General features: G+C 34.9%; 5 protein-coding genes and 1 pseudogene across 6 annotated transcripts; all 6 read right to left on the bottom strand.

Moving 5' to 3' along the window:
• Window positions 1–7311: 7311 nt before the first annotated feature.
• LOC143391073 (olfactory receptor 8D2-like) lies at window positions 7312–8246 on the bottom strand. Its single transcript, XM_076843634.2, is given in 2 exon segments — window positions 7312–7679; window positions 7682–8246. Coding segments are annotated over 2 exon segments (933 nt in total).
• Window positions 8247–14693: 6447 nt separating this feature from the next.
• On the bottom strand, window positions 14694–15573 carry LOC143386896 (olfactory receptor 8G1-like; annotated as a pseudogene).
• Window positions 15574–25849: 10276 nt separating this feature from the next.
• LOC143386907 (olfactory receptor 8G2-like) lies at window positions 25850–28392 on the bottom strand. Its single transcript, XM_076841691.2, has 2 exons — window positions 27471–28392; window positions 25850–25938 (listed from the first exon to the last, which is right to left on the bottom strand). The coding sequence occupies exons 1-2, from the start codon at window positions 28387–28389 to the stop codon at window positions 25850–25852; spliced, it is 1008 nt and encodes a 335-aa protein (XP_076697806.2). The 5' UTR covers window positions 28390–28392.
• A 12708-nt stretch (window positions 28393–41100) lies between these two features.
• On the bottom strand, window positions 41101–42069 carry LOC143386919 (olfactory receptor 8G50-like). The gene has a single exon (XM_076841695.2). It carries the CDS (start codon window positions 42058–42060, stop codon window positions 41101–41103), a length of 960 nt encoding a protein of 319 aa, XP_076697810.2. The 5' UTR covers window positions 42061–42069.
• Window positions 42070–52307: 10238 nt separating this feature from the next.
• LOC143391074 (olfactory receptor 8G50-like) lies at window positions 52308–55554 on the bottom strand. Of its 2 annotated transcripts, XM_076843636.1 has the most exons (2): window positions 55540–55554; window positions 52308–53246 (listed from the first exon to the last, which is right to left on the bottom strand). In XM_076843636.1, exons 1-2 carry the CDS (start codon window positions 55552–55554, stop codon window positions 52308–52310), a joined length of 954 nt encoding a protein of 317 aa, XP_076699751.1. The 2 variants fall into 2 exon arrangements, with proteins under 2 accessions (XP_076699751.1, XP_076699752.1); XM_076843637.1 differs by lacking the exon at window positions 55540–55554 and having other exon boundaries at window positions 52308–53252.
• Window positions 55555–70643: 15089 nt separating this feature from the next.
• LOC143391075 (olfactory receptor 8G50-like) lies at window positions 70644–71582 on the bottom strand. The gene has a single exon (XM_076843638.2). The coding sequence runs from the start codon at window positions 71574–71576 to the stop codon at window positions 70644–70646; it is 933 nt and encodes a 310-aa protein (XP_076699753.1). The 5' UTR covers window positions 71577–71582.
• Window positions 71583–72089: the final 507 nt, after the last annotated feature.

Raw genomic sequence — 72089 nt, forward strand, 5'->3', positions numbered from 1 at the left:
AGAACTTAAATTATCACTGTTTGCGGATGATATGATCCTATACCTAGAAGACACAAAAGGGTCTACAAAGAAACTACTAGAGCTAATAAATGAATTCAGCAAAGTGGCTGGATATAAAATCAACACGCATAAATCAAAGGCATTCCTGTATATCAGCGACAAATCTTCTGAACTGGAAATGAGGACATCTACCCCATTCACAATATCCTCAAAAAAAATAAAATACTTGGGAATCAACCTAACAAAAGAGGTGAAAGATTTATACAATGAAAACTACAGAACCCTAAAGAGAGAAATAGAAGAAGATCTCAGAAAATGGAAAAATATACCCTGTTCATGGATAGGCAGAACTAACATCATCAAAATGGCAATATTACCAAAAGTTCTCTATAGGTTCAATGCAATGCCAATCAAAATCCCAACGGCATTTCTTGTAGAAATAGATAAAGAAATCATGAAATTCATATGGAAAAATAAAAGACCCAGAATAGCAAAAGCAATTCTAAGCAGGAAGTGTGAATCAGGAGGTGTAGCGATACCAGATTTCAAACTGTACTACAAAGCAATAGTAACAAAAACAGCATGGTACTGGTACCAAAACAGGCGGGTGGACCAATGGTATAGAATAGAGGACACAGAAACCAATCCACAAAATTACAACTATCTTATATTCGATAAAGGGGCTAAAAGCATGCAATGGAGGAAGGATAGCATCTTCAACAAATGGTGCTGGGAAAACTGGAAATCCATATGCAATAAAATGAAACTGAATTCCCTCCTCTCGCCATGCACAAAAGTTAACTCAAAATGGATCAAGGACCTTGATATCAAATCAGAGACTATGCGTCTGATAGATGAAAAGGTTGGCTCTGATCTACATATTGTGGGGTCGGGCTCCAAATTCCTTAATAGGACACCCATAGCACAAGAGTTAAAAACAAGAATCAACAAATGGGACTTACTTAAACTAAAAAGTTTTTTCTCAGCAAGAGAAACAATAAGAGAGGTAAATAGGGAGCCTACATCATGGGAACAAAGTTTTACTCCTCACACTTCAGATAGAGCCCTAATATCCAGAGTATACAAAGAACTCAAAAAATTAAACAATAAGAAAACAAATAACCCAATCAACAAATGGGCCAAAGACCTGAACAGACACTTCTCAGAGGAGGACATACAATCAATCAACAAGTACATGAAAAAATGCTCACCATCTCTAGCAGTCAGAGAAATGCAAATCAAAACCACCCTAAGATACCATCTCACTCCAGTAAGATTGGCAGCCATTATGAAGTCGAACAATAACAAGTGCTGGCGAGGATGTGGGGAAAAGGGTACTCTTATACATTGCTGGTGGGACTGCAAAATGGTGAGGTCAATATGGAAAGCAGTATGGAGATTCCTGGGAAAGCTGGGAATGGAACCACCATTTGACCCAGCTATTGCCCTTCTCGGACTCTTCCCTGAAGACCTCAAAAGAGCGTACTACAGGGATACTGCCACATCGATGTTCATAGCAGCACAATTCACAATAGCTAGACTGTGGAACCAACCCCGATGCCCCTCAATAGATGAATGGATAAAAAAAATGTGGCATTTATACACAATGGAGTACTACGCAGCACTAAGAAATGACAAAATCATGGAATTTGCAGGGAAATGGATGGCACTAGAGCAGATTATGCTAAGTGAAGCTAGCCAATTCCTAAAAAACAAATGCCAAATGTCTTCTTTGATATAATGAGAGCAACCAAGAACAGAGCAGGGAGGAAGAGCAGGAGGAAAAGATTAACATTAAGCAGAGTCATGAAGTGGGAGGGAAAGGGAGAGAAAAGGGAAATTGCTTGGAAATGAAAGGAGACCCTCATTGTTATGCAAAATTACATATAAGAGTTTGTGAGGGAAATGGGAAAAAAATAAGAAGATAAATGAATTACAGTAGATGGGGTAGAGAGAGAAGATGGGAGGGGAGGGGAGGGGGGATAGTAGAGGATAGGAAAGGTAGCAGAATACAACAGTTACTATTATGGTATTATGTAAAAATGTGGATGTGTAACCGATGTGATTCTGAAATCTTTGTAATGTTTTGAATAAAAAAAAATAAAATAAAATAAAAAAAAAAGAAAAAGAAAGAAATGCCATCTTGGTAAGAAGACGGACTCGGGTCTCCTGTTCATGCCAGGTCCTTCATCTTGCTTTGAATGATGAAAATATGCTAAACATTTGTCGTTGGCCAGGCTTTTAAACATTTGTGTCTCTATATCGAAAATTTTGAGGCAGATTAAAAATGTTGGGCTCTTTTGGAGAAGATGGGACATCAAGGATATTCTTTTCAAAGATTGATTTTATAGCAATACAATACAATACAAAGGCATGGAAGACTAGTAGCAATGAACAAAGGCTTCTTGGGATGAGTGGATCATTTTTGTTTCCTATTGTCTAAACAATATTCATTCAAGATAAACAAGAAGTTAGAAATATGTTTAATATTCTGTGAAAAAATGAAAACTCTACTTGGGATCATATCTTCCTTTGTTATCTATATCTCTTGGAGTCTTCTATGTGAAGACGGGTGCTCAACAAGACAAGAAATACCAATGAATGCAAAAACCAGAGGATTTCAGGGAAGCAAACAGTTCAGAGTCATGGAAACCCGGGGAGATGCCTGCATCAATGTTGCTTACATTTATACCTGGAATCATTCCCACAGATTCTGTGACCCAAGTCATAAAGATGTGACAAGGCAGGACTGCTAGAAAAGTTATTAGAAGAACATGACCAACTGGAGAGGACGATAGAAAGAATGTTCCCAAGTAAAGCTAAATGTTGTATGGGGGTGGTACTGTCACTGTCTCCAAATGTCCTCCTATTAGACATGACACAGTTGCCATAAAAAAGCTAGACACTTACCTGGATCCTGCACAGAGACTGATGTTCTTAGAAATTGCTCACTTTGTGCAATATTTTTATTTTTTAGTTATAGGTAGACACAGTGTCTTTATTTTACTTTATGTGGTGCTGAGGATCCAACCCAGTCCCTCACGCATGCTAGGTGCGTGCTCTGCCTCTGAGCCATGACCCCAGCCCACAGATCCCTCTTATGGCTGACAAAAAGCAATCCTTTCCTACTGCCTGATGCACACGTTTATATGTTAAAGACAGAATTATTGGTTGGCTAAAAATAAAACATCAAATTATTTATCCAATAGTAGAAACCCTCAAGCAAATAACACTTAGCTTTTCCAGTCTGAAAAGCATAAGGGTGGTATGAAAAGCACTTCTAATGGGATTTTTAGTGAGCTTAGGGAGCTCATTAGAAAAATCAAACACACTCATACACATATAAGTCCCCCAAGACTTACAGAGCACAAGATTAAAAGAGTGATCAGTATTTAATAACCCTCTGCAAAAGTCATCTTATTATGCTCTGTAGCTTCTGTTGATACCTGTCTCAAGAGTGGTGAAAAAATTTCCAGATTTCATATTCTCAAGTTGTTGATGAGGATTCTGTAATGCGGAGAATTCAGGACAATGATTCCCAAAGTGAATCAGAAGTCAGTTCCTAGGTTTGACAAAAGAGTTCATCAATTGGTTTAAAAAAAATGGGAGAAAGGATAAGAGTAATATGAAATTTTCCTAAAGCAGGATTTATTCAATTTAAAGACTTTTCTTCTTTGAGGTTGTCTTGCTTACCTTTTAAAATGTTTTTAAGATCCCAAATATTCTCTCATTTTATATGTTGCCAATGTAGATAATCATATATTTTGTTGTTTGCTTATATTTGTGTATTGTGGCTGGATGATTTAGTTAGCAAACCATATATTAGGAAAACTTAGTTCCTTATTGAAATTTTGTTCTCTTGGAAAATCGAAATTCTGAAAATTAGAGTGGTTAATATAGGACAGAATGAAGAACATAGGAAAAAAATATTCTATTTCTCTTCCCATCCAAGGGCTTGGGTCAGAAAATTTCTAGGACCCTTAGAAAAATTGTCCATGGACTCCTTCGCTTTGAATCAAACTTTAATTATTAGTACCCAATCACTATTCTGCCTCTTCTCCTATAACATCTCCTGTGACTGAAATTTCTTTCATTCAATGATTCTAGTGGTTTTCATCGACTTTTCCTCATTCCACCTGCCTAAGGTTCTTCCCATTTGTGACAAGTGAGAAGTATATCCTTCTGACCTAGAGTCACTTCAGATATTTTGTGCTTACCAATCACAAATACCAGGCTTTCACCAAAGAACTACATTGTTTAAGGAAATTGATTAAAAAGCATCCAAGAATCTCTAATGAATTTTACACATAAATGTACATTAACATAATTGACTCAGAACTCAACTTACTTAGTAAAGTTTCAAATCTCCCCAAATAAAAATAGCAGTGTTAACTATAATAATTGTTCTTTATATTGTTACTTTTGGCAATATCATGTAGAGATGCTTATTATGTAGTAGATATTGGTGTAAGCACCTCACAAATATAATACTAATTTTATCAAAGTAATTATTTCTTAGGAAATCATTGAGACTCTGAAACTTTGGTTATTTATGTATAAAATTACAGAATTCAATATATCATTTAAAAAATTTCTTAATGCTGTAACTTTATGAGAAGGAAATTTACACAAAAAGCAAAAAGGCAATCTTTATGGTCCAATTGTTGTTTAGTTCAGAATTTCATGCCAATAATTATTCTTGATGAAAAGATAGAAAGGACCCTGGATTGACACATAGGAGAATCATGTATACTCTTTGTTTTATACTTATGATTGGTGGTCAAGTTAAATATATTGAATTTTAATTTTCATATCTGCAGCTTTCACAGGGAAGTTATACAAACATGTAATATATAATACCACATACAATATAGAAATTAAGGTACTTTAATAAACTCCAACATTTACCCAAAAGAAAACCCAGGAAGTAGTACTCTGCAATTAATACCATTTTCTCCTCTCATTTATGTGGATAGTTTTCTGGACAAAATCGTTCTGTGTATAGATGATGATGAAGGTAGATTTGTTGCCTGCAAATAGCACACAGGAAGCATATAGGACCTAGTCTTCCTTTCTCCAGGTAAGAATGTATTTGACTAAAGTAAAGAAGTTCAGAAAACTTAGAAAGGTCTCCACTTTTAGTTAATATCAGGGGTAAAAACAGTTTCAAAAACATAAAGAAGTGAAATCATTGTAGTGGTCATGGTTGGTTATAAATGACAGGTATTGATGGGCTATGAATGTATTTAACCACTAGTCTCTAAGATGTAGAATATAAATCAAAGAAAGATACCATTTTTATATAATGACAGATACTGATAATAACTTGGACTGAGCACATGCTCCCTTTTAACATTTGAACATATATCTTAAAAGAGTTGAAGTGATGTTTTGTGGTTTTAGGACCAACAGAGTTTTATAATTGTTTTCCTGTGATACTGCCCAGTCAATACTCTAAAAATCCCAGAGAGAATATGTAACTTTTAAATTGATCTCAGAGGTCCTTGTGTCCCTGAAGACCCATTGGTAGACTAAAAAAAAAAAAGTCTCCCTAAAGATATCCATACCAGTGTCCCAACATCTGTGAATGTTACTTGAATGTTTGAACGTTACTTTATATGGAAAACAAGGGAAAGAAAGACTTTTTGCACATGTGACATGTAAGGATCCTGATATGGGGAGATCATCAGATGTTATTCAGATGGGCCTTACATGTAATCAAATGTATCCTGATAAGAGATAGCAGAGACCACAGAGCAGAAACTGGAGTGGAACAGCCACAAGCTAAGGCAGCCAGCAGCCCCAGGAAGCTAGACAAGGAAAAAAATGGATTCTCCGCTGGATACTCCTTGATTTGACAGCTTTTTCATTACTGTGACCAAAGCACCAGACAGGAACAATGTAGAGGAGGACAAGTTTATTTTGGCTCACAGTTTCAGAGGTCTGAGTCCACAGATGGCTACTCCATAGCTCTGGGCCCAAGGTGAGGCAGAACATCATGATAGAAGGGCTTGGCAGAGGAAAGCAGCATGGCAATCAGGAAGCAGAGATTGACAGCTCTGCTCACCAGGGACAAAGTATAAATCCCAAGGTGTGCCCCCAGTGACCTACCTCTCCAGTCACAACCTACCTGCCTATAGTTACTACCTAGTTTATTCTCATCAGTGGAGTAATCCAATGATTAGGTTAAGGTTCTCATAACACAACCATTTCTCTTCTGCTAACTTGAATTGTCTAACACATGAGCTTTGTGGGGAATACCTCATATCTAAAACATAACACATAGACGAAATGAGGCCTAACTGAAACCTTGATTTGGGCTATTAAGACTATTTTTAAATCTGACCTCTAGAATTATATGAGAATAAATATCTTGTTTGGAGACACTACATTGGTGGAAAATTTTATGCCAGATTATTTTGGAGTCTAATGAGTCCAAGACTATGATTCATTATTAGCTACTTACATGGAAGAGCTTTCCACTCTTCCACATACATAGGTTTAAGCCATGTGCAGGTCAAGAGACTGACAAGCTGAGACTGGAGGCAGAACAGGGTCTCATTCACCACACACATGGTTATAGTATGGAATTGTGAGAGGTAAGAAAAGGTCTCCTGTAGTCACACTTGTCTGGAAACTGAAACTAACCACTGAAATAAATGTTTCACTTACTTAAAAGGAAGAATACATTTTCCATTGATCATCTGGACTGTTGTCTTACAGTCTCTATAATGTTTAACTTAAGTCCTATAGTCTGCAGCTTGACAATTTTGTCAAAATGAGTCTAAACTGAAAAAAATTTATATAGTATAATCAAATTTAATCTCTTTTTAAAGAAATGTCATGATAAAGGCTAACTATTCCCTCAAGACGACTAAGCCAGATACTTCTGTGCAATGCCTCTTCATGCTAGATAAAACACCACATAGAAAGTAGTACTTTGAATTCAATGGAAATGGGATTACCAACTAAATTAGCACATAAACCCACTGATACATAATTTTATCTCAGACTCTCCTTCCCGTGGAACTACATCCATCCAGATTTCCAACAGAAAAAATATTGTTTTTATAATCATAAAAATCTTAATGTTTATTTGTCTTCCCTCTACTGCTAACTCCTATTTCTTTGAAAAATATCAGAAAACTGTATTGCTCAATAATATTAAAAATCTCAGTCATTTCAAGCATAGACTCTGCATTTTTTAAATAAGAAAGCTTTCTCTTTGGAAAACAGAAAGAAATGTCAAAAATCCTCTGATACCATTTCATCTGGTTCGTTTCTTCTTGATTCCTTCAAGTACCTGCTTCATCAGGATGACTGCCTCCCCCCAACCACCCTTCTCAGTGCGTTCTTCACATCCTTGTTTCTGAGGCTGTGGATCAGGGGGTTCAGCATGGGGATCACCGTGGTGTAGAACACAGAGGACACCTTCTCCTGGTCCATAGTATTGCTGGAAGGAGGCTTGAAATACATGAATGTTATAGACCCAAAAAAGACACCTACAGCCATGAGATGGGAGCTACAGGTGCCGAAGGCTTTGGACCGGCCCTCAGTGGAGCGAATATGGAGGATGCTAGAGAGGATGAAAGCATAAGAGATGAGAATGGCCAGAGTAGGACCTAATGTATTAACTCCTCCACTAATAAACAGCAGTATCTTATTGATATGGGTGCTGGGCAAGATAAAGTCAGCAAGGGCAGAATATCACAAAAGTAATGACTGACAATATGAGACCCACAGAAGGACAGCACTGACATGCAGGAAGTGTGGACTGTGGCCCCAAACAAACCCAGGGAGTACACCAGAGCCATCATGATGGAGCAGACCTTGTGGGACATGACAACGTTGTAAAGCAGTGGGCTACAGATAGCAACATAACGGTCATATGCCATGGCTGTTAGAAGGTAGCCTTCTGCAATGGCCAAAGAAAGGAACGTATAAAGCTGAGTCATGCACTCTGGAAAGGAGATGATGTTCCTCTCTGATACAAAGTTCACCAGCATCTTAGGGGTAATGACAGAGGAGTAGCAGAGATCAATGAAGGACAAATGACTGAGAAAGTAATACATTGCAGAGTGAAGTTGAGAACTGATGGCAATTAAGAGGATCATTCCCAGGTTCCACACAACTGTGACCACATATATTCCAAGAAACAGGAGGAAGAATGGCAACTGGAGCTCTGGGCGTTTTGTTAACCCTTCAAGGATAAAATCAGTCCCTGAAGAGAGGTTTGAAGTAGCCATTTTCTTACAAAATAGTATCTGTTAAAAGAGATAAAAGAGGGACATTAAGCTTATTTTCTGATTTCCAAAGCAGAATTTCATACTCTTTTGGTGGATTGCATTTCTGACACCCTCATGGATAACATGACTTCATCCTTACCAAGGACCTCTTAAAACCTCAAGGACAAAGATTCTAAATGAAACCCAGAGCCATGGTTCCACCCAAACCCAACCATGCTGAAAACTTCTCTTGAAGTCAATGTCACTTCATTTGGTTCTGAGGCTTAAGCCTCTAATGATTACACGTTGAGAAAAACCACAAACTTTCCATAAAGTAGTTTTTTGTTCATATTATTAAAATAAGACATTTTACCCTCTTTGTCTGAGCATATGCCAATAGAACCTTCTGACATCATGAGCTCATGGCTTCAGATCTAGCTGTGACTGTGTGAGAACGGTCTATTTCAGTTCTCTATGACCTCCATGAATCAGCCAGCATACTTGTCATTCTCTAAAACTGGGGACTGTGGAACATAAAGATGTCTATGAAGAGATCATGAATATAGAAAAGAGCTTATAGAAATGACTCTAATCCTTTCTTATAGTCATTCTCTTACATCCGATTTCTGAAAGGAAAATTTGGAGGGCAGGACATTTCCCCTTTCGTGGGAAATTGGATTGATAAAATTGCAGGGCCATAGGCCATCTTTGACTATAATTTAGATCTTTCTTTTACAGAAACAGCAAGAAGTAGTGTTAACATTCAGGTGAAACACGTTAGCCATCAAGAAATCATTACATCTGCCCTGCACCTGCACTCCCATCCATCTTTCAAAGTCAAAGGCTCACTGACATTTCTTTCAAAAATTTAGATCAGAGTTGTAGGTCTTATTGTTCACCAAATTTGTTTTTCCTAAACTTCAAGCAGAGTTAAAACATTGTATATTACATAAAGAGTCAAGATTGATAATTTTCTTTGGGACATTTGAATAAAATAAAGTGTTATTTGAATTCACGACACTGAAGAGAGAAACATTAAGAATCAGGAGCAAGATATGGCTTTAAATTTTATTTTTCCAAAATAAAAAAAATATTAATGAAGAAAAAATTCCATACACAAAAGAATACATTACTTTGCTTTTATTTTTCACAACAAAATATTTTTCATGATCACAACATAAAAATTGTGAAATTCATTGCAATATATTTTTACTATATAACTTTACAGCATGTTAATTGTATTCAATATAAAATGTCAATTTAAAGGATGAATTAGGTGGGATGTTATCTCCAAGAAAACAAGAAGAGATCCAAATCTCTAAATTCAGGAAATTAGCTAATACACAAAGAGAAAGACAATCAGAGTTGCCAGAATGGATTACCATGCAGCCCCATTGATAATGCCCAAGAAATTGGACCATCATCACATGAAGGGTGTGAAGTTTTTCAATGAATTGTTCAGATGGACACAACATTTGTGATACTCACAGAGAAATCAATACACTGTGAAAGTCAATAGAGACAGAGATGAAGCATTTGGGGTTCAGACCCATTTATTGGGTACCATAGTTTTTGCTAAGCTCAAATAGCACTAAATTTCATTTTGTAATCTCAGATAATATAAATATCCTTTCCATTAGGAAGACTAATCCACAAATCAGAACCTCAGTAATCCTGTCTCTCTGACTAAAGAAACATTCCTGCTGATTTGAAGACAAAAATTGCTGATCTGTCAGAGTAAATAAAACATATTAGTTTATGCTTTGATAGTGCCCAGCATATTGAGGAACCCACAGATGGGCAGGAAAACATAATTTATGTGCCGATATTTATTCAGTGACTTACAATCTCATTTTTACAAAACAACTGAATGTAAGTAAAACACATTTAAGAAATCAATTATAAGCATCACATTATCCATTTATTAATGTTCATTAATTTACCAGCCTAAATTGGATATTTCTTAAAACTATATCACCATTTTTGTTAGGAAATCATTTAGCATACCTGAAAGAAAGCAGAATGAAGACACCAAATTTGAAAGGGGTAGGCAGACAAAGATTTTAAACAAAATTGAGGGTGGCAGAAAAATCCAGAATTTTAAAAAAACAAAATCCTTAAATAGCCAAGCTATCTAAATCTCCAGAAAGTTGGGCAGGGAAAAATGCACCTAAATACATAAAATAGCCAATTTGCATAACTATCATTGCCCTGAATCATCATCAAAAGAACATTTATTTATTTTCAATATCTTCAAATTAGAAAGTTAGGGGAACATGAATTGCAATATTTAAATTTCCTATTAAAGTAATTTAGTAATTGAATCACTTTGAAAATGACTAAAAATAAAGTATTTTTTTATATGTGAGATTTCACTGAAAATAAGATGTTATTTCATCAAAAGAAAGTGAAAATAATTGGTTACTATTTGCATGGGTCTATGCTTTCCTTCAGCACAGGTGACCATATGTTATGTGGTCTCCTATAAGAAGGTACTGTTTTGATTTTCCACCAGATTTTACCCATGTTTGGTGACCTACAATTCTACTGCTTTTAAAGCTTTGTAAAACAACAATACTGCAAGTAAAGTGCTTGCTATTCACCTTGAGAAACATAAATGCATTTCCAAGAAAAATATCTGGTTGTTTGTACATCAGCAATTCATGAATGTGAGAGTACATGCAGTTTATTCGGATCTTACAAGTTACCCACAGAATTGTCAGTATGTAAATGAAATTATATATATATACATATATAATTATATGTGAGCCTCATTAGAATAAAAATGAAATTTAGAGTTTCACTTTTTAAATTTAACATAGATGAACAAATTTGTGGATGAACATAGATGATTATGACTTAACATACATGAACAATCCTTCTTATAAATTCCTACTTTTAAAATATGCAATTATGTAAAGTAGGTATTGATTTGTTATTTTTTCCCAGTGGAAAGATTGTATTTAGTAAAAATTTGCCTATACCAACCTCCTGAGTGCTCTAAAATATAGAGTACAGTTGTCAAAGAAATCCCAGGGTTCTCATTTTGTGGAAGTATTTTTTTTTCAAGGGATACAATTAAATTATATTCACTAGATATCAGAATCTCAAATGCCATTGCAGTTGTCCCTTTGGACTCTGATAAAGCTGGCAATTTAGCCAAGAGAATAGAGTTCATAAATTTAATCTTCTGTGTAGTGAATGAGGACCACCTTTTCAAGGGATTCAAGTACAATGGAAAGGAGATCTTTTAATATTTATTAATTTATGTCAGACAAATGTTACAAAACATCTGTATGAATTTCATCTGAATGAAATATTTGTTCATTTCACATCCTATCCCCTATGACTGAACGATGACATAGGCTTCTTGTTTGGAAATCAGATGAAAGCAGGACTGTACTCCCTGGTGTAGGGTCTGTGTAACAGGACAGGTCATTTACCCCTGAGTCTATTTCCTCATCAATAAGAAGAGTATTTTGAGGACAAAGTCTGTATCAACATCTGCAAGTTTTAAACCACTGTGTGACTCTGAGTAATTATTTTATTTGTTTTTTTATTAATTTATAAAATAGTTTCTGAATTTGCTCTTTGATTGACTTGAGTTCTTCCCAAAGGAGCAAATAGCCTCAACCAGAGATATAAATGGGAAAGCAGGTGAGAGCATGTTCTGCTCAAGATCAGGAGGAGAAGTAAGTTGGTTCCTGGCTGTCATGGAACAGACTGCATTCAAAAGTGCCGCAGTCTCTGGCTGGGCACAAATCACGAGCCACCACACAGCTTGTGGATTCAAACAACAATTCTTTATTCCCGATCACACACCGGCCGTCTACAAACACGTTCTGGGGAAATCCACGTTCTCTGCCCAAATCCACCACTCCACTGGGCTTCTGTCTCCCAAAATATACTGTCTGACCCTAAGAACTCAAGAGGAACTCAGGCAGCAGGATACGCCCTATTCTAAACGGGGAACACCCTAATCTCCTATTATGCTAAACCGGGAACACCCTAAACACTGATCCGCCCTGGTCCTTGAACAAGGTCACCTTACATGCAATGTCGCTGCAAAATGTCCTGTTTCCATGAGTCCTTCCACTAAAGAAACATGGGGGTGCGCTGGCAAGGAAATTGTCATACCTACTTGGCTGATGGCTCCCAGCATCTCCCCCCTTCTGATTAATTAAACAACAAGTAATGTGGCTTAAGGATCGTGCCTGGTAGGTTGTCCAATTCAACATATGGTTCTTACCAGTCATCGGAAAACTGACCTTTAGGCGTCAGTCTCCTGTCTTAGATTGATACCACTGCAACTGGATCATACCCGTCACTGACTACCGGTCCAGCATACAGCCATACTTGTGGATAGATCTATGCACCAGTGGGGGGGTGAGGTTCTTTGCCTCACCTCTGTTGGCCCCCAAATTTGGCTTTGGTGCCAATGGGGGAGTGAGGTTAATGTGGCTTAAGGACCGTGTCTGGTAGGTTGTCCAATTCAACATATTACCTACTTGGCTGATGGCTCCCAGCACAAAAGGAAATGCAAAAACCAAGAATCAAAGAGATCAAGAGATCCCTGAGATCTCTACTGTGACAATGGAAAATTTATAATGTTTTTTTGAGCATTTTGCAGACCATGAAAAGCATGACATTCTGATTTAGATTTAAAAAGTAGCTGTTTCTCCCGTCAGGGACATCTATGGCAGTAAGCTGCTCTGAAAAGCACTGAGAGCAACAGGAGAATGTGTCAAATGAATGCTGTCAGCTTGTCCAGGCTTGTGGATCTTCCACATCTAAAATAATCCCAACAGTGTCTTGAACATTATAGTGATGGTTAGGAGCCCACTCACAACTCAAGTTGATCATTGAGCATGACAGTTGTAACTGTGCCTTTGATAGGACATGATTTAAATAGGAAAAGCCATTTACAAAGAAAGAACTTGCAGATAGCCTAATGTAACCAATTTTTAAGGCAGCAAGACATTAGAACCCTGGGCTCTGTAAGATTTGCTTCATTCATTTGTGGTTCTGAAAGGAATACTGACACTGAAGTTCAGATAATGGGAAAATAAATTATCCAGGGTACATATGGACAGAAAATAAAAACACAAGCATATGTTAAATTTTATAATAGGTGGTCTTTTTTGTAATGTATGTTTTGGAGTCATATAAAATAAGTGAATACAATCTCAAAATTATAAATCAAAACAAAAGCATAGTGTTATGAGTTTCAAAGCCATTCTGTAGCCAAAATAGCAAGAATTGAATCATGACTTTATTACTTACCAGTCATGTGACTTTAGGAAATTGTATTATATATGACTTATTATCCTCAACTATAAAGCTTGTCAGATAAGATTTACTTTTGAGAATAAAATGATTCACTAAAAGTTGAAAAAATTAAATGATCAGTGAATATGAAGTAAATGCATTATCTTGAAGAACCAATTATTAATTACAGAATTTAAATACACAACTTAAACACCATATAGGAGTTGTACAACCTGCTGAGAAATTGATGTTCACTTACATTAAGATTTTTGCTATCAGAAACTGGAATCCTGTATTATTTGCAAGTGTTGCAATGGGGATTAGAAACATACAATTAATTCTCAATGGATTTCAAAATCTCCCAAGATTTGGCTCCACATGCAATAACAAAATTAATCAAAAAATAAATTAGAGATTCACATGATCTCAAAAACATTTCCTCCCAAGAGGGATTGATTTCTGTTAGTAGAAATCAATGATAAAATAGATTTTGTTCTTCTGTAACACTTTAGAATTTACAAAATGTTTTGCCAAGCATTATCCTTCCTAACAATTTCTTCTTTTTTGTCTGAATCTCCATTCTAGTTGATCTCAGATAGCTCCAAGAGATTTGTATTCTGATGAAAGTTCCCAAGTTTTTCCTATTTCAGACACTACCTTAGAAAGACATGTAGGGCATATGGAAGAAAAGGGAGCCCCCAATAAATTATATTATGGTCTGGGTATGCAGAATTATTGTCATCCACATTGGGTTTTTGGAAATTAGACAGACAAATGTGGAATATGGCAGTAAAGGGGAACTTCAAAGCTAGAAATTATGTCTGCAATATTTATAACTTTGTGCAGTTTATATAGATGGAAGAAAATAGGGTAGCAATCACCTTTGGAAGATGGTATTTTCATTTAGAGTTGAGAACAGAGTTTTTGTCGATTGTATAGAAGAGTTGTTAGGTGATGGAGTGAGCGCAATTGGTTAAAAGGATATTTACCATCATTAGCATTTCTTTCTAACTTTGACTCTGTGATACACATAAGATAAAATCATGCTCAGAAAATGCCACTAAAAGACCATAATAACAATAAAAATTCCTATCACAAGAGAAAAAAATATTTACAAATGAACTAAATTTCATAACATCAATTCACAACATGTGATAGTCAATGACCTAGATTAATAAATCATGCATTCATTACTTCTGTTCATAGGAACTTTTTTCTGTGTAGCATTTTCTTCAGGGCAACATTGACATCTTTATTCCTCAAGCTGTAGTACACAGGGTTCAGCATGGGTACAAGAATAGTATAAAACACAGAAGACATTTTGCTTTGGTCCATGAAGCTTGCTCATGATGGCTGTAGGTACATAGATAGCAAAGAACCAAAGGACACAGCAACAGCTGAGATGTGGGAGTTGCATGTGCTGAAGGCTTTGGCTCTGCCCTCAGTCGAGTGAATGTGCAGTATGCTGGAAATGATGAAGATGTAGATTGGAACAAAGATGTTAAATGTACCAAAAAATAGAATCAGCCTTTCATTGGCATAGTTACTTGAGCAAGAAAGCTTCAGGAGGGGAAAAGAAACACAGAAATAATGGTTGATCAGATCAAATTTGCAGAATTGGACTGTAATCATGCAGCCTGTATGAGCTAATGAACAAACCACTCCTATATTACATACCCCTAAAATCAGGGAAAGGCAGGTCTGAGAGGACATGATGACATGGTAAAGCAGTGGGCTATAGATGGCCACATAGCGGTCATATTCAAAAGGAGGAAGAAGTAGAGCTGAGTCCTGCATTTAGGATAAGAGATGATGTTTCTCTCTGTTACAAAGTTTACCAGCATTTTGGGGGTGAATAGTGAAATGGCAGGTCAATCAAAGACAGATTGCTGAGGAGAAAGTGCCTGGGAGTATGCAGGTGAGAGCTGAGCCCAATCCGTGTGACCATACTAAGGTTCCCCACCACTGTGAGCACATAGATTCCCAGGAAGAGGAGGAAGAGGGGCAGCTGGAGCTCTGGATGCACTGAGAGTTCAGCCACAATGAACTCAGTCACTGTGGAATGATTTCCTGCTGCCATGTCTTTTGTTCTGCTTCTGAATTATTTTTAGAATTATCTTATACTTCCTTTAATATTTTACACCATTTTATAAACATTGATTTGTTTTGAAGTTTTTCTTATTTTGAATATTTCAATGATGAAGCCCATATTCCTACATTGAGATTTGCAAACCTACGTTCTTATAGAAGCCAATGTCAATGAGAATATCTCTCTGAGTGAAAACTTGGAGAGGGAAGGACCTGCCCAAGGCTTTTAATAACCTAAAACTTGTTTCTTCCAGTGGTGAGCAAAGTTCTTACTCTCACCAGCTATTTTAATTTGTAAAATAATTCTTAGGAAATCTGCATTTCCATCAAATTTTTAGGTTTATCAAATATTATTAAAAGTAAACAACATCTGTAACAAATACTGTGTTATCTGCTAAGTGCATCGCCTCACATTTAGCCAGTTTGTGTTCTCAGGACAAACATGTGAGGGAAATAGAATCAATAGTGGTTAATGCCCAGGTCTTAAAGTTAAAGTGCTTGGGTCATAGACCCAATCCTTCACTCATTGATACCTTTTGAGAAGGTAATATATGTATTTTGGTCTTAATTTTACAACTATATAGAGAAAAAATGTGATACCTACTTCATAATTAAATAGTCAGAGACTGTTATCAGATAATGAACAAAATCATGATTGTGTTATTACCATAAACATTTTGAAAACAAATTATAGTTGCTCATTTAAATCAGTCACTCATTAAAAACAGACATCTTCATAGCTCCATTTTCCATTCTACTTCTTTATCTTTTATGAATTAGAATATACTTCAAAGCAGAGACTGGGAACACATGCAGTTTTAAGTGGCATCCCCATGGTCTTAAACTTTGAACATAAAATTTGATTTTTCTCTATACCAAAGTAAAATCCTAAATAGAAAAGAAACCTGACAATGCCAAGTGTTGTTGATGATGTAAAATTGCTCAACCACTTGGAAGCTGCTTAGCAATTTATTATAAATTTGAGCAAACATTTACTACATAATCTAATATATATGCACTTCAGTTTCATCCAAGAGAAATGTAAACCTTGGACTATACAAAGATTTGTATGAAAATGTACATATTAGCTTTCTACATAGCAACCCAAATGAAAAACAAATCAAATGTTCATCAACAAAGAAACAGATGAAATGCAACAAAGAACATATGGAATGCAATACTACTTAGTATTTAAAAAGGAACAAATCACATACACATAAAATAATACATATCTTAAAAACACTCTTATTTTTGCAATAGATTGAAAAAGTTTCTCTCAAATATTTGGAAACATTCACCAGTGGAACAATATAGACATAGGATTTTCTTTGTGTGACAATTTTTAGCAATGAATTACATTTATGTGATGAATACCACTATAATTGTCAATTTTCTTAAATTGATATTTCAACATATTTGACCTCTTTGCAAATGATCAGATACATTGCATTAATTCTTAATAATGATTTCCTTAATTAAATTGTAGACTTAACAGTGATTCTGTCCTTGCATTCTTAGTGTAGCTAAGTTGTGGATATTCTGGTCTTGACTGCTCATTCTGGAAGTTCTCCAATTTTATAAATCAGTTTAAGCACAGTAAGTTTGAACTTTGCTGATTTTATGAGTTATACATTTGCTTGTTATTTGAATAGTTTCAAGTAAGTTTATTTTATTCTTTTTAAAATATATTTTTATTGATTGATTGATTGATTGATTTTTATGTGGTGCTGAGGATCGAACCCAGTGCCTTACACATTGTGAGGCAAGCGCTCTACCACTGACCTACATGACTTGATGACTGAATATTGCAAAGATATTAGACTCTCACACATATGGATAAATTGAAAATAGCCAATTACTGTGTGTTACTACTAAACAGATACGCAGTCATTTAAGACACCAGATAAGTACCTAAGGTATCAATTGGCTATTTCTGAATGTCTCTCAGGATTTACAGAAAATGTTGGCCTAGGATGACATTGGGATAGAATTAAGGTATTGACTCATAAGCAGTTACAAATACTGGAATCTACAAAGTCAGGATGGATGTAATGATATCCTTCCTGCTCTGTACCCCTTTCACTTTGAATCTGTTTCCACTTAAGGTCCTTATGTAGGTTCAGTATATTATGTAATCTTAGCATCTGACTTGTTCCAAATCAGAGCAAATCTAATACATCAGTAGGATCTGGAACAGATGCAGTCCATCCTCATTTCCTAGAAGTGATGGCCTGGCATCTTCTAGTTTGATTGTGGATGAGACAGGGTAATGTGGACTGTTGCTCTACAGTCAGATTCACAGATTCACTTGAATACAAAGTATTTTTTTATTAATCCAGGAATTTCCCGTATAGTTCAACATCAGAGTCACCTAAAGAGTTTATAGCTTTAACAAAAATAAGATGAATTAAATAGGTAAACTTATTAATCTATAAAAGTTTCTGATTCACCTATATTCTTATCCTGTCCTTTGGAGAAAAATTAATCTCTGTTGAATAGCTTCAATAAACATTTTGTTTTTAATTCTGCTGAAATTTACCTATGTACCTCTAAACACTTGGCTCATATAGTTGTTCCTGAAATGATCAACTTTGAACTTTTCACCAACTTTCCATATTATGTGTGCAATCACTTAAATTAAACCAGTGCCTCTATGTCCTACCTCATTTTATATTTGACATCTGTTATATTTCAAATATATATTGATATTTGACACCTTTTTTTCACTGTTCCTGGGACATTGAGACAGTCTTACCACCATTTTTCTCTCTGTTGTGTAGTATATGTTTACTTCTTTTCAAATCTCATTAAAATTTAAATCATCATGGAAACATTCTCCAACTCCCTGTAACTGGTTGGAACTTCCCACACTAGACTCAGAAACTAATTTCTAAACAGCTCAATTTTAGACTCTGTAGCATGCTATAAATAACAGACCAATTTTCTCTACTCTCAGGAAGCCTCAAGGCTAGTACATTGTAGGAAGTTCAAAAAATATTTTGTAATAAAATGACAAGTATAAAAATTATTCTCTGGATAACTGCATAAATGGAGGCATTTTTAATCACTAAAAATCACATAAATTTTTAGTGATTACTCCCAGAACTAATAATTTCAAATCCCAGCTGTGGGACAAGCACACTCACCCTTCTTCTTGTTAAAGCCTCATTATTAAATTTTACTTGCTATTTGCAAACAGTACTAATGCTATTGGGAGTCACAGTTTCTCAGCATTCTGTAATCTTCAGAGCTGAGAAGGCAGGTTCTGGTCCTCAGTTGATAGTTATTTTCAATGTTGGTCTACATCACCCTCAGCATCTCCAATATTAGGTTTTCATTTTTTGCTTATCCAGTTTCAGATTAGCAAACCTCCTCAATTTCACAGTTACCAAGGCAGTTCTGGTTGCCAGCTCTTAAGGTTATTTCTTGGTTTAGATATGCCAGGGATCAAATAACATAAGGCAAACAGTCTCTAAGAATTTACATTTTTGAGGCATCAAACTCTTGAAAACTAAAGTAATTGACATTGATATTTCCCCTGTTGTTTAATTTTCTCTATCAAGTCTGAACTTGCAATACTACACAGTTTCAATTCTAGAAATTGTGAATATATTAGAAAATGGTCAAAGGGGCTTTGGGGTGTGAATATTTTAAGGATATCGAGAGAGAGGATTTTCTCTCTCAATTAGTGGTAAAGACTTGTGCATAGAGACATATATGTTAAAACGTATATTGTGGCCCAGCAGACCTCAGTGGGGTGTGAGATTCTACATTTCTTACAAGCTCCTACTCAATGTTATTGGTTCATAGGCCACAGTGTAATTAGCTGATATTAGAGGACCAGTGACCATCCTAACAAGTTATAACTTATTGATATCAGGGTAGAAAATTTAAAATAATGAACCATTTGTTTCTTTGCACACAAATGTTAATTTTATATCATGTATAAGAGGGTAATTTATGTGTTTGTTTCAAAAGTCTTAACTGAACATACACTTCATAGAAGAAAAAATACAGTTGATCAACAAATATATGAAAAAATGTTCAACGTCTCTAGCAATTAGAAAAATGCAAATTAAAACTACACCACAATTCCATCTCACTCCAGTCAAATGTCAACTATCTGTAATTATCTAAGCTACAACAAATGTTGATGAGGATGGGGGTGGGGGAAGGTACACTAATACCTTGCTGGTGAAACTACAAATTGGTGCAACCATTCTTAAAAGCAGTATGGAGTCCCATCAGAAAACTTGGAATAGATCCACCATTTGCCCTAGTAATTCTACTTTTTGATTTATATCCAAAGGACTTAAAATCAGCATACTATAGTGATGTGGCCACATCAATGTTTATAGCAGCTTAATTCACAATAGCTAAACTATGGAACCAATGTAGGTGTCCTTCAACAAATGAATGGATAAAGGAATTGTGAGATATATATATATATCTCTCACAATTTTTCTTAAATATATATATATATATATATATATATATATATAGAGAGAGAGAGAGAGAGAGAGGGAGAGAGAGAGAGAGAGAGAGAGAGAGAGAGAGAGAGAGAGAGAGAGAATATAGTGGAATATTAGTTAGCCTTAAATAAGAATGAAATTATGGCATTTGCTGGTAAATGGATGGAGCTAGCGAATATTATGCTAAGCAAAAGAAGCCAATCCCAAAGAACCAAAGGCCAAATGTTGTCTCTGATATGTGGATACTAATTCATAATAAGGTGGGTGTGGCTAGTAAAGAATAGATGTACTTTGGATTAGACAGAAGGGAGTGAAGGGAGGGGAAGGGGTGTGAGGTTAGAAATGATAGTAAAATTAATCAGACATTATTACTTTATGTGCATATATGATTACACAACCATTGTAACTCTACATCATGTACAACCAGAAGATTGAGAAATTATACTCCATTTAGGTATGATGTGTTAAAATGGATTCTACTGCCATGAATAACTGATTAGAACAAATAAAAAATATTTAAAAAGTCATCTGTTTTTAATTGTTCTATAAGAATTGTGATATTTGGATTGAGAAAATTGAGATAATATTTAAGTTTTAGGCTCTTGTTGATCCAAAGAATGTTTTCTAGTTTTTATAATTGAAGGAAGTGGTTAGTAATCAGGTATTAGCTTCTGCATTTCCTCTTACTTCTTATAATCTTATGTTGTTTAAAAAAAAGGTGTTTGGATTAAATGTCAATCAAGGAAGTGAATGAATCTAAAAAATTATATAGACAGTCATATATTGGAAGCTCTGAGAAAAACAATATAAATAAGTAAGACTTGACTACTATGCTGCATAATAAAATCAGCAATTGAATTTTTAATAATCCCATACCCAGACTTCAGAAAATTGATTTAGCTTTGCAGTGTAATAGCTGCAAGATTCTGGGATTCTTTAGCAGAACATTAATTATCACTCACACTGTTTCAAGGGTGCAGACTAATGGTTGAGTCGTAAAGAGAGTAAAAGGCAAAAAAGTGAGACAGAGTGCTGGTGCTGGGTTGAGTGTGAATTTTTTTAACCAGCATCACCATACTGTGTTATGAGAGTGAACAATTTTTTTATAGTTCCCCAGATCGATAAATGGAGAGAAAGTTTTCTTGAAAATGAATGATCTTTGTAATGTTTTGAACAATCAATTAAAAAAAAAGAAAATGAATGACATTCAGATTTTCATACATGATATTCAAATGATTTAGTTAATGATATTTAGGACTTTTGATATGATATGAAAATTAATGGCATTTTAGATTGATTTCATGCTGCAGAGGGGTTTCTGAATTTTAGGGAATCATGTAAAAGGGTGAGTACATTTTACATGTTGGACAGAAATGAATCTTTGGGACAGAGCATGGACATTAGTAGACTGAATGTTATCACAGAAATGTCCAGGTCTCAATTCCAGAAACTGTGAATATATTAGAAAATGGTCAAAGGGGCTTTGGTGTGTAAATATTTTAAGGGTATTGAGAGAGAGGATTTTCTGGGTTACTTGGGTAGGCCACATGTAACTGAAGTGTCCAAAAGAAGGGAGGCAAGATGAATAGAGTAGGTAGGAGACAGAACAATAGAAGCAAGAGGTTGGAGTTTTGTGGAGGTGAGATGCAAACCAAGCAACCTCAGCAGCCTCTTGAAGTTGACAAAGTCAAGGATTTCAGAAAGGATCAGCTCTGTCAGTACTTTGACTCCGACTGACTGAGGCTTATTTTGAACTTTTGACCTACCCATATGTTTGATAATAAATGCATGTTGCCACTAATTTTATTGTAGTTTTTTTACAGAAGCAATAAGAAATTAATATATATATATATTATAAATGGAAGACAACACAAGTTTTATGCTAGAAAAATAAAACAGAGTTTATCCAATGTGTACTTATTTCACAATAATATGTTTGAATTGAGAAGAAATAGTAGACAGGTATTTAGGATGCCATTTAAAGTCATAAAAGTAGGGTTATACACTATTCATTTCTCTGTGTCAGACTTAACTCTATTACCATTTTGTTCTCCAGGTTCATCCATGTTGTTGAAATTTCAGAATCTCCTCCTTTAGAGGTGAATATTACTTCATGATGCATATTTATGCATGGGTCTGTGTATACATAGGTAAATAGATGAAAACATACAACTAAAGCTAATAATACTGGAAAATCTGCTAAAAGAGTATATTTCAGGTTCTCTTACCTGCTCCAAATAAAAAAATAATGTATCTGAGAGGATGGCTATGCTAATTTGCCTGATTATAATTATCTCACTTATAATTATGTTAAAATAACATGTTGTATATCCTTAAACACAATTTAAAAATTATATACTTAGAGGATACTAAATGCCTAAGACAAAAAAGAAATGAAATAAGAGAAAAATTATGTTGAAGTTAAAATTAATATGATAATCAACTGTAATTTGCATTTAAGTATGAATATATATTTATATATATACACACACACATACACACACATATGATCAGAGAAAATTGTTGATATTTTCTCATGAAAATTATGAGACAAATGAACATGAACCACATGGACATGCTGTAATTTAGAAGCATCTGTGGGACTTAGGAGCAGTTGACTCATAAACTGCTTGTCATTACTCATATCCTGATCAGACAATTTTGTGTGTGATATCTTCATGCATAAGGTTGCAATCATCTATTACAATTTATGTTTGTGTTTATGTTATAAAAAGATCTTTTTTGTCTATTTTGCTTTGATCAGAACAGATATGAAAGATTTAGATTGCTTCAATTTGACCTAAAAATAAAAGAAAAATAGCATAAAGATATTCAAAGGACAGCAATACCATCCTGCAGGGAAATAAGAAGGCTCAATGCACAGAAGGGAGTGCCTGGGGAATCCTAAGATGAGCCCACAATTCCCTGGGTCAGAACACACTGTAAGTAAAATCACAGCTAATAGAGCCAAACTTCCAGGCTTGGTTATGAAGCTTGATTGCTTATTGTGTTCGGAACCCTGCGCACAAAACTTTCTAAGTTTTGATTTTACAAAACGAATGATTGCAGTATAATATTACTAAGTGTAAATATTACATAGAGGTAGAATAATGCATTCAATTATCATGGACACAATGTTTGACATTTCAAAACATCTCAATAACAATTACTGTAACTGTGACATCATGATCACTATCATAACATATAATAATAATTATTATATATATAAAAGGAAACTAGGTGGATTAAGAATAATCTCCAGAAGCTAAGAAAGAGACATAGAACAAAGTTTCCTTCAGGGCCCTATCTGATACTTAATTCCAGAATTGTAGTTTTGAGTACTAAAAAAAAAAAAAAGTTTCAGTTGTTTTAAGTTACTCAGTGTATAACAGTTTGTTAACAGTCCTAGCAACCAAATAAACTAAGCAAGATTTGCATGTTTTTATTTTCACTGATTTTAATTAACCATATTAAATATCATAATTTATTCATAAGATAGGAATGATAGGGCTGGAGTGTAGCTCAGTGATAGAACATTTGTCTGTCTCATATGCACAAAGCCCTGAGTTTGATACCCAGTAATACAAAAAGAAAAAAAAAATGAAGAAATTTGCAAGATTTTTAATAAATAACTAAATAAAAGCATCTGGTCAACATTGCCATAAACATGTCAGGAGTTCTTAAGGAGCTAATTGATGAATGATGATGACTTCTGTTTCTTCTGGAAATAAAAGAGAAATATTGAGGAAAAATAAAAATGTGTGTATTACAGAAATTTCTTTGTGTCCATCTGAAGATTAAGTTATTTGAAAATAAATTTATACTTAATATTCTTATACAAAATATTCATAAACATAATTTTGAGACAATAATTGCAATATTTTAAAAACTGAATTTACTTGAAATGCTTGAAATTATTGTGTAATGTGGTACCTTAATCTGTTGATTTTTTAAAATAGTGTCTACAGATTTTTAGAGGAAAGAAAAGTTAACTAAATTACATATAAGAGGTTGTAAGTGGAATGGGAAAACAAACAAGGTGAGAAATGAATTACAGTAGAAGGGGTAGAGAGAGAAGATGGGAGGGGAGGGGAGGGGGGATAGTAGAGGATAGGAAAGGCAGCAGAATACAACAGTTACTAGTATGGTATTATGTAAAAATGTGGATGTGTAACCCATGTGATTCTGCAATCTCTACTTGGGGTAAAAAAGGGAGTTCATAACTCACTTGAAGCTAATGTATGCTAATGTATGAAATATGATATGTCAAGAGCTTTGTAGGGTTTTGAACAACCAATAAAAAAAAAAAAGAAAAAAAAAAGAAAAGTTAACATTGCAATGTGGCATGAGGTGCTGCTATGGGCCATGGGGATACAAGGAAGCCCCCTCTTCCTGAGATCAGAGGTGCTGTTTTCCAAGATGCTTTCCCAGAGGGACAGGAAAGATGCACTGTTCTTACACAGTCTCCAGTCTGCAGGGTAGGGAAAACCACAAGGGCAAGAATTTCATGGGTTGACACGTACAAAGACAAAGTGGGCACCAGGAGTGGGGAGAAATTTCCAGAGTGAAAGTGAAAAGCTTCATAGATTTGAAGTGAAACAACCTCAATGCAAGCTGGGTCTCAGATATCACAGTAATAAAACTATGCCTCATGTCGGCTCAAATGAGAGGCTGTCTGAGACAACATGACATGGGAAAGCAGAGGAATCCTTGTCTCATTGGTGTTTAAAATCCATTGAAACAAAGCGAAATATAAAGAGCAAACATTCAAATGATCATATGATTGTCACAAGCAGTACAATCTAAAACGAAACAGCCATTTTTTTGAGACAACATAGGACAACGTGGCAAAAGTTGACTTTCAAAGATGAATTTCCTGAGGAAGTAACTTTAAAACCCTATGGCCTTGAAAATTATGTTTTTCTAAGACAGATTCTGGTACAAATTTTTACTCATTATCTTGGGGTATAATAGTTATAGTAAATATTCCAATAGATCAAAATGCCACCATCACCTTTTGTATCCTTGAACAATTCTTCCAAATTTAATATAGCAGAGGTGAAACATATATGGCTATTTTGTTAATGTGACATTTATGGATATTAATCAATGGATATATATATATATATATATATATATATATATATATATAGTTTTCCTATAAATATTTCATAAGAAGAAACAAGAAAAATTTTTTGAATCTACTGGATTATTTCAGGTTCTGAGGGTGTGATCATGTACTATATGTACAGGAGACTTCCTGAGACTAAAATCAAGCACAATTGGACAACAAGAAGGCACGCATACACTGGAAGAACAAAGGCAGTGCAGGGAGTATGTTGGATAACACAAGCACAGCATGTTTATATCTGAAACTCAAACTTTAAAGTTCTGATTAGGTCATTTCAGAAAGAAAAAAATATTATGAATAACAAATTATATATATGGAGGCATAGGGCAGGCTAAAATTGTGAACAAACTAGTGATTACAACTGCCATATAGCTATATTTTTTATATGGAGAGATTAAAAACATTTGTAATCACTGGTGGAAGATGATATTTTTATTATTATGGCTTAGAATTGAACTGAATTTAAAACAACTGCACAGAAGAACAGAAGTAAAGTGATTGGGTTGCTTTTAATTAGTTTATTTGTCCATATCATTCTTAGTATTTCTTCTAATCTGTGCCTTAGTGATACTTGTAAGATAAAAGCTCACATGGAAAATGGCATAAATTGGTCATGGGGGGATAAAAAGTGGCAGTAAAATCCCATCAAAATGTTGATAGATGCACTAAGATGAAATAGATCCACTCAAAATATAGTGACAGGGTGAATAAATCACCTTTCTGTTATTTCTGTTCATAATAAAGATTTTTTGTTCTTTTCATGCAACCTTAACATCTTTATTCCTCAAGCTGTAGAATGAAGGAGGTTCAGCATGGGAAAAATAATAGCATAAAGCACATAATATCCATTTCCTTGATTCATAGAGCTAAACAATGATAGATGCAGATTCACAAAGACCACAGGCACCAGCATGTAAGAGCTGCAGGAGGTACAGGCTTTGGACATGTCCTAGTGGACCAATAAAGGAGGATGCTGGCAATGATGAAGATATTCAGCGAAGGATGGTTAGGATTTGAACAATGATGTTAAGTAAACCAAAACAGAATCAGCCTTTTGTTGACACAGGTATTAAATTGGGAGAGACTTAGGGAGAAATAATGAAGTACAGAAATAATGGTTGATGACATCAAACTTGAAAAAATTAACCTTAATCATGCAGACTTTGAGCTAATAAACTACATATATACTAAATACCCCTAAAATCAGGGAGAAGGAGTTCCAATAAGATATGTTGAACATATCTCATATGTAAACAAGATATGTAAACAAGGGTCTAGAGATGGCAACAAAGCACTCATAGTTTTGTTCTATTTTTCTTTCATCAGTAGGGGCTCAAAGTATTTTTATTATTTTCATTATATTAGGTGAAAATATCATGGAAATTATCTGGAAGACAGAAACAGTGATATAGAGAAATAGGGGATGTTTGAAATGTAGGAAGGAATTCTTAAAAGGCTCTAGACCCACCATTAGTTATGTAGACCAAATATTATTTAGAGTAACATCATAAGTCTGGGAACAAGCTCTCTAAGCTCAATTATTTTCTATTTGAGACCCGGGGTATTCAGTCAAATAATGAGCTTCAATTTATTTATTTATTTTTTATTAGTTGCTCAAGACAATACAGTGATCTTGACATATCATACATTTGATTATTTCTTGTTGTAAAGGGGAATTGTTGCTAGGTGCACAACTGTAATCCTAGCAGCTATGGAAGCTGAGTCAGGAGGATCACAAGTAAAAAGCTAGCCTTAGCAACTTAGTAGGGCTCTAAGCAATGAAGCAAGATCCTATCTCTAAATTAACTATAAAAAGGGCTGGGGATTGGCTCAGTGGTTAAATGCACCTGGGTTCAATCACTAGTACCAAAAAAATAAGCACTTCTCTGAAGAATTACAGTAAATATTCAATGAAGTATCCATTTAAAATTATAGGCACAGTTTTTGATATTTAATAAAATTTCAATAGCATATGTTACCACTATGTCCACCACTATCATCATCACTACTCTACTATTATTAAAATATAAAGCCACATCCCTTTGAAGCCTCAAGTATCTTTTGATCTTATCCTTTATATTTCTTCACATAGACTTAATACAATATATGTCTAAAGACAGAGTAAGAGAGGGTAATTTTGGAGATATGTTACATAAGAAATGTATGGAAAGCATGACTAATATTTCAAAGCTTGAAAAATAAACCCATTGAATTACAGGCTAGGCAAACTGAAGACCTATTTCTATATGATAATAACACATTGATTTTATTCGCGAACATGCTCACCTATCCAGCATTTCTTCAGGGCTGATTTGACATCCTTATTCCTCAAGCTATAGATCAGGGGGTTCAGCATGGGCACAACAGTTGTATAAAACACAGAGGACACTTTTCCTTGGTCCATTGAGCTGACTGCTGATGGCTGTAGGTACATAAATGCAGCAGATCCAAAGAAGAGAGCAACAGCAGAGATGTGGGAGCTGCAAGTGCTGAAGGCTTTGGCTCTGCCCTCAGTGGAGCGAATGCGCAGGATGCTGGCTATAATGAAGATGTAGGAACCAAGGATGGTTAAGGCAGGAGTCAAAATGTTAAAGGCACTTAAGAAAAGAACCAATAACTCATTGATGTAGATGCTGGAACAGGATAGCTCCAACAGTGTAAAGAGATCACAGAAATAATGATTTATCACATTAGTCTTGCATAAGAGAAGTCTCAACATGAAGACTGTGTGAATTGTAGACCCAATGATACCCAAAATGTAAACTCCGGCTGTGAGCCAGAAGCAGAGGTGATGAGACATGATGACACTGTAGAGCAAGGGACTACAGATGGCAACATAGCGGTCATATGCCATTACAGCCAACATGTGACACTCTGAGATGGCAAAAACAGAGAAGAAGTAGAGCTGCGTCATGCATTCAGGGTAGGAGATGATGTTCTTCTTCATCACAAAGTTCACCAGCATTTTGGGAGTTATGACAGTGGAATGACACATGTCAATGAAGGACAGATTGCTGAGAAAATAATACATGGGAGTGTGCAGGTGAGAGCTGTGTGCAATTAGAGTGATCATGCCCAGGTTCCCCATGACTGTGAGCACATAGATTCCCAGGAAGAGAATGAAGAGGGGCAGCTGGAGCTCTGGTTTGTCTGTTAATCCAGCCAGGATGAACTCAGTCACTATGGAATGATTTCCATTCTCCATTATCCTGTTAAATTTTCAAAAAGAGAAAACTAGTGAACTTTCCTGCTGATCTATGTGTGTGTGCATGTGTATGAGTGTTGGGAGTACTCTATGGGTGTTATTATTTTAGCCATTACCAGAGGTAATGTAATGCAAGAATATCTTTTGCTTCTGTTTCTCTGAGTTATACAGTGCTTCTGCTGGATCAAAAGAGGAATTACTGACATGAAAGACTTTAAAATTAAGGTAGTTTGTAAGTTTTCAAAAGAGCACCATTTTTTTTTTAATTTTTACATGTTTGAAGGAAGGTGGTTTTTGAGAACTCTGTTTTTCTGTTTTATATTCTATATACTCTATTAATGTCAGATGTATCAAATGGCACAAAGAACACATTTCCATTTGACTTAGAATAAGGAAAAATAAATATTTTTCAATATACATCTTAGTGTATATCTATATCTATCTATCTATATATATATATATATATATATATATATATATATATATATATATATAAAATAAAACTACTTAGTTTTATTGGCTATTTTTCTTGCTAGAATTCCAACTCAAAATAGCCCAAAACTGGATAACTATCCATACAGTGTGTTTCCATATAAAATCACTTCTCTGTGCTTCAATTTTCTTTACCCATTTCTACTACCCCACATAATTGCTTGGCAGGTAGTACTCTTTATATCAGTAGATGTTCCAAGAGTGAGGATGCATCCCCTCCTTTTATTTATTTCATGGATTGCTCCACTCTGGTCAGAGACGCCATAGGCTATAACTGGTCTACCTCTATTGCTCTTCATGGTTGAACTGGTAGAGGTAAGAAAACTACTCACTATTTCCCAAATGTAAGAAGGGACTGGGAAGACAAATACTAGCTGTATTCTAATTGATCACTTTTTATAATCATGTATTTTGTGTGTGTTTTCTGTAGAATATAAAGGTGGAGGTTATGTGAATTAGTGAGCATAAATTAATAATAATTGAAATTTTAGTCCAACTTCAATAATGGCCAATGGTGTTATATGTTTTTTTCAAAAGGCACATATATCTTTAGTTTTCATTTGAGAAGACATCAAGTAGGTATAGGAAAAAGATTCTTTACATTTCAGCAACAATTGAATTAGTGTTTTCAGTTTAGAGAACAACATTTTATATGGGATAAAGGAAAATGAGATAGTTTCTGAAAAGAAAAAAGAAATCTTGTCATTTGAAAGATGACTAAAATAATTGGATTAATTAGCTAATATAGTAAAAATACATGTGCAATGTGATGTATACATCCAAATATTCAACATATTGCTATATAAAAGAGTTGATGGACTAATTGTGTATATTTTGAAAGGAGTGTGTTAAAGTTAATTGCTGGAAACTGTAGAATCAAATATATGGTTTCACAACCAAGACTATTCTAACAGTCAAACATACCTTGATTTATTTGTAGTCAGAAACGTTAGAACAGATCGTATAGTCATTTTGGAGATGTTGTTGAAGGACGTGGCAAGTGATGAATGGGAATATTAAATAATCTTTAAATATATTCCAATATTTCATGATTTTATAATTCTAATGTGTCCTGATATTAGGTAGACAGTCTGACTTCAAATCTCATCTCAAGCCTGTATTTTCTGTGAGAACTTAGGAAAATTACTCCCACTCTCTATGCCTCTAAAAAAATATAAATACTCGCATCTACCTCACATGAAAATTGAAGTAAACAATTCCTAGTTCCCAAATCCCAATAATAATTTAATAAAAGACAGTGTTATTTGCACTGTAAACCACTCAGTTTATCTCTGAAATGGCTTTCATCAGTCAACATTTTCATTTCTATAATGAGAGCTGGAGGATTTTTGTTTTTTATTTTTCTTCAGAACAGTATTGCTCTTTCCTACATAAATACATATGATAATACAGGGATTTACATTTTTTGCCGAATATTAAACTTACATTGTCAATATTTTCTATTGTTTTAATTAACATTCAAACTAATGTTTAAGTCATTCAGAGATTGTTACATCTGGCAGTAAAAGTTTTCTTCTTTTATGTTCCAACAAACATTATAATGTGGCTATTCTAAAAAAGAATGTTTGTTAGTCTTTTAATTTTAGTTTATAATATTCCTTTAGTTTTCCTCTTTACAAATAAACTTTAATGTATTACATCTTTTTTAATACTTAAGGTAGTTTAGTTAAAATCTCTAATGGTAAAACCCCATTTATCAGACCAATTTCTATGTACTCCTGAATGTCCTTTATTTTTACAGGTAGAATGTGCTTAATTATGATGAATTATTATGAGTCATTTACCAGCTTTCGTTTTGCACTAAATTGTAAATTGAATATAATGCTAGCACAGTGCCTTGCATGTAAAAAAAAAATCTTAATAAAAGTTTGATCAATAAGGTTTTGGAAAGAAACTTAGTAGAAAGTGAGCACAGGTTCAAAGTATGTGAACCAAGCCTTCCAACTTCCTAAGTAGAAATGAATAAACAAAGAACTGCTTGCCATGATTTTAGACTGCAGGGAGTTAATAAGGGAACCCGTGTTCACCACGGGGTATGGCTCTTGTATTAAGGACAGGGAGAGATAGGTAAATAGCCATGTGAATCTCTATTAACACTATGGAGAGACTGCATCAGAAGAGTCTAAGATTTTAAAAAGTCAAGGTCTGGGATTCAGACATACCCCTCCTTCTTCTCAGAGAGTCCAATGTTGTTTATTTTTTCTTTTCCACTTCTCTGGAGGAAAAGTGACTTTGATGATCTGAGAAGTATCCTTTGAGTCACTAATTCTGATATTTTCTGAATCTGATACCCAAAGCCACTTGGCTCTCTGCAAAATATAGCTAATGTGATGATTTTATATGGGGGTATAGACAATAAGAATCTAATTAGGAACAAACAATTATAATAACCTCCCACTGGTACCTCATCCCACAAGTGTCTACCTTTGGGGAAATCAACCAAAATTCTAAATTTTCTATTTTCATATTAGTTCTCAAATGTTTAATATTGTCACATGGGTGTGAATCCTAAACACAAATTTATGAGAGATATTGTTAGAGCTCTAGGGAGTTTCATGCCATAACATTTAAAACTTAAAATTTTCAGAAAATATTTAAGACATATATTAAAGGAATTTTATGAAGTAATTTTTTTAACTAGAATAAAATAGAAAAATCAAAGAAAACCACAAATACTTGGAAGATTTGAATATTTGTTCCTGGACTGCCACTAACTGCAGTAGAGCATTATAATAAATTCATTACCAGTAATTTTTGAGTTCTTTTCATGTGTGGACTGAATGCTCTTCATCTGAAAAAAGATAATCTTAAAATATTTCAAATACTGTCAAGATTCATGAGGAGTTCTTAACAAAGAGATGATTTTTATTCCTTTTCAAAATGAAAAAAGAACAATGAAAATACGTGTGTTATGGTTTAGATGTGAAGGGTCCCCAAAAGCTCTTGTGTAAGACAATGCATGAAAACCTAGAGGTGAAAAGATTGGGTTATGAGAGTCTTATCTAATTGATGTCTCCATCCACTGGTAGGGATTAACTGGGTGCTAACTGCAGGGAGGTAGCATGTGGCTAGAGGAGGTGGGTCACTGGGGGCATGCCTTTGGAGCATATATTTTGCCCTTATAGTGCAGAAATCCATCTCTCTTCCCAGCTGCTTTCCTCTGCCATACCTTTCTGCCCTAATGTTCTGCTCACTTTAAGCTCCCAGGAATGGAGTCAGTCTATGAACTAATATCTCTGAATCTATGAGCCCCGATATAAACTTTTCCTTTTCTAATTGTTCTTGTGAGGTCTTTTGGTCATAGCAGTGAAAAAATCTGACTGAATAAAACAATTGGGCTGGGGCTATAGCTCAGGGGTAGAGTGCCTGCCTTGCACGTGTGAGGTGATGGGTTCCTTAGCACCACAGAAAAATAAATATATTGTGTCCATCTACAACTAAAAAAAAGTAAAAAAAGTATATTACAGAAATTATGTTCATACTAACCTATTTGATTCAAAGTAAAATCACAATTAACATTTTACTCACTATTCAATGAATAATATGTAGTTTTTGAAATAAAAATCAAAAGAAATTTTATTAAATTTACTGTAGAATACTCTAAATCATTGTTAGATATGGAGTTTTAACCTGGTTTTGAAAAGTATTTTTGCAAATTGCTAAAATTTATTCATTAAATTTCCAAGGTTAACAACTTAGAAAAATTGATAAACCCTATAATAAACATTGCTCATTGATAATGATAAAACTTTAGAATTAAAAATAGTATATGGTGCAAGACAAAATCTTGGCAATTTGACAATTTTTAAAAGTATGTTATCCACAAGCATCCATTAATAGTGAAGAGTACCACACACAGCATCATTATAATAAGTATGATGAACCAGAGCTTTGCCTGATTTATAACCTAGACTGGTGAGAAATGCATGAGAATTAAACACTTGTGTTAGTCATGGAATGACACGTAAATTTGGAAAGACAAAATGGAGTCAGGAAGCAACCTCAGGATAGGGAAGTTGTGAGAATAAGAAAGGTCATCAGAATGAACTCAGAGTTTTGAGATATTATAAGTACTACTCTACTCAGCACAACATACACCTTTCTAATAGTTATCAAATTATTATGTTATGTATGTATTACACATTTTATTTTAATCACATTTACTCTCATAACTCTTCATAGATACACGGTTAAAACTCAAATGTTAAATTCTAGAGAGAACAAAATTAAGTTATTTATACTATAATACACTTATCAAAAGTGTCAAAAAAGCCTTTAGTCATGCCTAACATTCATTTTCCATGTTCTTCAATAATAAATGTCCTGAGTCTTAGCTCAACCTACAGCCATCTAGATAGGCACAACATTACTCATCCCCTCTTTCAGTTGGATTTGTCTGTATGAGTAAGTCCTTATGAAAGGGTTATAGTTGGAGGTGAGGTCTATCATTTCTAATCAGTGTCCTTCAATCTGGGGACATTTCCTTCACCTTCCATATATTTCTGTCTGATGGTCAGGTGGTAGAGATGAAGGAGGGATCAATAGACATTATGAGAGAGAAGAGATGGGATGGATGCTGTATATAGAACAGTAGAACAACAAAGTAAAATGATTCTATCTGTGAGGAACCACAGAACCATGCCTGACTCAACTGCTAGTTAAGTCAGAGGAGAGAGAGAGAGAGAGAGAGAGAGAGAGAGAGAAACATTCATATCTAATTATAAGTAGTAGAGAAGGCCAAAAAATATGATTCTGCCTAACGTGTACTCCTTTGATATCCTAACGAACCCTAAACATGTTAAGGATAAAATGCAGAACTATTTTCTTTTAAATGAATAATGTTTGTATCAAAGAAATGAAAGAAAAACTATGTCTGAGAACATTATCCAAGTTTATCACAGTACCTAGGAATAGAATATGTGTCATACATTCTTTTCAGTTATTAAAACTTTGGATTACATACTTTCTCCTGAAATTGTATTTAATAAGTTCTATATGTTTGTGTTTTTCCTTATTTTTAATAAGTCTCATTCTTTTTATTGATTTTTAGTGATATAAAACATTAGGATAAATTTTGACATAATCATAAAGCATGGGATATAATTTGCTCTAATTCAGTCCCCAGCAGTTTCCTCCTCCACCCTTCTCCCTGCCTCCTCCCTCTACTCTACTGACATTTCTGCAATAATGCATAAAAGCTCAGTACAGTGTATGTGTATATTTATTTTATATATATAATTAGTGCCTTATGGCTATACTTGATTACTTGGTGTTGGAATTTGGTATGCTATATTCATGTATGCATATTCAAAAGTTTGGTCAAATTCATTCTCCTGTTTTTTTTTTCTAGTCCCTCCATCCTTTCTGTGAATCATCTTCTTCTACTCTACTGATCTTTCTCCTATTTCAATAAAATTCCGTATCCCTTTTTCCTCCCTCCTTCCCTCTCTCCATATCTCCCTTTATCTTTCTTCCGTGCCCCTTATTTTGAATTAGCTTACCCATTCCAGAGAAAAAATTTGATCTCTGATTTGGGGGAGTAACTTATTTCACTTAGCACGATAGTGTCCAGTTCAATCCATGTACTGGCAAATGACATAATTTCATTCTTCTTTATGGCTGAGTACTAATATACCATATTTTCTATATCCATTTGTCTGTTGAAGGGCACCTACATTGTTTCTATAGCTTGAATATTGTGAGTTATGCTATTATAAACATTGATGTGGCAGCATTACTGCAGTATGCTGATTTGAAATATTTTGAAAATACACTGAGAATTAGGAGAGTTGGTGGTTACTTTCCCAGTTTTTGGAGAAATTTCCATAATGATTTCCAGAGTGGTTTCATCAATTTGCAATCCCATCAACAATGTATGAGTGTACCTTTTGTCCCACATCCTGGTCAATATTTATTATTATTTGTATCCTTAATAATTGCCTTTCCAACTATAGTGTGTGGGAAGCCATTCTCGCACGTGACTGGGCACCTCCCTGACTGGGTGTGAGGCATTCCATATAACTGTGTCAGAACTAATCCCCACCCTTTCTAGGTGCGAGAGCCCATCCATGTGGGGGTGTGACTGACCATTGACCCTGAGACCAATCACGGACCCTGACCTTGGAATGCTGTCCCCCTTGACCTTCATTTGATGGAATTTTCCCCTGAATTTCTTGTTCCCCAATAAAAGGCCATTCTCTGGCATTCTCTCTCTCTCTCTCTCTCTCTCTCTCTCTCTCTCTCTCTCTTTCTCTCTCTCTCTGGTGCTAGTCTTGTGTAAACCTCGCTGCCCCACCGGGTGGCTGGAGGCAGGAGCCAGAGGGGGAGCCGTCTCAGACCTGGTCAAAGAAAAAGGTAAATTGAGTTTATGTGTGTTTATTTTGATCTCACTAGTTAACTTCTATGCTTAGAACCTCTAGTATGAAGCTAGCGTGCTGGTCGCGCGGCTGAGTAGTGAGATGAAATCATGAATTTATTTACCATTTCTAGAAGTCTTCTGGATTGAGATTTTTGGGTCTTCTAAATATAGAATCACGTCATTAGCAAACTGATAATTTGAGCTCTTCTTTTTCCAATTTTAATCCCTTTATTTTCCTTTTCTTGCCTATTTACTCTGGCTAGAATTTCAAGGACCATGTGGAATAGGAATGTGGAAAGTAGGTATTCTTGTTTTGTTCCTGTTTTTAGAGGAACTACTTTCAGTTTTTCTCTGTTCAGTATAATGTGGGCCTTGGGTTTGTCATACATAACCTTTACAATGTTTATGTAAGTTCCTTTTAACTTTAATTTTTCCAGTGGTTGAAACAGGAATGTGTGCTACACTTTGTCAAATGCTTTTTCTTTATCTATTGAGATGATTATATGATTCTTTCCCTTAACTCTTCTTATGTGATGGATTACATTTATTGATTTTCATATGTAGAACCAATCTTGCATCCCTGGGATAAAACCCACTTGATCATGTTGCACTTTTTTAATGTGTTTTGGTATGTGTTTTACCAATAAATTATTAAGAATTTTTGCATTTATGTTCATCAAGGATATTGGTCCAAAGCATTCTTTCCTTGATATGCCTTTGTCTGGTTTTGGTATCAGGGTGATAGTGGTTAAATGAGTTTGGCAGTGTACCCTTCTTTTCTGTTTTATGAATTGTTTGAGGAGAACTGGTATTATTTCTTCTGAAGGGTTGGTAGAACTCAGTTGAGAAATGGTCCAGTTCTGGACTTTTGTTTGTTGGAAGGCTTTTGATAGCTGCTTCAGTTTCATTACTTGATATTGATTCACTCAAGATTTTTATGTACTCATGCTATATAAAAATCCTACAGATAGGCCAGGTCCTATCTGTCCAGGAATTTGTCAATACCTTCAAGAATTTCTAGTTTATTGGATTATAAATTTTCAAAATACTTTATGATGGTCTTCTGGATTTCAATAGTGTCTGTAGTGATATTTTCTCTTTAATCTCTAGTTTTGTTAATTTGAGTATTTCATCTCTTTATTTTGGTTAGTTTGACTAAGGGTTTATCAATTTTGTTTATCCTTTCAAAAAAAGACTCTTGGTTTCATTTATCTTATTTATTTATTCTATTCTCAATTTCACTGATTTTTGGAGCTCATTTGCATTATTTCTTATCTTCTAATTATTGATGTTGTTTGTTATTGTTTTTATAGGTCTTGAGTTGTAGTGGTAGATTATTTATTTGCTATCTTTCTATTCTTTTAATGTATGAACTCAATGCATAAACTTTCCTCTTAAAAATGCCTTCATACTGTCCCAAAGATTTTGATATATTGTATGACTTTTCTCATTTACTTCTAAGAATTTTTTTTTTTTAATTCTTAGGAAAAAATTTCTCTCCTGATTTCTTCTGCTTGGCATTCATCATTCAAAAGCATATTAAATAATAATGTCTCCAAGTGTTAGAGTGGTTACTTTTTTATCTTATAATCTATTTCCAATTTCATTTCGTTATGATCTAATAAAATTTAAGTATTTTTTTTTTATTTCCTAGAATTCACTTTGGGAGTTAAAATACTGTCTACTTTATGTAATTGTCTATGTATTGCTGAAAAGAAAGTAAATTCAGTCACTGATGGATGAAATAAATATTCTATAGATGTCTGTTAGCTTCATATTATTAATTGTATCTTTTAGTTCTGTAGAATATTTAGTTAATGTATGGATTATATATCTAGTGGTAAGACAAGTGTGTTAAATCTCTCAGTGTTAGTGTATTGAGGTCGATTTGATTCTTAAGGTTGAGAGGATTTGTTTTATGTATATAGACACACCATTGTTTGGAACATCAATGTTTAGAATCATTATATCTTATTGTTGTGTGATTCCCTTAAACAGTAGGAAGTGACCTTCTTTGTCTCTTCTGATCAATTTGGGTCAAAATTCCTTTTTTTTTTTTTTCTGTTGTGAGAATAGCTACCCCTGTGTGTTTACGAGTATCATTTGCATGGTATATCTTTTTCCATTGTTTCATTTTCATTCTGTGGATGTCTTTGCCTATGAGGTGAGTCTCTTGCAAACAGCAAATTATTATTTTTTTTTTCCAGTCCAACCTGCCAACCTACGTCTTTTGATTGAGGAGTTAAAATCATTTATATTCAATGTCATTATAGAGAGAGACTCTTTATTTCATGTTTTTTTGAAGCACTTCTAATGTTTAAGTCAGACTTGATTCTTCTTTGATTGACTATTATTTTAATATAATTCTTCCCTAAGCTGCTTTAAACTTTTTTCCTTTTATTCTTCATGAAATATTTCATTGAGTATGTCTTATAGTGCAGATTATATACTTTGTCTTTAAGGCCTGAAAATTTATCTTTAAAGTGGGATAATCTATTAGTAATGCTTTCCATTGAATTCTTAATTGGTTTATTGAGTTATAAATAAGTATAATTAGTTGTAAACCAAATATTTATAAAATCATTATACATTTCTAGAATTTCCATTTGGTTCTTTTTCAGAATCTCTCTTTATTGAAGGGATCTTTCACTTCCTGTATTTTCCCCTCTAATTTCACTGTTTACATTTTCTTTATATATACACTCCTTCTCTGACTTTTCATTCACTATGGTGTTGATGGAGTCAGTTGTTGATGCATTATGGGATGTTGGTTGTTGGTGCCCTGGCTTTTTCATATTGTTTGTAAGACTACTCATCTATTGTGATAGTTATCACTTCTTTTAAGCAAGATACTACTTTATGAGCTTCTCTTTCTTAAGAACCCTGTGTTGGGTGAATACACAGATATTGATACTTTAACTCAGTGTATGATCTCTGCCTCTATCATCATCACCTTGAGATAAGATACTGAGCCCTATTTACTACAATCACTTCAAAGCCATGCTTTGTACTATTCAGCCTTATGAGAAACAAAAACCTTCTTGATGTTGTTCTCCACAGTTTCTCAAATCCAGGTATAAAATTTGAGTTCTGGAATAGGTAAAAATATTAGTTATTAAATTAAATAAAATTGCTATAATATTAAATTAGGAATGCAAGAGGGGAAGAATAAATATTGGGCAAAAAATATTGGGAAAAAGAAAGAAAGGGAGGAAAAAATACATAATGAGGTAGAAAGGAGAGATGGATGGTGGGTATTTGAGGAAATGGTGAATGTGTAGGAAGACAAATAGCAGGTAAGAGGAATAATTATAAACTAGAGCAAGGGAAACAAATATAGAAAGATTGATTGCAGTTAATGCTTTAAACCCTTAGGAGAAGCAAATTAAAATGGGTTGAAGGTACAATGTAAGCTATTACGGTAACAACTTTCAATCAAGTTAAAGAGTGATTTATATGATCAAAGTTGACATTAGAGTTATTTATAGTAAACCATGCAAAACAAAGGAAGTTCTTGTTGAATCTTCTTTGGATTCCATTGAGTTTTAGACATTTAGCGGTTATCCATCCTTTTTTGTCTGTGGATGCCTCCAGAGTTTCTGGGGTACAAGAACCCCATCCCTAGTTGCTTTGGATCTCCCATCAGTTGGTTCTTCTCTGTCAGCTCATCTGCGGCTTACTGCTTAGAGGGTGCAGTGTTGCGTCTTGGTTGTTTCTATTGTGTGCAGGAGTTCAGGAAGCAGGCTCTGGAGTGTATCTTTTATTAACTGTGCATTACTGTATACCTGTTTCTCTCTGTACAACTCTTTCCAAGGTGGCACAGTATTTGGTAGCAATCTAAAAACACAGGTCCTCTGGTTGTGTATTTTCTGCAGATGTTCATGGTAGAGAAGCATTACCCTGCAGATGCAGTTCTCTGGGGGTACTGTAGTAAAGGGACTCAGGTGGTTCACCTGGATTCTAATTTCTACTGCCCAAAAAACTTTGAACATACTTAATACATAAATAAATCATTGGAAAAATAACTAACATTTTATAGATAGTTATTTATATCTATCATTTATTAATATGAAAACATTTTCTGAATGTTATTCATTTAATGCTTAGACTATTAATTTGCTACTACATACATAAAACCTTATATAACATACCCAAGCAATACTAATGGAAAACCTGCTTATACATATTTGTTTAACATTAGCATGTATATATGTAAGTATCCCACAAATATACCCCAATATGGATAAATATACATAAATAAATATATTTTTGTGGCATATAAATTGGGGCATGAAAATAAAAAAGGGTTAGTACATAGAAAATCAAGAAGTTTCTTCTGATTCTCAACATGGAGAATGGTCTCCTTTCTCTCTCATTATAAGTTTTTCTTTTGCAGAGTGATAAACATGATACTACATTGGAGTGTTCATGTCATGTATTGGAAGACCAGCTGTGGACAGAACAAGCTGTGTTCTTTCCATCTGGAATGAGGCAGATGATTCTGAAAAAATACCTTAACTAAGTTCAAGTGCTTATGTTGAGTTAAAGAGGACTCAGTAGTCCCAGGTGTTCTGACCGGGCACAGCATCACAGAGAGAAACAGAAAAGAATATGATGTTACTTTGAGATGTCTGTGCTTTTCTCCTTAATATAACATTTTTGAAGACTTTGAAGGTTAGGAGCATAAGAAAGAACAAAACCATGCTGTGACATATTGAAGTGACCCTCAAATAAAACAGATATATCTGGTCGCTATGATTCTGAGAAAATCTTCTAGGGAGAGAGGAGAAAATCATCTGATATTAATATCAACAGGAATAGAAAGTTGGGGAGCTGAGCAAATCTTGAATGTTATAGAGAGCTCATGAGGCTTATCAATAATGAGGATTATCACTCAGGAGGACTAATTCAAAATTTTCTCCTTGCTGTTACCAAGGGTCCCAATAGAAACTTAATTGGACAAGGGAGAGAAAGAACATTTTTGGGAGAAAGACTTCCTCCTTTCTTCCAAAAACTATTTTTATCCCAGAATGAAGAATGAGCTTTGAATAGGAAGTAGTTCTTATTATTCAAAAAGACAATTTTGCAATTTTTAACTTTTCTACATGAATAAATGCCCCATATGGATGCAATAGGAAAAGAATGACACAACTAAACCAGAAATTATATTGTATGAGGAGGTGAGGCATGATCTCTCTGGGATGAGGGAAAATGAGTATGGAAGTGTTGGGAGGTAGAGGTGGGAGCCTAGTCCCCAAAATATGAAGCTTGGATTAGTGCAAAGATACATGTCAAAATGTCTTGTGTGTTATTGCCATTCTCTTCCTCTACAGTGATATTTTATTCTGGATAGGAAATATCATCCATCATAAGCCTTCATATTTCCTAGTGTGGTTTCACACACACAGTAACAAGATGAGATCATATTCTATATATTAAAAATGGTTAAATTTATGTATTTTGAGAAAACAGTTTTAGAAACACAAATAGTAGGTTAAAATATCAGGAAAAAATCAAGAATATCAAAGGATATAATCTAAATGTATTTATTCTCTGAATTAAGATAAAGAAACCCTGTCTAAAAAGAATCATGTGTCATGGATATAAGTCATGATCAAATATGATGAGTTTTGCACTATTTTAAAAAGTATCTAGACGTGATAAAATTTACTCAGGAAATGTGAATTCTGACACATCCCAGAGATGTGCAGTGAGTGATCCTGTGAATTTAGTCCAGTCTGGGCACCTTTCTTCCAAACAATCAGGTATCAGTAATAGTCTAATAATTCACTGATAGATATTGCTCAATGGTTTCCTTATCAAATATATATGATTTATAGTTATTTTTCTAAGCAAAATACTCTTTTCCATAGGAAACTATATCTGTCAAGCAGCTTATTTAAAGCAACTTTGACATCTTTATTTCTCAGGCTATATATCAGAGGGTTCAACATGGGCACAATAATGGTGTAAAATACAGATGATACTTTCCCTTGGTCCAGAGAGCTGACAGATGATGGCTTCAGGTATATAAATGCTAGAGAGCCAAAGAAAAGAGAAACAGCCAAAATGTGGGAGCTGCATGTGCTGAAGGCTTTGGCTCTGCCCTTAGTCGAGCGTATACGTAGAATGCTCACAATGATGAAGATGTAGGAACTAAGGATGGACAGGGCTGGGGCAAAGATATTAAATGCACTTAAGCACAGAACAACTACCTCATTTATAAATGTACTGGAGCAGGAGAGCTCCAATAGTGGAAAAAGATCACAGAAGTAATGGTTTATTATGGTCTTACAGAAGAGTACTCTTAGCATGCAGGCTGTGTGGGCTGTGGAACCAATCAAGCTCATGCTATACACCCCAAATACCAACCAGAAACAGACTTGATTAGACATGGTAACATTGTACAGCAAGGGATTACAGATGGCCACATAGCGGTCATATGCCATTGCAGCCAACATGTGACACTCTGCAATTGCAAAAACAAGGAAGAAGTAGAGCTGAGTCATGCATTCAACATAGGAGATGGTGTTTTTCTCTGTCACAAAGTTCACCAACATTTTGGGTGTGATCACAGTGGATTGGCAGAGGTCAACTAAGGAGAGATTGCTGAGCAGGTAGTACATGGGAGTGTGAAGGTGAGTGCTGAGCCCAATCAGTGTGATCATGCCCAGGTTCCCTACCACTGTGAACACATAGATTCCTAGGAAGAAGAGAAGGAGGAGCAGCTGGAGCTCTGGTTTGTCTGTTAATCCAGCGAGGATGAACTCTGTCACAAGGGAATGATTTCCTTCTGCCATTTTCTTCTGAGAATTCTAAGCAAGACTAGAAAACAATTTTTAAAATAGGTTTTTATCATCCACACAATGAAATTTGAAATACAATTCAAGTCTGTTCAGTTCAGTTCTATACCTGTTCTTTGTCCGTGTTATCATTCAAAGGCCTTGCGATCCCAGTAATATGTGACTTGTAAACAAATATCAGATAGAACTCTATTTGCATTTTGTGCTGTTAAGAGTGGTTCTTAGAATTATAAATCCCTAACTATCCAAAGAATTTTTCTGATAAGTTTTAATGTTCCAAAACTTTCTATGATTTATTAATAATCCTGTCAAGTCTTCTGAAAAGCAAACGTTTTTCTTTTCCATGAGAAAATAACAGTAATATAAAAAAATCAAAATTACACTTAATGATGAAAGAATGAAAGATTTTCCCCTAAGATGCTTAACAAGACAAGATGTCCACTCCATGTACTTTTATTCAACACAATACTAGTGAATCTAGCTAGAAAAATTAGGTGAGACAACAATATTTAAAGATATCCAGGTTGGAAAGAATATGTAGCACCATCTCTGTAAATGACATAGGTTTGCATATAGAAAAGCATAGGGAATCTAAGAAGTAATTAAATTCTCAAATTTAATGGTAGAACATAAGACCAACATAGCAATTCAATTTTATTTTTACACATTTAAAATGAACAGTATAAAGTCCAGTTACAATAGCATGAAGAAGGATGAATTACCTAAGAACAAAGTAAATGAAAATGATGCAAGATATTGCACTTAAAATTACAAAGTATTATTCAAGGGAATTAAAGACCTACATAAATGGGAGGACCTCACATTTATGAATCAAAAGCTTTAAAGTTGTGGAAACAGCAACATCTCCCAACTTGATCTGCAAATTCAGGGCAGTCCCATGAAAATTCCATCTGTGTTTTTGTAGATGTTGACAGGTTATCATAAAACTGTTTTGAATAAACAAGGAACCCAGAGTAATAAAAAAAATGAGAATGAAGAGTAAAGTGAGAGAGCTCACATTTCTCCATCTGGAAACTAGAAATTTACAGCAATCAAGACCATGTGAGATTCTCTTAAATACAGCCATAGAGACCATTGGGTAGAATTAACAACAGAAATAAACTCCTGTCTATGATCATTGGAGTTAGTTTAAATGTTTTGTGGCAATTCCTTAGGGAAATAATAGTTTTTCAACAAAATTGTGTAGGGACAAATAGAGATATACAAAACAATTAATTTGGACCTCTTTCTCACACCAATCACAAAAATTAACACAAATTGATCACAGAACTTAGAGTAAGACACTAAAAACAAACAGGAAAATAAATCATTATAGTCTTCAATTGTATAATGGTTTCTTAGACAAGATACATAATAGCAAATTGGGCATCATGAAAAAAATTTTGAATGGGCTCTTAAAGGATACTAGTAAGACAATGATTTGGGGACAACACACAGAATTGGTAAAATATTTCTAATGTATATTGAATTCGCTGAACACTAATAATGCCAATAAAAGAGTTACTAGTTAGTACACATACAGATATTCTGCAGGCTGAGGTTGTAGCTCAGGGGTAGAGCGCTTGCCTGGCATGTATGAGGCATTGGGTTCAAGTCTCAGCACCACATATAAATTAATAAATAAATAAAGGTCCATCAACAACTTAAAAATATTTTTTCTTAAAAAAATTCTACAATTTAAAAATGAAAAGGAAAATTATATAATTAATAAATAGCTGAAAGATTTCAATAAATATTTTTCTGTGAGATACACAAATGACAAGCACCTGAAAATGTTTTTCTTGATTAATTAAGATAATTAAAACCAAAACAGTGAGAAAACAATTCACACTCATCATGGAAGTTAAGAACAAGAGTTGAGATTAAGACAAGTGTTGGGAAGAGTGGGAAATAATGTGAAAATCGTACAAACTCTTAGGAAAACAGTTCATTACTTCATCTCATGGAACATAAAGCTCTCATGTCACCCAGCAATTTTTCTTCTGGATACATACCCACAAGAATGAAAACACACATTCACATTGTTTTTGTATGTGGATGTTTAGTGTAGTTTTGGTAATAAGACCAGAGAGTGAAAGCCATGCAAAGTTCTTTCGGTAATGAATAAATAAGGAAAATGCAGCACTTCAATATAGTGGAGCATTATTCTGAAATAAAAGGGAAATAAGGTCTGAGATATGGCACATCATGGATGGGCCTGAAACACTCTGAGTAAAAGAAAGCAGACAGAAAAGATCATGCATGGTTTGACACCATTTATACAAAATGTTCAAAATAGGCAGAAAGTACTTAGTGTCTTTCACAGGCTGTGGGCTGGGAGGTGCTGGATGGGACTGCTAATGGGTTGGACTATGCTTATGGTGGGGGTGGTGGTTAAGGTATTCTCCAGTTAAAACATAGTGATGGGCATATGACTTCACAGATACACTAAAAACCATTGAATTCTGTACATGAGGAAGGTCAATATTGTAATATTTGAGTTACATGTCAATAAAAAACCTACAAAATAGTGATAACACCATGCTGATGCTACAGAACATTCCATCACCACCTTCAAAACACCATACTGTAAGCCTTCCTCTTCTAGGTTATATTTGATGTTCATCTCTGTATTCATGCCAAATGTGCCTATGAAGTTTTTCTTCAAACAATATGGTATATTTCTCACCCTCTCCAAAAAAAAATGTTTTGCTGTATAGTCTCAAAACAAGGAAAACACAGAACTTTTTTCTATTGATCATTAAGAAATAGCAGACAAAGGAAGACATGTACTCAATTTTAAAATATTCCTTTCAAGTGTTTTGTGATTTATCAGCGGGCCATCTCCCGCCATAGACAACCATCCCTGATTGTGGGTCAGTTCTATCCTGGAATAGTTGATGAATTTCTGCAATAGGAAATTGGTAATTCATGATCAAGATAAAGTATGCAAGACTTTGAAAACCCATTATTCTATGCTCTGTCTCCATGAGATGACCATTATAAGTACCTGATGTATGTATGATCATTCAGCATCTGTCCTTTTCTGACTGGCTTATTTCACATAGCATAACTTCGTCCAATTTCATCCATTTTGTATCAAATGGCTAAATTCATTTGGGAAAGAAAATCATTTTGAGTTCTTAGGAAAGAAAACAGTGATGACTCAAAACTGTTTATAAGTGTCAGATTTTGTGATTCATTAGATTTTTACTATTTGATAAAGTACAAAAGGAGATTTACTCCTGGGTTACCCTGATTTTAGTAAACTATTTGATGCATCTCTTCTGATTATTCTATGGACATGACAAAGTTACGGGTATAGGTAAAATAGAGACTAATATTTCATAGGTGAATTGAGGAGACATCTGCAGACTACAATGAAGTGAGAAATTTTAAGTTATTATTCTAAAGGACATTGTATTTAGATTTGTCTAAATGCAATTAATCAATAATTTCATATATGTAGTTTTATATACACACACACACACACATATATATGTATATATATATATATATATATATATATATATGTAGAGAGATAGATAATTTTATCTTTATAGTTACTTAGTTTTATCTATCAATGACTTAGATATGCCATGCAAGGAATAACTCTACAATGTATATGAGCTAATAATTAAAAACTTTATGTTAGTGATTCAAGAATATACTATTAAGCTGTGCATAAAGTTTAATATTAAAACAAACTAAAGATATATATACAAAATGTTTTCTATGGGTATTGAAGATAGCAAGATGAATAATATGAAATCCTTTCTCTTCAGAGTGTTAGAACCAATAACGTGACAGGGAGGCCAAGTAGACACTGTGGTAAACACCTTGATTGGGCAGGTTCTACAGGACAAAAGTATTGTGGTTCTAGACCAGAATGGGTCAGTGAATGCTTCTGTAGACAAAAAACAAAACAAAACAAAACAAAACAAAAAAAACATTTTTCTTCTTCTATGTCCTAACAGGCATCATACAAATATAATTATTATTTGAAAGGAACTTTGGTAGGTCTTCAGTTTTAACTCACAATTCCTTTTCTTTCCCTATTCTTTCATCACTCTATCCTGTGAAATTCTAGTTAACAGTTAAGACCCTTTTGTTAAGTTCTTTAACAATGACATCCCAGTTAATAAGAACAAATTCTGTATATCAATGAGCATGTTACTTTGCCTCCATGTAGCTTGTGCTAACTATGAATTACTATGAGTTATTTACCAACTTTTATTCTACACTTAATTATAAATGCATTACAGGGCATGCACAGTGCCTTGCATATAGCAAATCTCAATAAATTGTGATCAATAAAATTATTGCAAAAAGCATAGAGATGAGTTGACATAAACTCAAAATGAATGAACAAAAAGCTCTCACACTGCCTGAGTTGAAATGTATAGACAAAGAAGCATTTACCATGGGTTCATACAGCAGAGAACAGGGAAGTCATAAGGTATCCAGGGTGTGTGGCTCTTAGAAGGAGAGACAGGGAGAGACAGATGAACAGCGACATGTATCTCCTAAGAGAGTCTGCAGAAAAAGATTCTAATATTTAAATAGTAAAGGTATGGGATTCAGACACACCCTTCCTTCTTCTCAGAGAATTCAGTGTTGTTTGTTTTTCCTTTTTTTCCTCTGGAGGGAAATGACTTTGATGATGTGAAGAGGTGACAGACAAAGGTTTCCATTGAGTCACGAATTCTGATTTCTGGTAAAACTCTCTCTTCAAAGGTTGGCTGATATGATGATTTTATATGCTGGGAATAGATAATAAGAGTCCAATTAGGAACAATGATAATGGACCTCCCACTGGAAGCTCATCTCACAAGTATCTTCTCTGGGGAAAATCAACCATTAAAATTTTCTTTTTTCCATATTGATTCTCGAGTGTTTAATATTTTCATTTGGGTAACATTCATTGTTTTTGTTGACTGTGGATTATAAAGAAGGTTGTGAGAGATAACTCTTACAACCTTATGAAGTTCCTGTCAAGACATTTAAAAATCAAAATTTTTGGAAATTTTGAGCACACTGAAGAAGTTATCTAAAGTGTGCCTTGCAATGGAAAAAAATATTAAAGCAGGATTTGTAAACAGTTAGATTTAAACATTTTTATTCCCACTGACCTTTATTACTTGTATTTAATTAATATAGTAAGAGTGCTTCTTGTATTATTTTAACTCAGGCAAATACCATGCTAAACTTTTATTTAACTTCCATGCTAAAATGTTTTATATGTTGACAAACATCTTTGAGGAGTATCTCAAAAGAATGAAAAGATAAAATGAGAATCTTTTTCTTAATAAAAAAGAAAAAATTTGAAGGATAATAATAGCATGTTTGTTATAGGAATAATTTTTCACTGTAAACTATTTGGTAAAAATTATATTTAGTGTTCTTATCCAATATTTTATCAAATGTTGTATGATTTTGTGCAATCTATAGTAATAAATTTTCACAATTAATCCTATTTTAGAATTATTCAAAAATTTAGATATGAACCTATAATATGGTGTTTAAAGGAATTTTGGTAGTTTCTAAAATCTATCATTAAATATTTAAAGGGAAAAAACTTAGAAATATAATTTGAAATCCTAAAAAATGTTGCTTATCAACAATTATCAATCTTTAGCCCAGCATGGTGCAACATGCCTGTAATAACAGGGGCTCAGAAGGCTGAGACAGGAGGATTGTGAGTTCAAAACCAGACTCAGCAATTTAGTGAGGCATTAAGCAACTCAGTGAGACCCTATTTCTTTCTAAATAAAATACAAAATAGCGCTGGAATGTGGATCAGTGGTTGAGTGCCCCTGAGTTCAATTCCCTGTAACCGCCCCCCCACAAAAAAATTTAGAAGTGGAAGTAATATGCAATTCAAGACACAAGATCCAATTTTTATTCTCCAGAATTTGACAATATTTTAGTAAGTACAGGATTAACAAGCACAGATTAATAGAAAAAAAATTTCTGGACACAAGATCATTATCATATCATGTATGATGAATCAGAGCTGTAACTGATTATAATCTGGAGAGATGAAAAATGCATGAGAATTATGAACTTACACTTTTCATTGAATGGTGTTTAAACTTTCCAAAACCAGGATGGCATTAGGAAGTCATTTCACGATGGGGAAGCTGAGATAATGAAGACAAGGTTTTAGGAATGAGGAAAGGTTTCCTGAGATATTATAAGGACTACTCCACTCCATTTGATCTACCTTTTCTGTATATTATTTTAAAATTTTAAATTTGTTTTAATTAGTTATACATGACATTATATAAAATGGAGTATAATTTCTCATTCTTCTGGTTATACATGATGTAGAATCCCACCTAGTAATATATGTACATAGGGTAATAATGTCTGATTTATTCTACTATTCTTCTTACCCCATACCTCCTCCCCTCCTTTTACTCCTCTCTACCTAAAATAACTCTGTTCTTCCCCAGCACCCCCATTGTGAATTAGAATCTGAATACCACAGAAAACATTCAGCTTTTGGTTTTCTGGGATTGGCTTATTTCACTTAGCATGATATTATCCAGTTCCATTCATTTACTGGAAAATAATTTCATTCTTATTTAAGGCTGAGTAATATGTGTGTGTGTGTGTGTGTGTGTGTGTGTGTGTGTGTGTATATATATATATATATATATATATATATATATATATATATGGTATTAATCCATTTAGTGGAAGGGCACTTAGTTGTTTCCATAATTTAGTACTGATAATTAAGCTGCTATAAACATTGAGGTGGCTACATCATTGTAATATGCTGATTTAAGTCCTTTGAGGATCAACTGAGAAGTGGAATAGCTGAGTTAAATGGTGGTTCCATTCCAAGTTTTCTGAGGAATCTCCATACCACTTTCCACAATGGTTGCAACAATTTGCATTCCCACCAGCAATGTATCTGTGTATCTTTTTCCCCACATCCTCGCCAACGTTTATTGTTGTTTGTATTTATTGCTGTTTGTATTCTTAATAATTGCCATTCTGAATGGGGTGAGATGAAATCTTAGATTACTATTTTTCTATGTTCCTTTCAATTATTAAAACTTTTGATTATATGCATTTCTCTGTAATTATATTTAATGAGGTCTACTATTTGTTACTTTTTCCATTTTTTTAATAGGTCTCATTTTTCAAACAATCACTTGTTTCTTTTTTTTTCTTTTCTCCTCCTCCTCCTCCTCCTCCTCCTCCTCCTCCTCCTCCTCCTCCTTCTCCTCCTCCTCCTCCTCCTCTTCTTCTTCTTCTTCTTCTTCTTCTTCTTCTTCTTTCTTCTTTTTTGGTACCAGGGATTGAACTCAGGGGCACTCCACCACTAAGCCATATCTCCAGCCCTATTTTGTATTTTATTTAGAGACAGGGTCTCACTGAGTTGCTAAGCACCTCACTAAGTTGCTAAGCACCTCACTAAGTTGCTGAGGCTGGCTTTGAACTCACCATCCTCTTGCCTCAGCCTCCTGAGCCCCTGGGATTACTGGTGTGCACCACAGCACCAAGCACACTTATTTCTTTAGTACAGCTCCGTCACCATTTTGGAAATTTTCAACCCCAGGATTGCAAGCAACCCAAGTTTTTTGTTTATTGATTTCAAATAAGGAACTTAGAGGACTCAACAGAGAGTTTCTTGATATTTTATTACTCACACACTCCTCGGTGGCAACAGGTAGGGATACAGTGAAAGGCTGCCGACACCTACAGGCAGAGAGGGAATATGTAGCATAGGTTGCATGCCCACTGCGCAGGTGGAGTTCCTCAGAAGTTTATGTATATATTCAACCAAAGGCACGCTGTTTAGATCCTCACCCAAACCTTGGACGTAAGGAAAGTGGTCAGCTTTTCCTCTCAATCTCCTATGTCATTGCATTACTTTAATGTTTTTATCTCACTGCAAGCTTTCTTAGGCACTGATTAGTGTTTAACATAACAGAAATCTATCCGATAATTGTGCAAATATTTCAATAACATACATTTCACAAGTTCCCAGAATTACTAGGGGCAGAACAGATATTTCTGTTTTCTTAAAAAAACAACTTCAATTCATAAACTAAGGCTTGGAAATGCAAACAACATTTCAAAGTCATTTAATACCGATCATCCATTAATATGAAATGAAATGCTGGAGGTGATTTGTTTAATTCCTAGAGTATTATCTCACAATTCTATACACAGAAACCTTGTAAACATATCCAAGCAAAACTAACAGAAAACCCATATGTTTGTGCTTGCTACATATTGGCATGGTTTCATATAAACATCATATACATGCCTACATATATATTGAGATATATAAACACATCGTTGTAGTATCATAAATTGGAGTACACAATCAAGTGAACAGGACACAGAAAGTCAGGAAGAAAATTTCTTCTAGTTTGCAAAGTGGGGAGTAGCCTCCCCTTTCTCATGACAATTATGCTTTTATGGAATGAGAAAAACATGACACTGCATTAAAGTGTTTGTTATGCATTTGAAGGAAAACTAATGGCAAAGCAAGTGCTGTTTTATGCCTGTTAAATGAGACAGATGATTTTTTAAACACAAATTATAAATTTACATGCTCATTTTGGGCAAAGAGGAATAACGTCTGATGCTCTGCCTCTGGGAACAGTAGTGCAGAGGAACAGTGGAGATCACGTGTTACTTGGAGACATCCATGTTTCTCTACTTAAAGCTTTGAAGCTTAGAACACATAGAACACAGCCATGACTTGTCACATAAAAGCAATTTATCTGACTTCCATAACTCTGAGAAACCTTTCTTTCTTTCTTTCTTTTTAAAATTTTAATTGCTTTTAATTTTTTAAAAAAAGACATGACAGTGGAATGTATCACAATTCTTATTACACACACATATAGAACACAATTTTTCATATCTCTGTATATAAAGTACGTTCACATCAATTAATGTTCTGAGAAACCTTTCTACTGAGGGGAAAAAATCATCTGGATAGAGCCATCAACAGAATAGAAGGAAGGGGAGTTGTGCAACCAGTGGATGCCACAAAGAGCTTCTGGGTCTTACTGATGGGGACAGTGAGTTACCTCTCAGGAGGACTTACTCAAGTTTTCTCATTGCTATTTTAAGGGCATCTTTGGAAACTTACTAGGGTAGGGGGAAAAGTGGAATTATTTTGGTAGCAATTTACTTTCCTTGCACCATTAAACAAATCATTTTTCCTTCAAAATTGATACTGAGTTTTGGGGTGAGTGGTATTCATCTTTATTCTGAAAACAATTTGGGAATTTTAGCATTCCTAAGTATATAAATACCCCATATGACTGCATGTTTCAGTCAGTTTTTCTGCCACTGTAACCAAAAGAATGGACAACAACAATTAGAGGATGGAAGTTTATTTTGGAGATCACAGATTCAGAGGTCCTAGTCCATAGACCCTGTTCTTTGGGGACCAAGGTGAGGCAGAAGAGTGTGGCAGAGGAAAGCAGCTCAATACAGGCACCAGGAAGAGGATGGGGAAGAGGGGTGGAGGAGTGGGAGGGAGGGAAAGAGCTCTTAACAAAGACAAAATATAGAGCACCAGGATTCACCTCTGCCACCTTCCTGCCTACCTTACATCCAGTTAATCCCTATCAGGGTATTATTGCACGGATTGGGTTGAAACTCTTATAACCTAAATCATTTCATCTCTAAACTTTCCGGGGGTGGGGGGTTGTACCTCATGTTTAAACATCACAACACAAGGGTGAAGGAATGACACTACTAAATCAGAAATAATACATGTGTGAAGAAAAAGACATGGTTTCTTTCAGAATATCTGTATATTCTTTCAGAATATCTATGGGAATATCTGTATGAAATTATCAGGAAATAGCATGATCTCAAAGTTATATAGCAAGGAATGTTTTATACACAAATATCAAGAATATAAAAGGATAACATCAAATGTATTTATTCTACAAATTAAGACAAATAAGTCATGCTTATAGTCATGTTTTATGTGTATTATGCATAATCAAACATGTTGAGTGTTTTGAATTATTTTTAAAAACATCCCATTGTGTTTTAAATTATTTTTAAGAACATTCCACCTCAGTGCCTTTTCTGTGTGTGATCCTGCGATTTCAGTCCAACCTTGGTACATTTCTTCCAAACAATCAAGTAATAGCAGTAATCTCATGACTAATTGATAAACATTGTTCTCTCAATTGTTTATTTATCAAAATTCAATGATTTATAAACTTTTTCTAAGGAAAGTACACTTTTCATGAAAAGTTATTTTTTTTGAGAAGCTTATTTAAGGCAACTTTGACATCTTTGTTCCTCAAGCTGTAGATCAGAGGGTTCAGCATGGGCACAATAATGGTGTAAAACACAGAGGACAGTTTTCCTTGGTCCATGGAGCTGACTGCTGATGGCTGCAGGTACATGAATGCAGCAGATCCAAAGAAGAGAGCAACAGCTGAGATGTGGGAGCTGCATGTGCTGAAGGCTTTGGCTCTGCCCTCAGTGGTGCGAATGTGCAGGATGCTGGCTATGATGAAGATGTAAGAGCTGAGAATGGACAGGGCTGGGGCAAAAATATTGAACACACTGAAGCACAGAACTACTACCTCATTAACAAAAGTACTAGAGCAGGAGAGCTCTAATAGTGGAAGAACATCACAAAAGTAATGGTTTATTATATCATCCTTACAGAAAAGCACCTTTAGCATGCAGGCTGTGTGTGCTGTGGAACCAATCAAGCTCATGCTATATACCTCAGTTAGCAACCAGGAACAGACTTGATTAGACATGGTAACATTGTAAAGCAAGGGGTTACAGATGGCAACGTAGCGGTCATATGCCATCACAGCCAACATGTGACACTCTGCAATTGCAAAAATAATGAAGAAGTAGAGCTGAGTCATGCATTCAGGGTAGGAGATGGTGTTTTTCGCTGTCACAAAGTTCACCAACATTTTTGGTGTGATCACAGTGGATTGACAGAGGTCAATGAAGGAGAGACTGCAGAGGAGATAGTACATGGGGGTTTGGAGGTGAGAGCTGAGCCCAATCAGTGTGATCATGCCCAGGTTCCCCACCACTGTGAGCACATAGATTCCCAGGAAGAGGAGGAAGAGGGGCAGCTGGAGCTCTGGTTTGTCTGTTAATCCAGCCAGGATGAACTCAGTCACTGTGGAAAGATTTCCTTCTGCCATTTTCTTCTGAGAGTTCTAAGCAAAAAGAGAAGAAATAGTTTGTAATCAATATTATTGATCCATTGCACAATGCAGGATAAAATATAGGGGTTAACATCTATTTAGCCATGTATCTCCAGGTTTCTACAAGCTCTTTCCCTGTCATTACTCATAGACCTTGTGATACCAATAATTCCTGTAAATATCAAGTAGAACTGTCTCTCTATTTGTGTTCCATGCTATGAGAGTGGATTTTAGTTAAACTTCTCCCTGACCACCCAAGAAAATGGCATGATAACTTTTATTGAGTGCTCCAAAACTTCCCATGGCTTTTTAGTAGTCTTCTCAAGAGCTGGGCAAAGAAATGTATTTTTCTCACTGTTAAAATAACAATAGCATGAAAAGTACTTACACCAATATTATACTTAATGATGATGACTGAAAGACTTTCCCCTAAGATGTTGAAAAAGACAAAATGTCTGTTCCTTGCACATTTATTCAACTTTATACTAGTGGATCTAGCTAGGGAAATCAGGCAAGAAAATAAAACCACAAAGTGTCCTAACTGGAAAGCAAACTGTGACATTATCTCTATTTGTAAGTATCAAAAACTTGTATACAGAAAACTGTAAGGAATCTATAAATAAGAGGAAAATCTATTTAAATATTTTAATTCTTAAGCCTGTTGTAGAATACAAAATCAGTATAGAAATTCAATTTTTTTACACATTTACAATTAACAGTAAATAAATCTACTTATAAAACATGGAAAATAATAAAATCTTTAGGAATGAACTAAATAAAAGCCACAAAATGCATTGTATATTAATGGCAAAATAGCCAATTGTTATAAGTGTTTCATGGCAATGCAATAGGTAAAGAATATTTTTTTTTCAACAATTTGGGACAAGATAGCTACTTGCACAGAATTAATCTGAACATCTTTCTCATGCCACCCAGAAAAATTAACTCAAAATGGGTCATAAAACTAAATGTGAGACATGACAGTAATATTAGAAGAAAAATCTAAATAATTGGGGCTTTGTATTTGATAATAATTTTTTAGATAAGATGCCCAAACCAGAGTATCATAGGAAAAAATAAATTTGATATCATAATTTTTTTAAAAAGTCGTTTAAAGGATACCATTAAGAAAGAGATTTTGTAACAATACACAAAATTGTGAACATACTTTCAATGCAAATTAAATTTTGTGGATACTAGCAATATCACGGAGGAGCTTGTGGTCAGGATCCATCATAAATAATTTAAAAATGAAAAGGTCAATAACTCAGTTTAAAAATTTGGAGGAATTTAATAGACATTATTCTAAGTAAGATACATAAATGACTAATAGACATCTATAAATATGTTCAGCATCATTAATCGTTAAGGAAATTCAAAGGAAATCATGATGATAACACATTTCACATTATTTTAATCAGCTTTTCTGCCACTGTGACAAAAGATCTGACAAGAACAATTTTAGAGGAGGAAAAATTTATTTGGGGCTCTCCGTTCCAGAGGCCTCCGACTACAGATGGCAGCTCCATTGCTATGGGCCTGACGTGAGGCAGAACAACAGGGCAGATGGGTGTGATGGAGGAAAGTGTCTCAGGACATGATAATCCTTAAGCAGAGAGAACAGATAGCACCACTCACTGGGGACAAAATATGTACTTCAAAGTCATACTTCTAATGACCTACCTCCTCCAGCCACAACTTACCTGTCTAGTTACCACCCAGATAATCTTTATCAGGGGATTGGATTAATGCGTTGATTAGTTTAGGCCTTAATAACCCAATTGTTTAACCTCTAAACAGTCTTGCATTGTTACACATGAACTTTTGTAGGATACAAAAATATCTAAATCAGTACACATTCATCTGGAAGGTTATGATCAAAACAAGTCTTGGCAAGAATGGGAAGGATTGTGAATCTTCATCTATTTTATCAATTTCTGGTAGGACTGCAAAATGAAATAAACTGTGAGAAAAACAGTTGTGGCAGTTTTTCAAAATATGAAATGTAGAGTTATCTCCTGGCACCAAAATTTCACGGCCGTGTAAGTACTCACAAGAAAAGAAAACATACATCTATAACAAAAAGTTATATGTGAATGTCCAAAGCACCTCTGCTTATGAGAACCAAAGAGTGAAAGCTACCCAATGCCCATTCAGGAATGAATAGACAAACAAAAGGTAGCATATTCTTATAATGGAACATATAAGAACAATAAAAGGCACTGAGATATGGCACATCATGAATGCACTTAAAACACTTTAAATGAAAGAAAACAGACAGAAAAGAGGACACATTGTATAATTCCATTGCTGTAAAGTGACAGATCAGTGTCTGCCCAGGGCTATGAGCAGGAATGTTCTGGACGGGATTGCTAAAGGGCCTGGGTCTTATTTGGATTTTCAGGAAGGTGTTCTATAATTAAAACATGGTGACAGGTGTATAACTACATGAACATACCAAAAAAATCACTGAATTAAAGAGTTGAAAAGGTAGATTTTATGCCAGCTATATTTCAGCAAATATCTTATAAAAATCTAAATGACTTCAAAATAATAATGACACCATTCTAAACACAAACAGTATTCTATTATGACTTAATTTTTTTTTAGTCTCCTATAAACCTTGATGTTCACCTCTGTATTTTTGTCAAGTTCTCTTCAAACAATGTACAAATTTCTCAGGTAACACCAAATTGTGCTACATAACACAAAACAGGAAAAACATAGCACTATCTTGCTACTGACTATTAAGAAATTGTAGCTGCAAAACAGAAACATACCCAATGAAGGTATTATTGCTATGTCTTTATCAGACAAAAATCAACAAGTTAAAAAATAGATATTATTAAGCAAGATTTAATAGCAATACAATTGTAAAATTGTCAGAAATACATAGCAGCATTAAGTGAAGTACCAGGAATTTGCTTCTTGATATCTGCTCTGACTTTCCATTTGGCCATCTCCTGGAGAGCACAAACTTCCCTTATTCTGGGCCAATTCAATGTTTACTACAAAAGCTGTCCAAAAAGAAGAAAAGCTGAAGTATGTCTACATTAGGAAATCGCTTTTTTTTTTTTTCACGATTGAGCCAAAATGTTGCTGATTTTGTAAACCCAACGCCCACACTTTTATATTTATCTCTTCAGTTTTTAAATTTTAATACATTTTCTGATTTTGCCTGTAATAATAAATCTGAGTTCCTATACTACTATGGTTTGAATGTTCCCAAAATTCCATGTATTATTAATGGGGCTGGGGCTGTAGCTCAGTGTCTTCTATGTCCAAACAAGTATCACATGATATAACTATTATCTGAAAGGACCTTTGGTAGTTTCTCAGAATTAACTCATAATTCTTTTAATTTTTTCCTCTGTCATTTAATCCTGTGAGATCCCATATAATCCTGACTAATAAAGAATGATAAAATAGTTTTTCCATCTATAAATTCAAAAAATTTTGCCGAACAATGACAATATATGTGATATACCATCTTTAATAGTGACATCACAGATAACAAGAACAAATTTTGTGTGCCCATGGGTATGTTAGTTTTGCCTCTATGTAGCATGTACTGATTCCAGTTGATCTTTTATACACTTAATTGTAAATTTATTACAATGCTTGTAAGTGCCCTGCATTTAGCAAGTCTCAATGAAGATGTGATCAATAACATAACTGCAAAAAGTGTATAGATAAGCTTATACAGAATCCAAATGAATGAGCAATGCTGGGTTGTAATGAGTAAACAAAGAAGCATTTTCCATGATTCAATACTGCAAGACACTGAGAGATGATAAGGGAATCTATGCTCACCAGGGTATTTGACTCTTCCCTGAGAACAGGGACAAACAGATAAAACAACCATGTGCATTTCTATTAAGTCTGAAAGAGAGAGTTCAGCAGAAGATTTTAAGATTTTAAAAGTCAAGATCTGGAATTCAGACTCACCCCTTGTTCTTCTCAAAGAGTTCAGTATTGTTTATTTTTTCTTCTTAGTTGCTCTGGAGGAAAAATGACTTTGATGGTAAGAGATGGTGACAGACCAAAGGTATTTTTGAGTCACTAATCTTGAGTTCTCATGAAGCTGATGCCCAAAGCCACTTGGCCCTCTGCAAATGTTGGCTGATGTGATGATCATGATTATTTTTTGTATACTCAGTATAGTTAATCAGAGTGTGATTAAGAGTAATCAATGATAATGGCCCCTCATGGGAATCTCGTACTACAAGTGTGTACTCTGGGGAAAATTCACAAGTTTCCTTTTTCAAATTTGGTTCTCAACAGTTGAACATGGTCATATTTGTGCAATTCATTGTTCTTGTTTGATTATGGATTAAAAAGAATGTGGTAAGATATATTTTTAGAACTCAGTGACTTTCATGACAACACATATAAAAATTAAAATTTTCAAAAAAATATGAAATATGCACTAAAAGAATTTTCTTAAATCATTATCCTACTAGGGAAAAATAGAAAAGCAGAAAATACCACCAAAGTGTATAAATTTGAAAGTTTTTTTTTTGATCCTAGTAGATACATTTAGATTATATATATTAATAAGCAAGGAATTCTAGGGATTGGTAACTTTGGGGCTGAATAGAATGGTTTCATTCAGATATAATCTTAAAATTTAGATATTGGTGAGGAGTTCCTGACTAATAAAGAATGATAAAAAATGTTTTTCCATCTATAAATGAAAGAAAAATGTTGCAGGACAATGACAATATTTGTAATGTAAAAATTATCTTCATAATAAATTATTCATTTGGAAGTAAATTTACATTTAATATTGTTACCATTCATTATATAATAATGTATGAATTTTGAGATAAAAATTGCAATAAATTCTTTGGATCCATTTTAGGCTCAGGTGCACAGATCTCTCTGCTACACAGGTGCTTGATGATCCAAAAAGAGAATGCTGGGCACTATAGAAGCCAGGAAATGGAACTATTAAATTTCAGGGAAATGGTCACTGACTTTCCTCAAGAGGAATGGGAATGCCTGGACCCTGCTCAGTGAAATTCATATAGAGATGTTAGAGTATTGCAGAAACCTGGTCTTCCTGGATCTTGCTGGCTCTCCATATTTCTGGAGCAAAGGAAAGAGCCCTGGAATTTGAAGAGGCAAGAGAATGTAGCCAAATTCTCAGTTCTTCCACTGAAGATAGTAGAATGGATCTGAGCAACAACCCTTGACACATGCCCCCACACACAGCCCAGAAAGGAAGTAGTAAAAGAAAAGCTGACCAGACAGTCTCCACAGGAGCTCAGGCAAAGATGGGCAAACTGACATCCTATACCCAACATGGTGATGGATAAACTCTGGTGAACTTTACAACCCTGATCACAGGGTTTTGAACCATAGATGGCCCACAGTCAGCCTACACCCATAAATGCTGCAGTTCTAGGCAGTCATTATGTGCTAAGATAGCAACGCTCAAAACAAAACCAAGAAAAGACTCAGTGGAAGGGCTTGGGCATCAGGAATTCACAACCATGTGCAATAGGAAGTCAGATACGGCTTGTTCAATGGACTATGTATCCCAGTCATAGTGACAGTATCCTGGCAATCTACATCAGTCAGGCAGGGGAGGATTCTGAACCACAGACTAACCACAGAGAACCTGGAATCAGAGCTTTTATGCTTCCAGATAGCCACTAGGTTTTATGCCACATTAAAGAAGGTCCTGTGAAGGGGACCCAGTGCACAGCATCCTTCAGCAGCCAGTGCAACAGCCCTGAATCTGCACCCAATTGAAACAACCACCAAATACAGTAGAACAAATACCCTGTGAGCATGTAGCTGTAGGCCCCTGCACTGACAAACAAGAAAGAGGGGGTGAGAAAGCCACAGCAACCAGGGAACAGTGATGGTGGGTATCTTCTAAAGGTCCCAAAGCCTAATGGAATTCGAGCTAGGAAGACTCAGTGAGAATTTTCTCTACCTTGGCATAAATTATTATAAAAATCCCTCATATCCATTTTGATCACTTATAATATACACATACACACACGTATGTATTCATGTTACCCTTCATTTTGCATTGACTGTTGATTCCTTTGTATTTGATACTGTACCCTCAAACCTTTTTAATATTTTAAATCTTTAACTGAAATCATTTTATCTTTGATTTCCTAGCTCAGGTTTACACCGACTCCTCTTATCTAGTCTTTTCTCTCTTGCATTAACTATTACTGCCTCAAATCTCCACTGGCCATCTTTTTCTTCCTTGTACCTTGGTTTGTATTATTCTTTTCTATGCTTTCTATTTCTTCTCTTTTTCCTTTTGAAGATTTTATCTTCTCCCCCCCCCCCATATAATGTAAGCACCCATATAATGTAAGCACAAATTTACTATCTCTAGTAACTAATTTCTCAGCCCTGTCTAGAATATTATTAAAGACACAGAATATAAAATTGCCACAATTTTATTCCTGGATTAGAGGAACTATGGGCAACATTTTCCACAAAGTTTGCTTTTCTTAAGATCGATTAGTACATGCCTTCAGTCTGATTATACTAAGTAGGCTTTAATGTTTCCTTTCAAGGTGGTGCTGATATTGGGTACAGCAGAGGAGACACATACAGGGGGAGTTTTGATACCTGGATATTTGCCAGCTCTAGGCTCTTAAAGAAAGAAACTCACTGTGGTGTCAGCAGAATCAGTCATTGAAGTGTTCTCTACTGTGTGGGGTAGTTTGTTCCTTTGGTTTTTTGTACCTTGTGTATGTCTAAGTAGAAACATAAAAGTAAAAGTGATCATCATCCCAGCAGATGAGTAAAAATATAAGTGGTGTGAAAAAGCAAAGGAACAAATCACCTCAAAAGACTCAGAACATTTCAGTTGATTCTATTGACACCACAGTGGAGAAAATGTTGGAAAAATAATTTAGAAAGTTTATAGTTAAAATGTTCAATGATTTAAAAGATAATGTAAATGATGAGCATAATGTTTTTTTATTGGTTGTTCAAAACATTACAAAGCTCTTGACATATCATATTTCATACAATAGATTCAAGTGGGTTATGAACTCCCATTTTTACCCCAAATACAGATTGCAGAATCACATCGGTTACACATCCATATTTCTACATAATGCCATATTAGTGACTGTTGTATTCTGCTACCTTTCCTATCCTCTACTATCCCCCCTCCCCTCCCCTCCCATCTTCTCTCTCTACCCCATCTACTGTAATTCATTTCTCTCCTTGTTTATTTTCCCATTCCCCTCACAAACTCTTATATATAATTTTGTATAACAATGAGGGTCTCCTTCATTTTCCATGCAATTTCCCTTTTCTCTCCCTTTCCCTCCCACCTCATGTCTCTGTTTAATGTTAATCTTTACCTCCTGCTATTCCTCCCTGCTCTGTTCTTAGTTGCTCTCTTTATATCAAAGAAGATATTTGGCATTTGTTTTTTAGGGATTGGCTAGCTTCACTTAGCATAATCTGCTCTAGTGCCATCCATTTCCCTGCAAATTCCATGATTTTGTCATTTTTTAGGGCTGCATAACACTCCATGGTGTATAAATGCCACATTTTTATAGTCTGAGAAGGGCAATAGCTGGGTCAAATGGTGGTTCCATTCCCAGCTTTCCCAGGAATCTCCATACTGCTTTCCAAATTGGACGCACCAACTTGCAGTTCCACCAGCAATGTACAATTGTACCCTTTTCCCCATATCCTCGCCAGCACTTGTTGTTGTTTGACTTCATAATGGCTGCCAATCTTACTGGAGTGAGATGGTATTTTAGGGTGGTTTTGATTTGCATTTCTCTGACTGCTAGAGATGGTGAGCATTTTTTCATGTACTTGTTGATTGATTGTATGTCCTCCTCTGAGAAGTGTCTGTTCAGGTCCTTGGCCCATTTGTTGATTGGGTTATTTGTTATCTTGTTGTCTAATTTTTTGAGTTCTTTGTATACTCTGGATATTAGGGCTCAGTCTGAAGTGTGAGGAGTAAAAATTTGTTCCCATGATGTAGGCTCCCTGTTTACCTCTCATTGTTTCTCTTGCTGAGAAAAAACTTTTTAGTTTAAGTAAGTCCCATTTGTTGATTCTTGTTAATAACTCTTGTGCTATGGGTGTCCTATTAAGGAATTTGGATCCTGACCCCACAATATGTAGATTGGAGCCAACTTTTTCTTCTATCAGATGCAGAGTCTCTGATTTGATATCAAGTTCCTTGATCATGAGCATAATACTTAAGAGAGAAAATAGATTAAAGATCATTTCCATAAAGAGATAAATATTCTGAAAAAGAACCAAACAGAATTCCTGTATATTAAAAACTCAATACATCAAATCAAAAATTCTGTGAAAAAAATCACCAATAGATTAGACGGCACATAAGAAAGATTCTCAGGCATTAAAGACACAGATATAATCTTGTAAATAAAGTTGATGATGAAGAAAATGTGTTAAGAGACTATGAAATTTGGGATAATATTAAGAGAAAAAAATAAAAATTATTGGAATATACGAAAACAACAAAACACAAATAAAGGAATGCATAATCATTTCAATGAAATAGTATCTGAAAAATCACCAACATCAGGAATGAGGTAGGCATCCAAATAAAAAATGCACTTAGAACCCCAATAGGAAGATCAGAGAAGTTCCTCTGTAAGACATATTATAAATAAAATGCCTAATTTATAGAATACAGATAGAATTTTAAAATCTACAAGAAAAAAATGGCAAATCACATTTAGAGATAAGTCAATATGGATTTCAACTCATTTCTCAACTCATATCCTAAGTGCCAGTACTTGAAATTATATATTACAATCCCGAAGAAAAGGGTGTCAAACAAAATTACTATATGCAGCAAAATTGTCCTTTAGAATTGAAAATAAAATAAAAATCTTCCATGATAAGCAGTAACTAAAAGAATTACTATGCCTATGGGACAAAACCTACTTAATGAAATATTTTATGCAGTATAAATGAAAAATAAAAACCAGAAAAAGGATTAACTTTACTATCATATAGCCAATTAAAGCTGAACCAAGACTGAAATAATCATTAAATAAATGAAAATGACAGGAAATAAAAAATTGCTTTTTCTATAAAACATTGAATGTAGAAGTTATAAAATATACAATAAAAGATATAAAATGGCAGATTGGATTATAAAATGAAACCCCACCATATGTTCTTTTTTTTATTGTTGGTTGTTCAAAACATTACATAGTTCTTGATATATCATATTTCACACTTTGATTCAAGTGGGTTATGAACTCCCATTTTTACCCCGTATACAGATTGCAGAATCACATCAGTTACACTTCCATTGATTTATATATTGCCATACTAGTGTCTGTTGTATTCTGCTGCCTTTCCTATCCTTTACTATCCCCCCTCCCCTCCCCTCCCCTCCCCTCTTCTCTCTCTACCCCCTCTACTGCAGTTCATATCTCCCTCTTGTATTATTTTTTCCTTTCCTCTCGCTACCTCTTGTATGTAATTTTGTATAACCCTGAGGGTCTCCTTCCATTTCCATGCAATTTCCCTTCTCCCTCCCTTTCCCTCCCACCTCTCATCCCTGTTTAATGTTAATCTTCTTCTCATGCTCTTCGTCCCTACTCTGTTCTTAGTTACTCTCCTTATATCAAAGAAGACATTTGGCATTTGTTTTTTAGGGATTGGCTGGCTTCACATAGCATAATCTGCTCTAATGCCATCCATTTCCCTCCAAATTCTATGATTTTGTCATTTCTTAATGCAGAGTAATACTCCATTGTGTATAAATGCCACATTTTTTTTATCCATTCGTCTATTGAAGGGCATCTAGGTTGGTTCCACAGTCTTGCTATTGTGAATTGTGCTGCTATGAACATCGATGTAGCAGTGTCCCTGTAGCATGCTCTTTTTAGGTCTTTAGGGAATAGACCAAGAAGGGGAATAGCTGGGTCAAATGGTGGTTCCAGATTGGCTGCACCAATTTGCAGTCCCACCAGCAATGTACAAATGTACCCTTTTCCCCACATCCTCGCCAGCACTTGTTGTTTGACTTCCTAATGGCTGCCAATCTTACTGGAGTGAGATGGTATCTTAGGGTGGTTTTGATTTGCATTTCTCTGACTGCTAGAGATGATGAGCATTTTTTCATGTACTTGTTGATTGATTGTATGTCCTCCTCTGAGAAGTGTCTGTTCAGGTCCTTGGTCCATTTGTTGATTGGGTTATTTGTTATCTTGTTGTCTAATTTTTTGAGTTCTTTGTATACTCTGGAAATTAGGGCTCTATCTGAAGTGTGAGGAGTAAAGATTTGTTCCCAGGATGTAGGCTCCCTGTTTACCTCTCTTATTGTTTCTTTTGCTGAGAAAAAACTTTTTAGTTTGAGTAAGTCCCATTTGTTCATGTTCTTTATAAGGGACTCATTTATAGGCTAATATATCTACAAGCTAAAAGTGGAATGATGGGAAATGATATACCAAGCAAATGGAAGTGGCAAAATAAGGAGAGGTAATTCTTCTTATATCAGGAAAAGTAGCCTTTAAGCCAAAATTAATCAGAAGAGACAAAGAAAGTCATTTCATTCTGATTAATGGACTCATCCAACAGCAAGATATAGTGATTGCAGACACTTTGCCCCAAACATCTGTGGACCTTCATACATAAGCCCTTCTCAATATAGAGAATCAAATAGGTGACAATATAATCATATTGATTTCAGCACACTTATCTCACCAATATAATCATATTGATTTCAGCACACTTATCTCACCACCTTCTCAATATAGAGAATCAAATAGGTGACAATATAATCATATTGATTTCAGCACACTTATCTCACCATCAGATAGTTCATCCAGACAAAAGTTAAGTAAAGACTCTTCAGATCTAAAACAACAACAAAAAATACTATTGATCAAAAGAACTCAACAGATATCTATAGAACATTTCATCCATCAAGAAACTGAATTTACTTTCTTCTCAGAGGCATACAGAAATTTCTCTAAAACAGATCAAATTTAGGACACAGAGCAAGTCTTAGCAAGTGCAAAAATATACAGATAATTCCTTCCATCTTATCAGATCACAGTGGAATAAAAATAGAACTCAATAACAAGATAAAAAGCAGAAAATATTTACACAGAGTGATCAAATAATATATTTTTGAATATGGAGTGGATCATAGAAGAAATCAGGGGAGAAAAAATTCTTAGAAACAAATGAGAATAGGGATATAACTTGTCAAAAATCTCTGGGACAGTATGAAGGCCATTCTTTTTTTTTTTTCTTTTGAAGTGAGAATATATATGTTTTGATATGTAATACAAAAAAACTGGGCTTTTACTATATTTACTATAAATTCTTCATCACTAGGAATCCAATATCATGCTTAACTCAAAAATTTAAACAGAGACATCAACAGTTTGAGCCCATTTATATGTTCTAAAAACATATTTAATTATTGTAATTGTATTCTTGAAAATTGAAATGGATACCTATTTTTGTATATAATCCATGTTTTATACAGCTAAACAAAATATCTTGGTTTCTGAAACTTTCCTAAGGCCAGCCATCCTTTCCCCCAACACATCACTCATAAAACTTCTGACTGCTTCTCACTGAGCAGCCTGGGGCTGGCAGGCAATGCTGCACCCCCACGCTCCTCTTCCTGTGTCTACACTTTCTCTCTTTGTCAGCTGCATCCTCTGTCCTCTGCTCAGTTCCTACAGTCTTTGGATGGGAGAACAAGGCCTCGATTCCCCTTCTGGTTAGGAAACCCAAACCTTCTCAGGCTCCTTAAGGAAGGCCAAACCTGATTCGGACAATGACCTGACAATCCCTGAGAATCTGACTGACTCAGGCATTATGCTTTATCAGGCTGCTCTCTGAGATCATGTGGGCTACATGTTAACTTAGGAGAAATGTCAGCACTTGTAAAGTATAAGAAAACTGAGCCCCAGGTAACTGGCTTGAGATGTTTCTTCCTCAGATGCTCATCTGAATCACCAGTGTCCAAGGACAGATTGGTCGCAGTGTGTACAAAGGTTAATATTTTCCAACTTCATCCTGTTCAGCAGGTTTGGAGAAACCCAGACATTCCAAGATGGAAGAAGCCCTGATACAGAAGCAGAAATACCTTTATTCACTAGTAGTAACGAATTGGGGAAGGGTTAGGTAGGATGAAGAATTGAGTTGCTCTCATGACTATGTAGTTAAAATCCTCTGTGATCTACTTTCTCAGATTTTGATAGTATCCACATGGGGGTATTAATTATGAAAGTCTGAATTTAGCTTTTATGTAAGTCTTTGGCTGCACATTTTTTCTCATACATTGCTGGCAGAACTGCAAATTGGCAACCACTACGGGAAGCAGTATAGACAGTCCTCAGAAAACTTGGAATGGAACCACCATTTGAGCCAGTGATCCTGCTCCTTGGTCTATACCCAAAGAACTTAAAATCAGCATACGATGGCAATGCAGCCACATCAATGTTATTTACAATTGCTAAAGAATGGAACCAACCTATGTGCCTTTCAAAAGATGAATGGATAAAGGAAATGTGATACATATACACAATGGAATATTACATCAGCCATAAAGAAGAATGAAATTATGGCATTTGCTAGTTCGTGAATTGAACTGGAGAATATCATACTAAGTAAAATAAGCCAATCCAAAAAAATAAAAATAGAACAAACAAAGGCCAATGTTCTCTCTTATATGAGGATGCTGACATAGGCTGAGGGGAAGGGAGTGGGGGGAAGAGAAGGGATGGGAATGGGAAAGGCAATAGAATGAATCAGACACAACTTTCCTATGTTTATATAGGATATACTACCAGTGTAACTCCACAGCATGTGTAACCACAAAAATGGAAAGTTATACAACATGTATATATATGGTATGTCAAAGTACATTCTATTGTTATGTATAACTAAAAAGAACAAATTCAAAAAAGAAGTATGAAAGTCATTCTAGGAGTAAAGATTAGAGCACCGAGTTCCCACATTAAAAATACAGAGAGATCCCCCAAATAATCTAACATTAGACCTCAAAGTCCAAGAAAAATAAGAAGATACTGATTCCAAAATCCATAGAAGACAGGAAATAATTAAGATCAGAGCCAAAATTAATGAAACTGAGAATAAAAAAAAATACAAAGTATTAATGCCACCAAGACTTGGTTCTTTGAAAAGATAAACAAGATTTATAAGCATGTAGCAAGAAGAAGAAGGAGGAGGAGGAGGAGGAGAAATAATAATAATAATGGAGAGATTAAAATCGAGACAGAAAGCCATTTCTGGATGGGGATGCTGTGAGAATAAATACAAACCCATAGAAATAAACACAGAAATTCTGCGATATTATATAGACTACTCCACCCAGCATGGCATATACAACATTTAGTGAGTCTTAATAGAGATTAAAATATTGTATTTGTATATATACATTTCATATTGCATTTTAATCACATTTAATACTCTTATTCCTCTTTGATGCAACGCTACATACAAATTTTAAACTCTTGAGAGACAAAATTGAGTCATCTATGGCTTAATACAAGTACCAGCTAATGCAGAAGGAACCTATTAATCATTCTTGACATTCTTGCTTCCTCAAAAATAAATGTCTTTAGTCTTGATTTGATGCACTGTCATCTAAAGCCCACCTCATTTCTCAACTCCTCTTGCAGCTGTGTTTTTGTGTGACTAAATCCTTACAGGTGGAAGTGAGATCTATTACTTTTATGCAGTGCCCTTCAAGTCAGGGGCTGTTCTCTTTTCCTTCCATATATGTCTGTCTAATGATCAGGTGGTGGAAGTGAAGGAAGTATCTGGAGATGTTATCTGATACCAAAGATGGAAGATACGTTAGCACAGTAGAGCAAGTATTTAAAGATATAGATATATATCTGATGAGTCATGGAACCACCCTGAATCATTTTCCAGTTAAAGACAATATGGTGTGTGCATATATGTGTGCATGCATGTGTGATTGTGTGATATACATAGAAACCTAATCATGAGCAATACAGAAGGTAAGAAATTATTCTGCATAATGTTCACTCCTGTGATATTCTCATGATCCCCCAAAATGCTACTAGTAATTGTGGAAGTATATTCTTTTGTAATTAATCCATGTTTCTATTAGAGAAATAAAAGATGACTCTGAGAATGTTACCATAGTATCTAGTATTAAAATGTATTCATTCTGAAATTACTTTCAATTATTTGAACTTTTGATTATTTATATTCTTCTATAGTTGTGTTTAATATGTTCTTTATATTTTCACTTTTTTTCTCCTTTGCAATAACTCTTCTTCTTCAATATCCCTTATCAGTCTATTTTTAATTAGTACTTCACTTCTATTTTGGATACTGTTAGTTGTGCCAATATTTAAATAATATATCTTCCAGCAGTTCTCTGATTATTAGACAGTTCAGGTATTTTTTTTCTAAACAGTTTTTATACCCTTAATGCATTAACAAATTATTGGAAAGATAATAAAAATTTCATAAGTTGTCATTCTATATTTAGCCCACTAGTATAAAACAATCTCTGGATATCACTTGCTTAATTCTTAGAATATTGTGCTAAAATTATATGCACACATAAACCTTTTAAAACAGAAGCAATAGAAACTCAATGCATACACATACATATGTGTGTTGCACATTAGCTTATATATACATGAATATTACTTACATACATACCCAAATATGGATATCTTTATTGAAATATAAAATTAGGTAAGAAGATAAGAACCATTTAGTACATATAAAATCAGAAAGATTTTAGCAGTCAGAGAAATGCAAATCAAAACCACCCTAAGATACCATCTCACTCCAGTAAGATTGGCAGCCATTATGAAGTCAAACAACAATAAGTGCTGGCGAGGATGTGGGGAAAAGGGTACACTTGTACATAGCTGGTGGGACTGCAAATTGGTGAGGCCAATTTGGAAAGCAGTATGGAAATTCCTGGGAAAGCTGGGAATGGATCCACCATTTGACCCAGCTATCGCCCTTCTCGGACTATTCCCTGAGGATCTTTAAAGAGCGTACTATAGGGATACTGCCACATCAATGATCGTAGCAGCACAATTCACAATAGCTAGACTGTGGAACCAACCCAGATGCCCTTCAATAGATGAATGGATAAAAAAATGTGGCATTTATACACAATGGAGTATTACACAGCACTAAAAAATGACAAAATCATGGAATTTGCAGGGAAATGGATGGCATTAGAGCAGATTATGCTAAGTGAAGCTAGCCAATCCTTAAAAAATAAATGCCAAATGTCTTCTTTGATATAAGGAGAGCAACTAAGAACAGAGCAGGGAGGAAGAGCATGAGGAAAAGATTAACATTAAACAGAGACGAGTGGTGGGAGGGAAAGGGAGAGAGAAGGGAAAATGTATGGAAATGGAAGGAGACCCTCAATGTTACACAAAATTACATATAAGAGGTTGTGAGGGGAAAGTGGGGGGGACAAGGGAGAGAATTGAACAACAGCAGATGAGGTAGAGAGGGAAGATGGGAGGGGAAGGGAGGGGGGATAGTGGGGGATAGGAAAGGTAGCAGAATACAACAGTCACTAATATGCCATTATGTAAAAATGTAGATGTGTAACCAATGTGATTCTGCAATTTGTATTTGGGGTAAAATGGGAGTTCATACCCCACTTAAATCAAATGTATAAATGATGATATGTCATGAGCTTTGTAATATTTTGAACAACCAATAAAAAAATCAGAAAGAAAATGTGTTCAAGGTTTCAAACTGTGGAATATATTCTTCTTTCTCATTACAAGTTTTGATTTTATAGGGGATGTTACATTGAGGTGTTCATGTCACATGTTGGACAGAAAGCTGATGACAAAGCAAGCATTGTTTTATGTCTGTTGGATGAGACAGATGCTTAAAAAATATGATCTTACCAGGTTAAATGTTTGTGCAGGGTTAAAGAAAAATAAATATCCTGAGCCTGCCTCAGGGCACAGCACAACAGAGAAGCAGGGAAGAATATGCTATTTCTTAGAAACATCCATGTTTGTTTCTTCAATACAACATTTTTTTTGTTAATTCTGTAAAGCTTACAGGCATAAGGAAACACAAACATGACTTGCTACCTAGAAGTGGCTCTCACATAAAACAAACTCTTGGTCTCTAAAGACTCAGAAACTCTGCTGAAGATGAGAAAAATCATCTAGGTAGTGCTATCACCATCTAGAAATGGCTGTCACATAAGATAGAAATATTTAGACTCTAAAATCTGAGAAACTGATGGAGGAAAATGAGAAATATCATCTGGGAACTGTACCATGGCAGAAGGCAGGAGAGCTGAGCAACTTGTAGATGCCACCATTCTTAGAATATTGTCATATGAGCCACTGAGACTTGTTGATGGCAATAAGCACCTCTCAGGAGGAGTATCTCATTTTTTTTTTTGGTGGTTGTTTTCCAAACCACCAATGGGAGCTTAATATGGCAAAATAAGAAAAAAAAATATTGGCTGAAAGTCTCCTACGTGAACCATAAAATAAGTAATTTTTATTAATTAATAGTGAATTTAGATAGCACTCATCTGACTTTTAGCTTTTCCTTCAGGTTAAGTAAAACATAAATGCATTAGCTAAAAATGCTATTTCTCAGTCTGAGACTCTACACAAGGGATTGGAAAATGAAGCACAAACTTCTTGGGTTATAGAATAATGTGCAGAGAATTGTCAGAAAAATAGAAGTGGTGACATACTGCAAAAATACTCAGGCACAGAATGTTGCATGGATACATGTCTAAATGCACATAACATTCAGTCTTGCTTTTTATTGTCAATTTCTTCCATTCTATTGTTTTCTCCTGCATAGAAATGTTCTCATCATATTTTATGTGCATCAATATTCCTTAGTTTAGTTGTTTGCACTTTGTAAGAATTAGAAGTTATATTTTGTATATCCTATAGCTAAAACTCTTTATTTATATCACAATTTCAGAACTGCTTTCCAATATATTTAGTTTAAAAAGTCAGGTCCAGAAAATATTGAGACTATCAAAGAACAATGACCATATGTATTTATTCTGTGATTTAAGGTAATGAGTTTTGCCTAAAAAGACCATGTACCAAATGTATAAAACATTAATGACCATGTGGAGGATTTGAAGAACTGTTTAAAACATGTAAGGAGTTACAGATTATCCAGGGCAGATGGAATCTGGGATTTTTCAGTGGGGTGCTATCCTCAATGTGTCTGATCTTGTTTATCCAGTGTTACCCTTGGCACTGTTTTTTTCTTTTTTCTTCCCAAATAATCAAGTACTAGCAATAATCTCATGACTTCAGGACATTCCTTTTTTTTCCCTCCAGAATTGCTTCCTTACTGAATCTGTACAAATTACAATTTTTTCCTAAAGCAAAATAGCCTCTTTCACAAACTTCTCTTTTCAAGAATTTTATTTAGGGCCACTTTGACATCCTTATTCCTCAGGCTGTAGATCACAGGGTTCAGCATGGGCACAACAGTTGTATAAAACACAGATGATACTTTTCCTTGATTTGTGAAGCTGACTGAGGATGGATGCAGGTACATGAATGCCAGGGAACCAAAGAAAAGAACAACAGCTGATATATGGGAGCTGCAGGTGTTGAAGGCTTTGGCTCTGCCCTCTGTGGAGCGAATGCGAAGGATGCTGGCTATGATGAAGATGTAAGAGCCAAGGATAGTCAGGGGTGGAACAAGGATATTAAATGCACTTAAGCATAAAACTAGTAACTCATTGATAAAAGTGCTGGAGCAGGAGAGCTCCAGTAGTGGAAAAAGATCACAGAAATATTGGTTTATTGTATGAGCATTACAGAAAAGCACTCTAAGCATGTAGGCTGTGTGAACTGTTGCTCCAATCAAGCCCATGCTGTATACCTCAACCACCATCCAGGAGCATACTTGATTAGACATGGTTACATTGTAAAGCAAGGGGTTACAGATGGCAACATAGCGGTCATATGCCATTACAGCCAACATGTGACACTCTGCAATAACAAAAACAAGGAAGAAGTAGAGCTGAGTCATGCATTCAGCATAGGAGATGGTGTTTTTCTCTGTCACAAAGTTTACTAACATTTTAGGGGTTATCACAGTAGAGTGGCAGAGGTCAATGAAGGAGAGACTGCTGAGGAGATAGTACATGGGGGTGTGCAGGCGAGAGCTGAGCACAATCAGTGTGATCATGCCCAGGTTCCCCACCACTGTGAGCACATAGACTCCTAGGAAGAGGAGGAAGAGGGGCAGCTGGAGCTCTGGTTTGTCTGTTAATCCAGCAAGAATGAACTCAGTCACTGTGGAGAGATTCCCTTGTGCCATTTTCTTCTGAGAATTCTAAATAGGAAGAGAAAAGAATTTTTGAAATAAGTATTTATTGTGAAGTCAGACAATGGAATATGAAATAGAATCCAAATCTTTTCACACAGAGAATCTTCATTTCACATCTTCTCCTCCACTGTTAGCTGTCAGTGATGTTGCAATAAAAGCAAAATGTGACACAGAAATAAGTATAAGTAGAAACTTTTCCTATTTGTGCTCTCTGCTTTACTATTTGATATTCAGTCCCTGAAGTTCCACAGAACTGTCCTGAAAACTTTGATTGAGTTATCCAAGTAGTTCTCATGCATTATATATAATCTTTTCAAGTGGAAGAAAGTAACTTTTTATGGTAAAATAACAACAGCATACTAAAAAGATATACCAATATTGCACATAATGATGAAAGTACTGAAAACCTTTCTTCCTAAGATAATGAACAAGGAAAAATATTCACTCCCTGTGTTTTTATTATATTTAGTGATGACATTAGAGGTCTGGTAATGACAATCAGGA

This window comes from Callospermophilus lateralis, chromosome 2, assembly GCF_048772815.1.
Source record: "Callospermophilus lateralis isolate mCalLat2 chromosome 2, mCalLat2.hap1, whole genome shotgun sequence".
Classification (NCBI taxonomy): domain Eukaryota; kingdom Metazoa; phylum Chordata; class Mammalia; order Rodentia; family Sciuridae; genus Callospermophilus; species Callospermophilus lateralis.

Excerpts from the sequence above, each read along its gene's own strand:
- LOC143391075 (XM_076843638.2), bottom strand. The coding sequence starts at position 71,576 with ATGGCACAAGGGAATCTCTCCACAGTGACTGAGTTCATTCTTGCTGGA.
- LOC143386919 (XM_076841695.2), bottom strand. The coding sequence starts at position 42,060 with ATGGCAGAAGGAAATCATTCCCTTGTGACAGAGTTCATCCTCGCTGGA.
- LOC143386907 (XM_076841691.2), bottom strand. The coding sequence starts at position 28,389 with ATGGAGAATGGAAATCATTCCATAGTGACTGAGTTCATCCTGGCTGGA. Across the intron at positions 25,939-27,470 it reads CCTGAAGAAATGCTGGATAG|AACAAAAAATCTTTATTATG; the intron begins GTGAGCATGTTC and ends TTGCATGAAAAG.